This window comes from Pipistrellus hanaki, assembly GCF_964339955.1.
Source record: "Pipistrellus hanaki genome assembly, chromosome: 3".
NCBI lineage: Eukaryota > Metazoa > Chordata > Mammalia > Chiroptera > Vespertilionidae > Pipistrellus > Pipistrellus hanaki.
In genome coordinates this window covers 13,097,091-13,165,597 of record NC_140505.1, presented here as the reverse complement: position 1 = coordinate 13,165,597, position 68,507 = coordinate 13,097,091, and the positions used below count along the sequence as shown (strand labels likewise).

At 44.8% G+C, this 68,507-nt stretch overlaps 1 protein-coding gene across 2 annotated transcripts; it reads right to left on the bottom strand.

Annotated features, from left to right (window-relative positions):
* Nucleotides 1-12,125: 12,125 nt before the first annotated feature.
* On the bottom strand, nucleotides 12,126-44,713 carry LONRF1 (LON peptidase N-terminal domain and ring finger 1). Of its 2 annotated transcripts, XM_084877034.1 has the most exons (12): nucleotides 43,855-44,713; nucleotides 35,235-35,353; nucleotides 33,756-33,878; nucleotides 31,044-31,193; nucleotides 27,958-28,198; nucleotides 27,763-27,859; nucleotides 26,399-26,513; nucleotides 20,872-20,993; nucleotides 17,879-18,037; nucleotides 17,598-17,760; nucleotides 16,151-16,303; nucleotides 12,126-13,447 (listed from the first exon to the last, which is right to left on the bottom strand). In XM_084877034.1, exons 1-12 carry the CDS (start codon nucleotides 44,597-44,599, stop codon nucleotides 13,289-13,291), a joined length of 2,346 nt encoding a protein of 781 aa, XP_084733160.1. In that variant the 5' UTR covers nucleotides 44,600-44,713; the 3' UTR covers nucleotides 12,126-13,288. The 2 variants fall into 2 exon arrangements, with proteins under 2 accessions (XP_084733160.1, XP_084733161.1); XM_084877035.1 differs by lacking the exons at nucleotides 20,872-20,993; nucleotides 26,399-26,513.
* Nucleotides 44,714-68,507: the final 23,794 nt, after the last annotated feature.

Below are 68,507 nucleotides of genomic sequence, written 5' to 3'. Positions count from 1 at the left end.
TGAGCGCTCGTGTGTTCTGTGTGCTTTTGGTTCTGGGGTTTCTGAGATATTGGAGCTCTGTGTTTAAGTTTCTCCATCTTCCTTCCAGAATCGCCCTCTGAAGAGGAGGGCTATTTGGTGGTCATACTGATTTCCTTTACCATATTGCTTTTAGGGACCATGCTAAAACCATGTGTTTTGATGCATGGTTGTGACTACTTGAATCATTTGGGATCATTTTACCTCCCCAAATAGGTTTGTTTGTTTATTATTTCAGAGAGGAAAGGAGAAGGAGAGAGAGATGGAAACATCAATGATGAGCTCTAATCGGTTTGGCTCAGTGGATAGAGAGTCGGCCTGCGGACTGAAAGGCCCCAGGTTTGGTTCCTGTCAGGGGCATGTACCTTGGTTTCAGGCACATCCCCAGTGAGGGTGTGCAAGAGGCAGCTGATCGATGATTCTCTCTCATTGATGTTTCTAACTCTCTAACCCTCTCTCTTCCTCTTTGTAACAAAACAAAACAAAACAAAACAAAAACAAAACAAAAAAAAACAATAAAATATTTTTTTTTTTAAAAAGAACTCACACCCAGCTTTGCCCAGTCCAGTCTGCCCTATTTCCTCCCTATTTCTCTCCGCTGTCCTTCCACTGTCAGAGGTAGGGCTGGGGGAGATCCCAGCAAACACCCAGCCTGAGCCCCTCCCGCCATGGATGGGGAAGTGAGGCCCCCCAAAATGCCCGAGATCATGGAGAAGGGCCATCTTTCTCCATGAGCATCTGACATCCTTTGCCGCCCGCCAGCCACGGGGTCACAGGCTCTCCGGGCGGCATGGAGGAAGTGGTCAGCGCATGCCCAGCGTGAAAGGCAGGGCTTCTTTTTGGCAACGTGAGAATCTGAATGCCGTTGCTTTCCTGCAAGCCAACTATTGCGGAATCGCAGTAAAAGTTAAATAACATCCTCTCCACCAAGGCGCCACTGTCCTCGCCAGAGTGGAAGTCCCTCTCGCTCCCCCTCGGTTGGACTCTGGTTTCGGCTTCTGGTGTCTTCTCCCTTCCCCTGGGGAAGGGGAGCCCCTGGCAGCTGACCTGCCCCGTGATGGTTCTCTGTCCCGCGCTGCCATGACCGCGGCGTGTGGCCAGGACCCAGGAGGTCGGCTTTCCCTGGCGGCTCCTGGAAGCACAGAGGAGCGAGCATGAGTGGGACCCCGTTCCCTCCGGCAGCCCCGGGGGAGCGGAGTGTGCGGGGAGTGTCTCACGCCCCTCACAGCACGGCCCAGCAGGAGCCAGCTTGGCGCAAAGAACAGAGGCCAGCCCTCCCAGCCCGGCCTGAGTTATGGAAAATGCAGGGAGGAAGCCACTTGAAGACAGGACGTGTGTCTGTCCATCCCACGCCTGAAGGGGCGATTGCACAGCTCATCAGAATGGGACCAGTTTGCCCGGCTGGTGTGGCTCAGTGGCTGAGGGGACCAATAGGCCACCCATTTGGTTCTTGGTCAGGGCACATGCCCAGGTGGCAGGCCTGATCCCTGGTGGGGGGCATGCAGGAGGCAGCCAATCAATATTCTCTCTCATTATTGACGTTTCTATCTCTCCCTCTCCTTCCCTTCCTCTCTGAAATCAATAAAAATGTATTAAAACAAACAACAAACAAAAATAATGGGAAATTTCTACCCAGGGCTTCCTCTCCCATCACACCACACCGCTCTCCTCTCAACTCGGGGACCTGCATTTCCGAAAGGCTGCTCCTGGCTCTCCCACGGGACAGGTCTCTGCCACCTCAGAGCGCTCACACCTTCATCTGCTCCCCTGTAACTCTCTGTCCGTCCCTGGCTGCCTCTCGTGCTTCATCAAAAATGTTTTCCTCCAGCGCCATATCTAAAAGAGGCCACCTACGCCCTAACCGGTTTGGCTCAGTGGCTAGAGCCTTGGCCTGCAGACTGAAGGATCCCAGGTTCAATTCCGGTCAAGGGCATGTACCTTGGTTATGGCACATCCCCAGCGGGGGTTGTGCAGGAGGCAGCTGATCGATGTTTCTCTCTCATCGATGTTTCCAACTCTCTATCTCTCTCCTTTCCTCTCTGTAAAAAATCAATAAAATATATATTGTTTTTAAAAAGAGGCCACCTGGCCTGTTTCTTACAGCCATGTCCTGTTTGATTCTCTGCTGGCGCTGATCACACTTTCACACGACTTGTTTGCTGTTGCAGTAAATATCCTGTCCCTCCAGCTAGACTTTAAGACCCAGGAAACCCTGACCAGTTTGGCTCAGTGGATAGAGCGCTGGCCTGCGGACTCAAGGGTTCCAGGTTTGATTTTGGTCAAGGGCATGTACCTTGGTTGTGGGCACATCCCCAGTAGGGAGTGTGCAGGAGGCAGCTGATCGATGTTTCTCTCTCATCGATGTTTCCAGCTCTCTATCCTTCGCCCTTCCTCTCTGTAAAAACTCAATAAAATATATTTAATAATAATAATTTTTTAAAAAGACCCATGAATCTGGGCAGCGTTCAGCGCTCAGAGTCGGTGCCCGGGAGATGCTCAGGGTGCTGAGCACCCGTGCGGCCCCAACAGGCTCGGCCTGTCAGCAAGGGGCTAACCGAGGCCATGACTGAGGAGTTCAGCCGAAGTGGAAAGTTTAGGAGGGGAAAATGTAGCAAGGTGACATTAAGCTGAGACATTAAAATAGTGACTGAGGGTTTTAAACCAGAAAACTCATTTATGAACATGGGTGTAGTTCCAAGGTCAGAAGTAGCCTCTGACATAAAACGGGTTTCAATCTTCTCCAGTGCCGGGACAGCTCTGAATTGTTTAATTTGTGGGTGTCTGTCCTGCCTGGGCCCGCCCATCCTGTCCCCCAGTGGCAACCATCACTCAACACTTGCTCTCCCAAACAGGCCCATTACTTCTGTGGCGTTCAGCTCTCTCCCGCCGAGCTATGGCTTAGGGATTTTACCAGAAACTCTCAGCTACTTTTCAAGGTGTTTTTCGTAGGCAACAAATAGTTCCATCCCTACGAGATACTGTGGTGCTGAGAAAATAATGCATCGCTTCACTTCGCTGCATTCGTTAAGGTCCATTTGGTTCTGAGTACTAGACTCCAGGTGAAGCTAAGGGGCGCAGGTGAAGGGACTTAGCATAGGGGTGCTGTGGTTCCTAATGGAACTCGGGGAAGAACTGAATAATCGGGCCTTGGAGCAGCATCTCAGTGAAAGCACCCAGCCTCCGAGGATCCCCAACCATTTCCAGGGGAGGGCAACCTGTGATGTGACCCTCTGAGTGCATGTGATCGATCAGGGTCCCTCTCCTCAGAGTTTCTAAAGGTGGTTCGGATGGGTCATGGACTGGAGACACTTTGCACTATGCAGAGCACTTTCACATATAACCATTTTTCAATTGAAAGAGAATAAACCCACAGTCATTGTTTCCCTTAAACACACACGGACACACAGACACACACACACTCCTACTCCATTACCACTCAAGTCAGATGGGAGGGAGAAAGAAGTCATTGAAATTCATTTTAAAACTACTCCTGCCAGACCTAGCTCGGTGGATAGAGCATTGGCAGGCTGAAGGGTTCAGGGTTAGATTCTGGTCAAGGGCACGTATGGTGGCTGCAGGTTCTATCCCCAGCCCTTGTCGAAGTGCGTGTGGGAGGCAGCCAATCAATGTGTCTCTCTCACACTGATGTTCCTCTTTCTGTATTACTCCCCGTCCCTTCCACTCTCTCTAAAAATCAATGGGAAAATATCCTCAGGTGAGGGTTAACGAAAAATAAAAATAAAAACACAAACTACTCATACCAGAAATTATATTAACCTTTGACATATATATATAAAAGCCTATATATTCTAATGTCATTCTTAGTATTTTTGTGATCCATTATATATGCCTGTGAAGTATGAAATAAATATTTAACTTCTATAAAATATGAGATATAGTTTTTATTTTCATTATCTTATAGAGAACTGAGGCTCGGAAAAGTCAAATAGCTCATCTAATATTTCATATCTAGGAAATGTTAATAAAAATGTTCATTAATCTCTTAGTCTCTCTCAAGACTATGGTTTTAAAAGTGTTCCTCTTCTAATATGGAATGTTTTCCTAAAATATATTTTTTTAAAAAGTAGTTTAAAAAAACACTTTGGCCTTATCTAAGAGTATGTGTGTTGTGTTTTGTTTTTTGTCCAAATGAGAGAAAAGTTCTTAAGAACACAAATCCACCAAATTCCCTCTGAAGCTAACTGGCCCTGTTTTATCTTCAGGTGTGGCAGCACCATCTAGTGGTGAAAAAAGGCATAGCCCCATGGAGTGATTTTCTTCATTGGCCATCTAACCTCATTTTTAAGGGTGATAGATAATTTGGGGCTTCCAATTAAAAATAAAATGAGAAAATATGTTTATTTTCTTTACCTATAAAATTGAACTAAAACGGAGCCAATGAAAGGAAAAATTTTATTAATTCACAGAGGCAGAGAGTTGGAGACAAACCCATAGGGGACAAAAGACTCCTACAAATACTTAGAACACAGAAAGAGGATAGAAGGCGGTGCCTTAGAACACAGGAAGTTCATGGTTTTTGTTCTCATCAAATTTAACTCCTAACAAACAAACAAACAAAAAAATGAGCTCCTAACATTTCCTTTATCAGCAAGGTACATTTATCAGTAATATGTACCTCCCAACAGTTAAGTTTGAAGCAGACAGATTTACATATCTTTGTCATTATGAGATAAATCAAACATCGTGTGTTTAAAGATGCAGTGAACTTGATGAAATTTCACAGTATTTGAATAATTTCTTATCTAAGAGGTTGGCATCTGTTGGTGCCCAGATGGAATAAGCATACCTATTGTCTTCCTTAGTAGTTGCCGTAGTTTATGGAGAATTCTAGGCTTTCGTCCATGCTGTTCCCTCCATTGAGTTCATTTCCTCCCATGTCCACCTGATTGAACACGACTCATCATTAAGACAGCCTAGAGTCCCTCTCCAAGAGCCTAGCATAACACCCCATCGCCACCCCACCATCCTATAGGCTAAGAGACCCTCTTAGAGTTTGCATAACACCCAGGCGTATGCCAATCACTACTGCACATGGCCCTGGTCTTTATTACCTCTTTCTGCATTCATCTTCCCCGCTCTATTGAGGGTCCCTGAGGGCAGGAACTCGGTGTTACTTATTTCCATCGCCAAGCATCTGGTGTCATAGTAGATGCTTATTTCATGAAGGAACACAGAAACTTAATTGTGGCTTTGCAGCAGAACTAGAAAGTACATTTACAGATGCCCCAGTAGGGGGAGCTCCCCTGGCTCAGATCCCACTTTTCAGACTACGGGCCAAGGACTGGACTGAATTTAAGATGTAAGAGAGTTAGCCTGGCCAATGTGGCTCAGTGGTTGAGCATCGATTTATGAACCAGGAAGTCATGGTTCAATTCCTGATCAGGGCACATGCCCAGTATGAGACGTGCAGGAGGCAGCCAATCAGTGATTCTCTCTCATCATTGATGTTTCTACTTCTCTCCCTTCCTCTCTGAAATCAATAAAAATATATTATTTTTAAAAAGAACAGAATCAGCCGAGGCCGGTTTGGCTCAATGGATAGAGCGTCGGCTTGGGGACTGAAAGGTCCCAGGTTCGATTCGGTCAAGGGCATGTACCTTGGTTGCGGGCATATCCCCAGTAGGGGGTGTGCAAGAGGCAGCTGATCGATGATGACTCTCTCTCATGGATGTTTCTAACTCTCTATCCCTCTCCCTTCCTCTCTGTAAAAAATCAATAAAATATATTTAAAAAATAAATAAATAAAAAGAACAGAATCAGAGTGGAGCACAGGAATGTCAGTGACACACAATTAGTAGGAGAAAGAAAAAGAACATGGTGCTGGAATGCTGAGGGAGTATCCTCTGGTGATCTTCCTCAGCCAAAACCAGGATCTCCTCAGTGGTATCAATGTAGTAAAAGGAGAGACCTGTGTAGACCCACTTACAGAGGTGCATACGTGGTTAGGACCAGAGAAATGTTGAAAAGCTCTATGTGGAAATCAGCTCCTTCTGACTTTTCATACCTGAACGCCAGTTAACTTCTCTTCAGATGTGGCAGCACCATCTAGTGGCGAAATATTCAGACGCAGACCTATTGAGTGACTTTCTTCATTGGACAACTAACCCCATTTATAGGATGACATTAATTTGGGGCTTAGGAAGTCTCAACCAAATGAGGGGTAAACTTGTAAAACAGATGTAGTGAGGGTGAAAATGTGCTACCCATAGCCTTTACAGGGGACGGTTTCCATAGCATGAAGTTTGAAATGCGGTATTGATTGATATACTAGTGGCCCAGTTCACAAAATTTGTGCACATTAAAAGGGAATTAATTAGAGGAAATATTTTAATATTGCTATTTTCCCTTTATTATAGAAGTGCCAGAGAGAAAGAAAATTCATTAAAATGTATATGAAAATCTGCCGAAACCGGTCTGGCTCAGTGGTAGAGCGTTGGTCTGCGGACTGAAAGGTCCCAGGTTCGATTCCGGTCAAGGGCATGTACCTTGGTTGTGGGTGCATCCCCAGTGGGGGGTGTGCAGGAGGCAGCTGGTCAATGATGTTTCTCTTTCATAGAAATTTCTAGCTCTCTACCTCTCTCCCTTCCTCTCTGTAAAAAATCAATAAAATATATATTTTTTTAAAATATATATATATATATATGAAAATCTGCCACCTGTCAGAGTCTGGGGCACACCGTGGAACCCAGAGTCAAGTCCCCACCCACGTGAGAGATCCAGACCTGGCCAGCCCCACCCCCGTCAAGCCCCACAGGGAGCAGGAGGCGCAGCCTCAGGTCCCCCGGCCTGGCACGGGGGGGGGGGGGGGGGGGGGGGGGGGGGCACAGCCTCAGGTCCCCCAGTCCTGGTGCGAGGCTGTGACGACCATTTGCATATTAGTTCTTTATAGGACTGGAGGCCCGATGCACAAAATTTGTGCATTAGGGGGGGGGGGGGTCCCTCAGCCCAGCCTGCCCCCTCTCAAAGACTGGGAGCCCTCAGAGGATGTCCCACTGATGGCTTAGGCCACAGCCTGGCCTCCCTCTGTGTGAAGTGGGAAGTCACAAGCCCCATCACCCCGCTGCTGCTGCCACTGCCACAGCCACCACGATGCTTTCATCAACACGGACTCCAGTCCCTTCACCACGAAAATTTACAACTTTCTTTAGGCATTTTCAAGATGCATCTTTCATACGCTATGTAATGACTTTTTTTTTTTTTTTTATCCTCACCTGAGGATATTTTTCCATTCATTTTTAGAGAGCGTGGAAAAGAGAGGGAGAGACAGAGGAAAACATCAATGTGAAAGGGACACTTGGATTGGTTGCCTCCTGTGTGAGCCCTGACCTGGCCCCAGCCAGGGAGGAGCCTGCAACCTAGGTACAGACCCTACGGTCAGCAGGCCAAAGCTCTATCCACTGAGCCATACTGGCTAGGGCAGGATATGACATTTCTTAGCCCTCCAGCAGCGGACCTCCAGAATTGTGATGGAAAAACCCTACATTGCCTTTTTGGATTCTTTTTTTTTTTTAATGAGGCAATCACATTTTTAAAAAATATATTTTATTGATTTTTTTCAGAGAGGAAGGGAGAGGGATAGAGAGCTAGAAACATCCATATCCATGAGAGAGAAACATCGTACAGCTGCCTCCTGCACAGCCCCTGCTGGGGATGTGCCCGCAACCAATGTACATGCTCTTGATCAGAATCAAACCCGGGACCTTTCAGTCCGCAGGCCGACGCTCTATCCACTGAGCCAAACCGGTTTTGGCACCTTCTTGGATTCTTATTACCCAAGTTACCAAGAACACTGCGAGTGGTGGCGTACAGGGAGCGTAGCCAATGAGCGGTCAGAAAAGGTGCTTCTGCCGAGACCGGTTTGGCTCAGTGGATAGAGCGTCGGCCAGCGGACTGAAAAGTCCCAGGTTCGATTCCGGTCAAGGGCATGTACGTTGGTTGCGGGCACATAGCCGGTGGGGGGCGTGCAAGAGGCAGCTGATCGATGATTCTCTCTCATCGATGTTTCTAACTCTCTATCCCTCTCTCTTCCTCTCTGTGAAAAATCAATAAAATATATTAAAAAAAAAAAGAAGAAGAAGAAAAAAAAAGGTGTTTCCTCTGCAGCTCATGCACAGAGGACCCCGTGTGTTGTGTCCGCTGCTGGGCTGGGGTTGTGCCCCATCTGCCCAGCGGCTGCCGGGAGCACACCCCCAGCCCAGCAGCCCTCCCTTGTGTCCGCAGCCCTCCCGACCTCTGCGAACAGGGTGCAAGACACTGGCATCATCGCCAGGGCAACAATGCCAGCATCCCGCCCTGGCCACTATGGGTGCCACCATCTTTGGGTGGGAGTGACAGTTAATTTGCATATTACCCTTTAATTATTAGATTAGATGTCAGTTGTTACAAATTTTGGATCTGTGAAAGCACATGGGGGGGGGGGGATTTCTAGATGTATTGAGATTTCTACAACTTAGGAAATGTGGCAGATGGTGCTTCCTGCAGCATTGTTTTTTTGTTTTTTTTCCAGTTTCCTACTAATTTAGCATGAAGACACCTCCAACAAGCCTCTTCTAAAAACATGGCCACACTGTAAACGGAGCGTTTACGTGGCTGGGTAATTGGTGAGAAGTGGTGAGAAAATGTTGAACTTTGCTTTTTACATGTCCGCGTTATTTAATTTTATTTTAAAATGTGTAGTATTGTTGTAATTATATTAAAACAAGCCACCAAAACAATCATCTAAATCAGCATGTGGTGAGCAGTCAACCCAACCCTCCCTTTTCAGTGTCTGGCAGTGTTCTCCACTTCATCGCAAGTCCTTCTGGTGGCCAGTGGGAGGCAGGAGGAACTCTGAGCCTAGCTATTTACAAGCAAGCCCTATTTCCTTCATGTTTTCCCCTCCAGGATTGTGCAATAGGCTAGAATCAGACAGTTCTAAAAGCTGATATCTCAGCCTGCAGTTGATCTTACTGGCCACCAGGTGACGCCTGCGTGCACCTGCTGGGAAAGAGTTGAGTAACAATTTTTAGAAATTTTCTGAGAATTAAATGTGGTGCTTATCACATTTTGAAATTAAATCTATATTCTTTTCACTATCCTAAGTTGTGACAAAAAGCTTAAGGATACATTTAATGTTGGCGACCAACCAAAAACTATTTGGAGGCAGGTATGCAAGAGAGCTCATGTAACTGAACTGGGTCACACACGTATTCTCTATTTAAAAGCATATACAGGCAGTCCTCAGGTTATGTCGAACTCGACACACGTCATTTTGTGGTTATGTTGCCATTTCGCATTTATTTATAAAGTAAAAAAGTTCCATCATTTCGACATATGTACATATGTGTTCTATGTTTTCCGTAATTGTTTTTTTTTTTTTTTTTTTTTTTACTGTTTCACTTCATTATTGCTGTGTATGTGCTCCATGTGAGAGATGTAGGTGCTTATGTAGGTGGGTTCTTACCGCGCAGGAGAAACTGATCTCTGATGTAACCAGAGGACCTACTGCAGGTGTCATCCAAAGGTGTATACACACTTCAACAGTTGATAGCTCAAATTTGAAAATTAAGTGTATTTTAATCAACAGTCTTTATAATTATTTAACGTGTTGGGGTGATACCCTATGTATTAAACATTATTTAAATGTTGGCCTCTAAACATTGGCTTAGGAAAAAGAATCAGTGATCCAGCCAATAACCTCATTGCAGAGCAGTGCCAATCAACTGAGTTATTGCTGTTTGTCCTTGGTCCACCTGTGTAAGTTTGCTTTACTGTTCCCCTTTCAATAGATGAGGTTAGCCCCTAAGATTTAGTTCTTGAGCATTGTGAAAATTACTTGACTTTCTTTTCTTCCTTTTTCAAACTTCCATTACATGGACATTAAAACTTCCAGGTCTCAAATTTCCCCCCCTATTTTGACTGTATTGATTTCTGTACTGTGTTCAGGAAAGCATCCCACTTCACTCTCCACATCATTTATTCTTTAATTCACTCTGTAGCTCATCTACTTGCTTATTTTTTATGATTCCCTCATTGAATGCTTCGATGGTGTCAGGGACTCTTTGAAAAGTATTAAGTTCCCAGATCGTTTTTTTGGAAGTGCACCCTCTCAAACCTAAGGATATGGAGTTTGACATCTTGTTTAGTTTTATCTCAAATTTCTAGGATTTGATTATTTATCCACTTTGTCATTTGGGATCCCTATCCATTTGGGGTTGCTCATTCAGTCAACCCCGTGGACTATGGGGTCACACTGGAACACACCGCTGCGCGAGCAAGGTCAGTCAGTAGCTTACTGCCTGTGCACAAGGGCATTCGTCCCATGGAGATCTGTACTCGCTAAGGCTCCATAGATCTTCCTTGGCCCAATGCACACATTCAGGGCTTTAGCCTGAGAACTGCTACTGCCACCTGCTGCCCAACCCAAGAGGAGGAGGAGCCAATGGCCCAGTGTGTCAAGGAAGCCTCCCCACAGAATCTTCCAGAGCTTTCCAAGACACTCTCCAAGTCTGGGGCTTCCCTTCAGTCCTCCGTTTCTGTGAAGCCATCTTCTCCTTTGATCTGTAACAGCTTTGTTCCCCTATCTCAGAATGTCCTCCCCAGCACTGGTCAACTGACAGACTTTTGATTTCACAATGTCATTAGACTTCGTTTTTATTACTGTCCCCTTTTTCTATCTGGGGAGGAAAGGAAGGCAATGGTATCCATTACCTTCCCCAATTCCCTTCTTGAACGGGATTTATTTCAAGTCTGCTCAGTGGTCAGCACACGTCTTAGAGCTCAAATCTGTCTAAATGCTGGACACTGGCCCTAGCATTTGGGAGAGGATATTTTGTATTTAACTCAGTTATTGAGTGAGTGCTAGCAGAGGAAGAGGAAAATGCTATGGAGTTCAGAGTTCCAGCTGAGGGAAGGCCTCCAAGCTGGACCTTGGAGAGCAGGAAGAACCGGACATGTAGAGACAGGTGTGAAGGAGATAAGAGCAGCAACTAGCTACTTTGGCTTGAAATGTCAAAACTCATCATAGAACTTAGTCACTTAATGTGGTAAGCGGGGAGTGTCAGATTCCTTTGCTCTTTCTGTAAGGATACGTTTTAAAATATATTTTTATTGATTTCAGAGAGGAAGGGAGAGGGAGATAGAAACATCAATGATGAGAGATAATCATTGGTTGCCTGCCTCTTGCATGTCCCACGTTGGGGATCGAGCCAACAACCTGGACATATACCTAGATCGGAATCAAACTGTGACTTCCTGGTTCATTGGTAAACCACTGAGCCATGGCTGTAAGGATATTTTTTATATAAATCTAGAGACAGCAACTATCAGAAATCATGTCACAAAATGAAGGTGAGATGATAAATAAAACCCGTGGAATTCCTATTAGTACATGTGTATAGACCACTTAATGCTCATTTGTGTTGGTGTGTGCTCACACATGTGTGCACTTCAGGCACATGTTAAAGATGTAAATTCAAGATCATGTAACTCGTACTGCCACCTGATACATATCTGGAGAACTATACAGGTAAACTCTGCACTTCTACTACCCAGACACCATTTAATGGCACTTAATAGCTTATTACAAGAAAGTGTAACCTAACAATTCAGAAACTACTGAGAAGTTGCCTTTGGGAAATGGCCCATTCCTTTGGCAGTATTTTCTGCAGAACTAATGAACATTCTCAATCAGCATAACTGAGGGGCAACAGGTGGTCCTTGAGGCAGTCATTTCTTAGCATATTTTTTATATCGACATTCAATATTAAAAGACGGTTTGGAAAATCCTAGTTGAGAAAGTGGGGACCTAAATGGTCAAGTCCATTTAACCAAGTGGACTTGACCATTTAGGTCCCAAATGGGCAATACTATGTATTTAACCTCATTCTAAAGGGACGTGGATTTTTAAAAGTTTGAAAAATAGTGCTTTAAAAGATGGTTCTAGGGCCTTACACCTCCTTAAGTCACTGCATTTGACCAAGAAAAGTACTTTGAAAGCTCGTGTTAATGTCTCAATGCACAAACTAAGAAAAACCCAATGGTGCCTTCACTCTGCAGTTTTGATTTCCCCACTGACTGTTGTTACAATGACCTACAATTAAGAAAAATTTGTTATGAATTTAGCTTTTATTCAAAATTAAATAAGCAAAAGCAAGTTTTTCCGAAACTTTTACAAATTACTTACATAAAAGAAAGTTAATAGGGACAGTCCTAAGTTTGCAACAAATAATTACAAAATTGTCTAGGGCAGCATGAGTATAAACCACGTCACAGCATGGTGATCTAACTGTCATATGAGTAAGGCATAACTAACATTTGCACCGAGACCAGAATTAGAAAACAAAACAGACTGTAAAAGCTTAGTTCTACATTCAGCTTCTTCTCTTCCCTCAGGTCCTTTACGGGTTTGAACTATGTCGTTGTTTTAAACAAACACATCATGTCAAACTATAAATTACACAGATGGGCAGTTAATGGGAAAAGCCCCCTAAAAGGTACAAACTTAACTGGTACTGAATTGAGTTCTCCATTTGCCTTTATGTACAAGTAAATGTAAACCATATTTTCACAGTTTTGAGTGTTTTGTGAGTAGATGCACAGTACCATGTCAGGTTTGCAATTGTTCCTGAAAACTGGCTCTGGGTTCTGCACCCCTGTTGGCCGCGGGGGTACAGGTATTTACATAAATAGGAAAGTATCATAGTCAATGGTCAAGACAGTTCAGCAAGAGCAGGATTTCCAACAGAGTGATACACAATACCATAGTTCACATACCTGTGCAAATAGAAGCATTCGGACTGAGAAATCGGAGGCAAGTTCAATTCGCCAAAACTTGTATCGCTACTGTTGTAAACTTGGGCAGTAAATGACCCTCAGCAAGCTCTGCTCTCTATGGCTTTTTTTTTTCTTCTTTTAAAATCTTAAAGCCAGAGAAAATGCACACATACCACCCACACGCTCACGCGCACACACACTCCACACACACACAGTTCTCGTTTCATTTTAGAATACGGTACATAGTGCAACTTCATCACAATGTAGAGGTTTAACACATTTGTTGTGTTTTCCTGTGCAAGTTCTTAGTGGTCTAAATCCTAGTTGAGGGTATTCATTTGCAGAACCACATGATTCTGGAGGTTGAGGAAATAAAAAAAACACAAGAGTTTCCATACATTTTTCAAACCAGCACTGGATGTGCAAAGGCAGCGGACAACCTGGCCATCGACACAGCCAGGTTAGGGTAACTTTAGAGGAAGATCCAAGCAGTTAGTTACTTAGATTGGTCTCTAGAAAAATAGGTCAGGATATGCTGTATCTTTGTCAACCGTTCCTTCAAAGACTTCATTGACAAAACTGACAGCTGGTACCGGGGATCCACAGGGAGAACTGCAAGAAGCCACCAACACCAGGCAGGTCCGTTAGGAGTCGCCTGAAAACAACCGACATTTCATAGGATTAATAAAACAAGTATCCATGTGATAACAGCAGTAACCAGCCACCAACAAGCTGGTCTTGACTGAGCATTTTTCCCTATCAAGTCCTATCTCAAATTCTTTCAACAATCATGCAAGGAAGGCTTTTGCTATACCCATATAAAATGGGAAAACTGGAACTCAGCAGAAGTGCAATACAAATTGTCTGAGATCTCTCAGCTCATACGTGAGAGATCCAACATTCAAACCCAGAGCCAACATTCAAACCCAGACCTGATTCCACAGCCCACACTCTTTCCTCTGCAGGAACTGCTTAAAGCAGGGTTTCCTACAGCTCAGGTGCCTGGCATTTGGGGCCAGATGATCGACTGTTATGAGAACCGTCCTGGACATCACGGCCTGCTGAGCAGCACCCCTGCCCTCTATCAGCAGCACTCCCTGGTTATGATAGTTAAAGCTGTCTCCAATATTGCCCAATGTCCCACAGGGGCAAAATTGTCCCTATTTGAGAAATGCTTTCTTAACATGCATATTTAAAACTTCTTTTAAAATGTTTTTATTGATTTCAGAGAGGAAGGGAGAGATTGAAACATCAATAATAATAATTGATCAGCTACCTCTTGCATGGCCCCCTACTGGGGTTCGAGCCCGCAACTCAGGGCTCGAACCTCTGGCCCTTGACCAGAATCGAACTGGGGACCTTTCAGCCTGGAGGCCGATGCTCTATCCATTAAGCCAAACCAGTTAGGCCTAAAACACTTTTTTAAAAGTTAGTTGGTATTTTGAAATAGCTTCAAAGGATTGTGGACTCCTCAGGAAGCTAGAAGTCCCCCTGATGTTGTAAGGGCTGACTACTGGCTATTGAAAGAACAGGAGTTTATACAAAAGAATTGTTAAGCCATCTTTACCATAATTGAACTGCTTCTTATTGAACCTGAAAGTTCAGAATGACAAAAGGAGCTATATTGGTGTTGGTCTCAATGCACTTAGACTCAAACTAGATATCTATATTTACGTATGTCTGTGCTCTAGTCAGCACCACAACCACCTCCTTCTGCATATGAGACATCAGAAAACTACATTTCCCAGAACCCCCTTCCCCATATGGTCCCAGGTTAGACTGGCCAATGAGAGGCACTCCTGCGTGAGATGTGTTAAGTTGGAAAAGAGGAAGCCACTACTTTCTGGAGATTGTTGCCAAGTGTGGGCAGATGTGAGATTTATAGAAGCTTCCAGAGAACTCCTGAAAACCACCTGCTCTGCGGCTGCAGCTGAGACACGGGGCAACTCCGGGGCAGGCCCAGGTCTGTGGGTGGCAGATTCTCCGACCACTGACGGTGTCCCCGATCTTCCCCAAGCAGGGGCGCTAGGTCTATATCCTTCAAGAACCCTTCACTCCAGGAGCAGAGTGGGGGCCCTTCTTTCCCTCACTGAATCCTGCTTACAGACTAACAGATGGCAGCGGTGGAGGACAGGGGAATAAAAGGTGGGAGTGGTAAAGGCCATGGGAAAGCAATGCTGACTTTTTCTACAAGTTGATTTGTTAGCATTTAGTTTCTTTATTCAATTTTGTGTTTATCAAAAGCTTTTCTATTAAGGTGCTCAATTAGGAGATGGTCTAATGCTGAAATTTCAAGTTCAGGTGAAGGACTCAGCTGGGATTCAGACGGACGTGCACTGACCTTTGAGCGCTGAGCTGAGAGGCAGTCTGCACCACAGTGGGACCTGTTCTCTCTCCATCTTCCTATTTACTTATAGTCATTCCTTTATGAAATCTATTACCTTCTCTCTAATTCAAAATGCTTATGCCTAAAAGTTAGTGCTTTGATGCATCTAAGCTCAGATTTTCCAGGCTGGGGCCCCTTCTTTCTTGCCTCACAGTGCCTACTGCACAGCTCTCTTGCCCAGAGAATGCCTGACACACATTAATTAGATTAAGCTTAAAAGCAAACCCTAAGCACCTGAGCTAGACCATAAGGACAGCAGTTTCAGAGGAGTGCAGCGTCATAAACATGAAGGGACAAAAATGAATTTAATTGCCAGGCTGAGAGTTGGGAATAAAAGATGACATCTACATCTCTCAACTATCCCAGAACGACAGCTGGCTGGCTCAGAGATGCAGCTGTCTCACAGTCACAATTTACACGATGGTACCAAGTCCCTCCCTTCCCCCCCAACACACACCCCTTTTTCTTTTATATATATATATTTTATTGATTTTTTAGAGAGAGAAAGATAGAGAGGTAGAGAGCTAGAAACATCGATGAGAGAGAAGCATCGACCAGCCGCCTCCTGTACACCCCCCACCGGGGATGTGCCTGCAACCAATGCACATACCCTTGACCGGAATTGAACCCGGGACCCCTCAGTCCACAGACCGACGCTCTATCCACTGAGCCAAACCGGTTTCGGCCACGTGCCCTTTTTAATGCTTTATTTCTCCTTCGTGAAAATGGCCCCACAGTTAAGGGTTTGACCTTTCCTGGCCCTCACTCCTACGAGATTGCAGGTGACACCTGCTCACCCCCTCCCATATCAAACGCAGGGGTACCACTGAGCTAGAGAATACAGGCATGATTCCAAAGAAATGCTATGTAAAAAGGACAACAACAACAACAAAACCTTAAAAACCTACTCGCTTGGGTTTATTTAAAAAAAAAAAAAAAAAAAAAAAAGTGATACTTTTAGAAACATCTTACCTGAAGGTTTTCCTCCCTCCTGGGCATTGACCCAAAGTGCTGAAGAATTTGGCTTCGAAATCTGTCTCTTAAATTCTGAAACCAGCTGCAGGCTTGAGAGTAGACCAAATCGTGGAGCTGCCTGAGACTCTCCAGCTCACCTTCATTCTCCACCTAGGAACACAGCAGGAGGTCAGACTTGTGTCTGAGCTGCCTGGTCTAGTATCATCAACACCACCGACATCTGAAAACATCGAAAAATAGGGACTACCTATTTCCGTGCTGGCCGTAAGAGTATTATTCTTAAACATTACACACCACATATTCCTGCCTCACGTAATACAGTGCTGCCGGACCCTCCTAACAGCCCCCAATTAGGAGGAAGATAGGACTGTGAGGGAGTTCTTAGACCAAGGCCTGTCCAATTGAGAATGCCCTTTGTCTTTAAGGATCAGTGGCTTTTGAAAGCAGTGGAACAAAAAGAGCAGGAGTCCAGCTGCTACAGTAAAAGGAAAGATAGGGAAGGGGATTAAGGTGCAGATGACAGGGCAGAAAGGGAACAGGATTTTCCACACAAAATGGGGTCAAAATAAAAAAATGTTAGAATCACTTAGCATATAAAAAGGCAGAGAGTAATTTATGCAGCATGAAGGTCTGCTCAAAGGCCTGAGGCTGTGGCTACCTCCATCATTCCTCCCGACACCCTGCAGACTGCTGGATCGCGGCAGTCCCAATTAAATGCATCAGCCTTGCAGCCTGCGGTCCGGAGTGGTCTCACGAGTGCAGGTGGGAGATGGAGCATTAGCTCACCCACCTCATGCTGATTGCCTTAATGCACACTTCTCTCCCACTCACTGCCTGCCAGGGAGCGCTCCAGGCCATACACATGAACTCTTCTCAGCAAATACCAGGCTTGACTCAGCCTTTCACACTCAAGGATGACTCAAGAGGAAAACAACAAAAGAACTCTAAAAACATTCTGAGATATAAAGGGTGAGTCTACAGCACAAAAGAGACACAAAAAAACCATGCTTTTTATTTTTTAAAGATCCGAAATGAAACACAAAACAAGTTTAAAAGGCATCTATTTTTGCACAACAATGAGAATACATTTCATGCCACTGAACTGTACACTTATAAAAGGTCAAAATTCAACCACTGCACCTGTTAAGTGCCTGCCTTGCGAATACACACACACACACACACACACACACACACACACACACTCTGGGGGCTGTGCTGGCTGCTGAGCCTGGAGAACACAGAGTATGTAGGTCTGATCCCCCAGTTCCTCTGGGAACTCACAATGATTAAGAACAGGATAAGAAAAAAGGTAAGCTGAAACAAACTTGCATAAGCATGGACAAGGGTCTCTGAAAGGAAGAAGCGGTTTTATCTGCCCGGGTGCCTGGACAATGCCCAGGACAGAGGACATGTCAGTGTGCCAGAAAACAACACTGTGTGATACCTTAACATCTTCCAGATATTCGATGTCTGCAGTGCAATAGCCGTCTTTCATTCCTCTTTTTAAAACCTTAAACCGCTTTCCTCCAACCGTATCCACCACAGACCTTCCATCAGGTAAGAAATGCACATTTCTAATTTGTAACATACAACCATAATCTGCAAAGCTAAAAGAAAAATTCTAATTAATATCAAAGTTCAGGCAATAAGCACACGTGCTCTCAACAATATTCAAGGAAAGCTCCAGTGTAAATAAAAATATTTAAAAGTACACAAAAAGCATACCCATTCTGTGTGTCACTGACACACATCCCGAACTGTTTAGTTCCAGTTTGTATGCTTCTTCGAATCATCAATCTGTATCTTGGCTCAAATACATGAAGAGGGCAAGGCACAGTGGGGTAGGCTATAGTGCAAACAAATATTGGGACATTCTTGGTCAAGCTGAGGAAGAGAAAAGTATCATTATTATTTGTCAGAATTTATAACCAAAATGAGTGAAGCCTGCCACAATAATAAATTCATAGCAAACAATCAGTTTGTAGCTTTTATTCTTGGAAAGAAGACAGTCAGTCCACTCACGTGGACACAATGTTAGCACTAAAGCACTGTTTGTGATCCTCTTATGCACACAAGCCAGCAAGTCCGCCCGAACTCCAGCTGCCAGGCTATCATACAGAGCTCGGTATCTTCATGAATCCAAAAGTAACGGACTCGAATTCTATTCTATATTTAAAATCTCTCTAAAATATCTGTAACATGACTGAGTTAATATCTTTTATCCGTAAAACACTCTTAGTCATTCTTAGGTAACAGTAAGAAAAAAAGAATTCCCAGAAAATACAAAATGCAAATCATTAAAAATTCTTAGGCATTAAAAATATTTTCAAACTATCAAAATAGGTAATAACATTTTTCCAGGTAATTAAAATGATACATATTCCATTGCCAGATTTGCAGAAAATGAGAGGATGTAGGCGGTGCCCAGCTTTGCCAGGGGCTGGGACGCTGGCAGTGCAGGGGGCACACTGGCACAGTGAGTGCAGTCATGCTGAATCAGCATGTGACAATATTCATCAAAAATGTCTTTAAATGTTCACATCCTTTCAACCAACAGGCTCACTTTCCCCACCAGACTGTTTAATGTAGCACTGTGTACAGTAGCCAAAACTTAGAAGCAAAAAGAAGACTAATAAAATAAATCATGGCATAGCCATAACATGGTATACATTTAAATGTCTGTATTAATGGGAAAGAGGTTGTGGAATATGAATAAAATGATCACATCTATGTTGAAGATGTATTTATATATGTTAAAACGTAGGATATATGCCAAAATGCCAAAGGAAGCTCCCTTTGTTTGGATTACCCATTATGGCTTTTCCCCCCTGCTCACTTATATTTTCTAATTTTTCTTCAAAAAGACCATAAGTTACAAAAATTAATATTGAATAAAAACATGTTTAATGTAGTACAAGTGCTAGTTACTCTACTTTTAAAAATTGTATTTTACCATCACTGGACACTCTCCTTATGAACCTAAAAACTTGGGTGGGGGGGGGAAACCCCAAAAACCAATAGACCCATTAATTAGCAAAACTTGTAAGTTCAGAGGAGGACCCGCCTGGTCAGTGAGCAGCAAGGTGCCCTCAAGCTTCCCTCAGTCACCTCAGCTCCCCTCCCATTACTACCGGCTGTCATTCACCGACTGCACTGCTTTGTGAGGGTCTTGTGTGTCTCTACTTTAAAAATTTAAAGTATCTCTGCAGCTTTCGTATAGGCAGCTTTTTGCAGTGTTGATCAAAAAGCTTCAATATCTGCACTTCAGAATATTTTCTATCATAGAACCACACAAGAAAATATCAGTACCAGAAGACAAATCTTATCGATTTCCATAAAGAAAAGATCCAAAGTATTTTACTGACGGCCATGGCCCAATTTGGAGGGCACATACTAAAAGAGAAGAGTCTACACCCTGGCTGGTTTGGCTCAGTGAATACAGCGTCAGCCTGTAGACTGAAGGGTCCCAGGTTTGATTCCGGTCAAGGGCACATGTCTGGGTTGCAGGCTCGATCCCCAGTAGGGCATGTGTAGGAGGCAGCAGATCAATGATTCTCTCATCATTGATGTTTCTATCTTTCTCTCCTCCCTTCCTCTCTGAAATCAATAAAAATATTTTTTTAAAAAAAGAGTCTACAATCACAATTAATTTTTTTAGAAGTGAATATAAAATTTCTCAGTTTATAATTCGAAATAAAGGAACCCAAAAGTTGTACAGTAAAAACAGCATACAAAAATTGCAGTTTTGTTCTTTAGTGTCTAGTTAAAAGAAAATGAAAGGAGCCTGGCTGGGTGTGACTCAGTGCTGAGGGTTGACCTATGAACCAGGAAGTTATGGTCGATTCCTGGTCTGGTCAGGGCAAGTGCCTGGATTTCAGGCTTGACCTCCAGTAAGGAGCATGCAGGAGGCAGCCAATCAATGATTCTCATCACTGATGTTTCTCTCTCTCTTCCTCTCTGAAATATATATATTAAAGACAGAATTAAAGAAAATGAAAGGAAAAGACTATGAAAGAAGTTTAGAGACTCAAATGACTGGTCAAAGAGGGAAAGACATAGGTGAAGAAATTACAAGAAAGAAAGGTGTACAGAGCAAACAAAACTAGGACCAGCCTACCCAGCCCCAATCAGCCATGAAGTACTCTTAATAATAATGATCTGTTCCACTAAACCCCAAAGTTACCGCCAGGCTCTTCACTTTCCTGTGACTAACTAGACTCTGCAAGTCAATATTTTCATTAATTGAGAATGTGTCCCCTAAATTACCTTCCTACCCTTTTCCAATTTCAGGACACAACGCCCCATCTTCCAAACCTCTAATTGGCTAACCCCCCTGCCAATCCTGGCCATTTGTCTCCTGCCTTCCTCCTACACTGCCTGGATACCTGAGGGCTGCTGTTCCCAGCAACCACTGTTAGCAGCTCGGCCTCTCCATTCCAGATTCCGCTGCCTGATGTTACTGTAAGAAACCCCTCCCCCACTTAAATGCTGCTTAAGTGAGTCAATAATTCCCAGTAGAACATCTGGAAGTTACCCAATGAACTTTTAAAAAATTCTATTTAGGACAGAGGAAGCTGACCAGTATTTTTTGAAATATGCCTTTGGTTAATTATATGGGTTGAACTAAAGGAGGGATCCGGCTTGCCACGAGAAGGTTTCTCCTGTTTTCAGGGGTGGTGGTTTGTAATTTGATTGTGTTTTTATGAGAAGAAACTTACTGTGAGAGTTCAGCAGTTTCTTCATCATATATTTTTTTTCTCTCAGACAGCTCATCAGGCAGATACTTCACTATTAATTCTTCCAACAGCTGTGTGACACAGAACCTCCTATCTGCTAGATACTAAAAGACAATATTATTTTACATTTCTCTTTTCCTACAGTATAAAACAGGCAAAACAATTTAGCTGATACAGTCAAGCCTTTATTACATATTTATACAATCAACCCGAATTAACCGAATCAGAGAGGGGAACCTTACAATGGATGATGCTAAACAGGCCACTGTCTGAGGATTTGCTCACGAGCCTAACACTGCATGGTGGCAGCGTGAGCCACACCCTACGTAAGGCCCGTGTCTAGCTCTGATCACAAATCCTTTAGCAGTTGTCAGCCCTGCCCTGCAACTCCCACACAGAAGGCCAATCTGCATCTGGCAGCTCATGCATACCTGAAACTAGCATTTTCACTGAAAAAACAAGAATAAGGTAAGGAATTTAAAAAAGTGATGCATTTTATTTTTTTAAAAAGCAAAAACTACACATACACCCTTTTGTGTTCCCTATTTCAGTAGCAGAGTTTACAGCAATTTTTTTTTCCTTTCAGATTCTCCTTCCCCTGTCACCTTACTATACTCAGACCTCGTCAAGTGATTGCTTTTCCCAGATGAGCCCTGTATGTAGAAAGGGGACATTTTACACTCCTCACACCCTGAGCAACCGCCTCTCATGCATTTGGTGTCATTGTTCCAACTGCTAGAAGCAATCTCTTATACTCTTGCCTGTGAAAAGCCCATCGATCTTTTACGGTCTGGCTCTAATTTTACCCTTTTCATAAACTCTTAATTATTTTTCTGTCTCCCAAAAAACATATAAAAGGCAGTTAGCACACCCTGCACTGTACAACACAGACAGGAATACATCACATCTCAGTAACTAAACTAAACACTGCACAGGGGAAGGGACCAGGTCAGAGTGTACACACAGAACTTTGTGCAAAGCAAATGCCCAGTACAAATTTATTTAATAAAAATAGTGAGGAAAAACTCTTAGGAGACCACGAGAACATAAGATAAAGAGAGGTCATCCTTTAATCTGTAGACCCAGTAACAATAAAGGTTTTGTCATTATCCAATAAAAAAATAAGTGCCCAGCTGGCATGGCTCCATGCTTGAATGTCAACCTATGAAGCAGGAAGTCGCAGTTCGATTCCCGGTCAGGGCACACGCCGGGTTGTGGGCTCGATCCCTAGTGTGGGTTGCGCAAGAGGAAGCTGATCAATGATTCTCTCATCATTGATGTTTCTCTCCCTCTCCCTTCCTCTCTGAAATCATTAATATAAAAATATATATATATTTTATAAAAAAAGAAATATATATTTTTTTAATAGAGTGGGAAATATGAGAATTTAGGAGATGGATAGTAGTGGTTTTCAAATCTTAGCATGAATCAGGGCTTGTTAAAATGCAGACTGCTGTGTCCCACCCGAGTTTCTGATTTAGTGGCTCTCAAGTGCGGTCTAGGTAACAGGATGCTGCTGGTCAGGGAGCACACTTTGAGAACCACTAAAGAGTGGTACTCTTGAGCAGATAATGTAGATACAGATTAATCAAATTATAGACATTATAAAGGCAATGTTATTACAATTTTTCTATTAAACTAATAAAGATGTTATAAAATTTAATATGCAGGTATTAAATTTGGGAAGATATGGCCTCTCTTACATTCCTGATAGGAATCTAAATTTGTACAATACATTTCTAGGGACCTACGAAATTTGGCACTTGGTTTTAAGAGTCTTTTAAAAACAAGACATTTAAGCTAGTAATTTACCTAAGGAAAGAGTCAAAGACATACACATGGTATATAAAAAAAGAGAAAACAAAACAATTCACAAATCCAGCAATAGGGAAATATCAAGTCAATGTATTATTATACTGCTATAAAATATATTCAAATTAAAAAAACGAGCAAAATAAAATCACAAGTAGGAAAGACACATAACTGTAGAGCATATCAATTTAATTCTTTAAAATATATATTTAGCTTATGCAAATTACTTTATACAGGTATTTTCAAAGTCAGGACACAAGATAAAGTTATTTTTAAATAGTATGCTAATTATATTTTTAAAATGTGTATTTTCTTTCAAACACCAGTTTTTTAAGGTGAGGTATCTCTAAATTTAGAGCTGCATACCTAATTATTAATCTAAAATAAAGCTTAATAAATATATTAGAGCCCTGGCCAATGTGGCTCAATGGGTAGGAGCACTGTCCCATACACAGAGAGGTAGCAGGATCTATTCCCAGTCAAGTCATATACCCAGGTTGCAGGCTCAATCCCAGGTCAGGGCACATGAGGAGGCAACCAATTGATGTTTCTCTCTCTTCCTCTCTCTCCCTACCTCCCTCCTTTCCTTGCTCTAAAATCCGTAAAAATGTAAAATAAAATTATATTAGAGAGTACTAAAAACTCTGGGAACACAGGAAAGCATATTTAGAATACTTCACCTGAAAACAGTATTTATTAAACATGCAATTAACAAATTCTTTAGGAATACGTTTATATCTAGTTTCTTGACTTTGTGAATGTTCTGTACGTGGTTTTGTTTTTTACATATCAGCTTGCTCTAAAAGACACATGTCAAACATAATGCACATATATTATGGTACCTACACAGGGCTGTATTATGTATACAGGAAATAGCTATGTATGTTAGCAAAATGGTTTTATCAATTTCTTATTCATACCTGGAAGATACTTTTTCTTTAAACAACCTGTTGACTACCAGAGACAGGATTGCTCTCCCCTGATCAACCTACCAGCGCAGCCGGAGGCAGAATCCCAAGGACTGGCCTCACTCAGAGTCCCCAGCTGCCTTTCACAACTGACAGGGTGCTGTTCTTCCCCCTGGGATCTGCTGCTTTCCTCTCACAGGCACTGGCACTGACCCCGGACTCTACAGGAGCGCTGTGGACCCCGTGACCCCGGACTCTACAGGAGCGCTGTGGACGCCGTGACCCCGGACTCTACAGGAGCGCTGTGGACGCCGTGACCCCGGACTCTATAGGAGCGCTGTGGACGCTCTGACCCGGACTCTACAGGAGCGCTGTGGACGCCGTGACCCGGACTCTACAGGAGCGCTGTGGACGCCGTGACCCGGACTCTATAGGAGCGCTGTGGACGCTCTGACCCCGGACTCTATAGGAGCGCTGTGGACGCTCTGACCCCGGACTCTACAGGAGCGCTGTGGACGCTCTGACCCGGACTCTATAGGAGCGCTGTGGACGCTCTGACCCCGGACTCTATAGGAGCGCTGTGGACGCCGTGACCCCGGACTCTATAGGAGCGCTGTGGACGCCGTGACCCGGACTCTACAGGAGCGCTGTGGACGCCGTGACCCCGGACTCTACAGGAGCGCTGTGGACGCCGTGACCCGGACTCTATAGGAGCGCTGTGGACGCTCTGACCCCGGACTCTATAGGAGCGCTGTGGACGCTCTGACCCCGGACTCTATAGGAGCGCTGTGGACCCCGTGACCCGGACTCTATAGGAGCGCTGTGGACCCCGTGACCCGGACTCTATAGGAGCGCTGTGGACGCTCTGACCCCGGACTCTACAGGAGCGCTGTGGACGCCGTGACCCGGACTCTATAGGAGCGCTGTGGACGCCGTGACCCGGACTCTATAGGAGCGCTGTGGACGCCGTGACCCCGGACTCTACAGGAGCGCTGTGGACGCCGTGACCCGGACTCTACAGGAGCGCTGTGGACGCCGTGACCCGGACTCTACAGGAGCGCTGTGGACGCCGTGACCCGGACTCTATAGGAGCGCTGTGGACGCCGTGACCCCGGACTCTACAGGAGCGCTGTGGACGCCGTGACCCGGACTCTATAGGAGCGCTGTGGACGCCGTGACCCGGACTCTATAGGAGCGCTGTGGACGCCGTGACCCGGACTCTATAGGAGCGCTGTGGACGCCGTGACCCCGGACTCTATAGGAGCGCTGTGGACCCCGTGACCCCGGACTCTATAGGAGCGCTGTGGACCCCGTGACCCGGACTCTACAGGAGCGCTGTGGACGCCGTGACCCCGGACTCTATAGGAGCGCTGTGGACGCCGTGACCCGGACTCTACAGGAGCGCTGTGGACGCCGTGACCCCGGACTCTATAGGAGCGCTGTGGACGCCGTGACCCCGGACTCTATAGGAGCGCTGTGGACGCCGTGACCCGGACTCTATAGGAGCGCTGTGGACCCCGTGACCCGGACTCTATAGGAGCGCTGTGGACGCCGTGACCCCGGACTCTATAGGAGCGCTGTGGACGCCGTGACCCGGACTCTATAGGAGCGCTGTGGACGCCGTGACCCCGGACTCTATAGGAGCGCTGTGGACGCCGTGACCCCGGACTCTATAGGAGCGCTGTGGACGCCGTGACCCCGGACTCTATAGGAGCGCTGTGGACGCCGTGACCCCGGACTCTATAGGAGCGCTGTGGACGCCGTGACCCGGACTCTATAGGAGCGCTGTGGACGCCGTGACCCGGACTCTATAGGAGCGCTGTGGACGCCGTGACCCCGGACTCTATAGGAGCGCTGTGGACGCCGTGACCCCGGACTCTATAGGAGCGCTGTGGACGCCGTGACCCCGGACTCTATAGGAGCGCTGTGGACGCCGTGACCCGGACTCTATAGGAGCGCTGTGGACGCCGTGACCCCGGACTCTACAGGAGCGCTGTGGACGCTCTGACCCCGGACTCTATAGGAGCGCTGTGGACCCCGTGACCCCGGACTCTATAGGAGCGCTGTGGACGCCGTGACCCGGACTCTATAGGAGCGCTGTGGACGCTCTGACCCCGGACTCTATAGGAGCGCTGTGGACCCCGTGACCCGGACTCTATAGGAGCGCTGTGGACGCCGTGACCCCGGACTCTACAGGAGCGCTGTGGACGCTGTGCCTCCCCTCCTTCCCAGCCGACCGCTTTCTAGAGCTGTCCTGTCCAACATGGCAGCCGCCAGTCCATGTGCCTACTTACATGGCTTAAAAATACAATTCCTCAGGCACATTAACTACACTTCAGGTGCTTAATATTCACATGTGGCTAGTAGCAACATGTTGGATAGCACAGAAATAGAACATTTCCATCAGTGTACAAAGTCTAGTGAACAGAGCTGTTCCAGATGTTAATGGGACTGAAATAGGCCAGAAATCCAGCCTATTCTTAGGGGTTTCCCCAATATTGTCATCATTAATATTGAACCAATTCCTGACCTGGTATGTGGCCATATACTCGCTTTGCTAAAAACATTTCAGTACCAAAGGGTTGGTCTCCAGGTCCTCTCTGCTTTCCCTACCCTCTCTAACCTCACTTTCTCCAACACTCTCATGTGGTACGGAGGCATCATCCTTTGCAGTCACTCAGCATATATAATATAATTCATTCTGAACATCATAATCACTATTTCTCTGGCTGACCAGAAATAAAACCATGTTGCCAAACTTGAGACCAATAAACAGATAAAATGTTTACCTCTTTTAAGCTTTCTTTGCAAAGGGGACAATATGGTGTATGATCTAAACAACGCTCAAGACAATTCTTACAGAATGAGTGTCCACAAGGGGTTGTTACTGGCTCGAAAAACAACCTGAAATCAACCAAAATGCATGAAGTACATATTAGTTTTCACATTAAACTGTTTATTAGAAAAAAATGGACAAACTATTAATAGAACCATAACACTAATCCCTATTTAGAGAAGGAGGAAGGAGGGTCTGATGGGTAGAAGAGGAGGAAGGGGGCAGTGGTTAATGCAATTACACAAAATGCTCCTGGAGAATTTTTTCAAGTTCTCTATCAAAACCTGCCAACCTCCCAGAGCCGAACCAGCACTATAACAACCACTCGCCCCATGTGGTGCCGAGCACTTGAAATGTGGCCAGTCCAAACGAAGATGCATCATAAATGTAAAATACATACCAGATTTTCAAGACTTAATGTAAAATAGATAATTCATAACCACTAAATAGCCTTCGTATAGATTCTTATTTTCTTATCTCTTTGAAATTCATTTTCTTAATAAGCTTATAAAAGGCATACTCTGTAAAATTCATTAAAAGGAATAATCCAATAACTATTACAGTTAACTACTAAAGAAATATTGGGCTTAATACCAAAGGCAAGACTCAGATAACATGGGAAAACTAATTTTACTTACAGTATGATTTCCTGGAAGTATTATTAGATATGTAATAATTGTCTGGACTAATCCCCCACCTCAGAAAGGAAGAAGCCTAGGCTCCGATTAGAGACTTGCTTGGGAATACAGCCAGTTACACCAGCCTGTGGGGCCGATTCCAGGTCTCCTGACTCTGGGGGCCCTGTTCCTCTGACGCCACACAGCTCATGTAAGTGGAAAATGTTCTTTCCAAACCATCGGTCTTTTAGAATTCTAAGCACTCCACATAATGAAAATCCTTATCCAGTGTTCTTTAATGAGTCAGACTCACACAGTACAGAATTAGAATCCTTACCCAAATATAAAATCACGGGTATTTCTATGTTTTAACAGTAATATTTTATGTTTTTACAGTATTTCTATGTTTTAACGTACAACCTTTATAGAACTTCACAATTTTCCAGGAACTTTTTATGTTTAAGTCATTTGATTCTTATAACACTGTGAGAGAGGCTAGGCAAACACTTTCTAAATAAGGAAACCAGAGGTTCATATATTGAATTTATTTGTCCAAAGTATGAAAGGTCAAGCTCGGAGTGAAATTAGCACATTTAGTCCACTTACATTATCTATAATTACGGAGTAGGTTATCTTTATCTACTCTGTATTTTATTTACATTAATATAAAATATTCATCTTGTAAAAAAATTTTACATACCTCATGCAGAGAGAACACTCAAAATCTGAGACGTCTATTAATTCCTCTGGGATGTCGCCATAAGTTAATGAAAAGGTACAGACCTCATTGGGCGTTTCTATTTAAACAAAGAAAGGACAGGGTTGTTTTGGTGAGGAAGTTTAAAGGTTATTCTAAATAAACAAAAGTTTTATAGGAGTGCAGTGAAAGGTTTACCTCCTTGCTTTTTAAGCTTACTTCTTCCATCTTCATTAACAATCACGTCCTGTTCGGAGAGAGACAGCTTTCTTTTCAGGAGAGCACCTTTTTCTTGAACAGAGAGCAAAGGTTCTGAGGACACTCGTTTTAAGCAATCCTCTCGGGCTGGCATCTCTGTGGAATTTATAGCCTGTGCTGACCGAGCACGGTTTAAGCTTCCTTTGACAGGCTCTGCCAAGGCCTCAGATATTTCTTCATTCTGCAAAAATACAATAACAAGGCTATCTGTATTTCTTCACTATCCTTTACTGCTCTCACCAAGAATCAAACCAAAATGAAATTTCAGTAATTTATAATGTCCATTTTAACTGTTCATTTAACAGCACCAACTTTTTAAAATACTATATGTTTTTCTTTATTGATTTCAGAGAGGAAAGAAGAAGGAGAGAGAGAAGGAAACATCAATGATAAGAGAAAAATCATTGATCAGCTGCATACCCCCTTACTGGGAATCAAGCCCATGACCTGGGCATGTGCCCTGACTGGGAATCGAACCATGACTCCTGCCTGGTCGATGGGTCCATGTCCCACCACTGAGCCACACCCTGGCCAGTCCAACAGCACCAACTTTTAATTCTAAGACCCTGGCAAGTAAATTATTTTTGCCAGTACTTATATAGCCCTAGACATCCAGCTAACCTATATTATAATGAGGCTTAAGCAGTTATGCTAATATAATTGTTCCTACTCTGAGAAAACTAAAATAAATACAATATTCCCCATTTTCCAAGAGACTAAAATGTTTCTAACATAATAGAATCAACACCATTAAGATGTCCATACTACCCAAAGCAATCTACAGATTCAATGCAATCCCCATTAAAATACCAACAGCAAACTTCAAAGATCTAGAACAAACTCTACAAAAATTCATCCGAAACCGATTTGGCTCAGTGGATAGAGCGTCGACCTGCGGACTGAAAGGTCCCAGGTTCTATTCCAGTCAAGGGCATGTACCTGGGTTGCGGGCACATCCCCAGTAGGGGGAGTGCAGGAGGCAGCTGATCGATGACTCTCTCATTGAAGTTTCTAACTCTGTATCTCTCTCCCTTCCTCTCTGTAAAAAATCAATAAAATATATTTTTTTTAAAAATTCATCCAGAATAAAAAAGAAGAAAAAAAAAAGATGGGAATAGCCATAGCAATCCTGAAAAAGAAGAACAAAGTTGGAGGGATCACAATATCAGATATCAAGCTATATTACCAAGCCATGGTTCTCAAAACTGCCTGGTACTGGTACAAGAACAGACATATAGACCAATGGAACAGAACAGAGAACCCAGAAATGGACCCAAACCATTATGCTCAATTAATATTTGCAAAGGAGGCAAGACCATAAAATGGAGTCAAGACAATCTCTTCAATAAATGGTGTTGGGAAATTTGGTCAGATACATGAAAAAAAAATGAAACTAGACCACCAACTTACACCATACACTAGGGGTGTCAAACTCAATCAGAGAAGGGGCCAAAATATAAAATCCAGCCTAAATCGCGGGCCGAATGGTTTACTGAACAGTCATAAACTGACAATGTCATAAACTGACAGTGGAATGCAGTGATGACAGCGCAGTGCGGGCCACATTGCAAGGCCTGGCGGGCCTTGTGTTTGACACATGTGCCATACACAAAAACAAATTCAAAATGGCTTAAGGACTTAAATGTAAGATGGGAAACCATAAAAATCCTACAAGACTCCAAAATATCAGACATACACTGTAGCAATAACTTTACCAACACAGCTCCTAGGGCAATGGAGACTCAAGAGATAATAAGCAAATGGGACTACATCAAAATGAAAAGCTTCTACACAGCAAAAGAAACCATCAACAAAAGAACAAGAAAGCCCACTGCATGGGAGAACATATTTGCCAATGATATCACTGATAAGGGTTTAATCTCCGATATTTACAGGGAACTCATATAACTTAACAAAAGGAAGATAAACAACCCAACCAAAAAATGGGCAACAGACCTAAATAGATACTTTTCGAAAGAAGACAGAAGAAAGGCCAAGAGACATAAGAAAACATGTTCAAAGTCACTAATCATCCAAGAGATGCAAATCAAAACAACACCTCACACCTGTCAGAATGGCTATCGTCAACAAATCAACAAATGACAAGTACTGGCGAGGATGCGGAGAAAAAGGGACACTCCCTTGTTCACTGCTGGTGGGAATGCAGACTGGTGCAGCCACTGTGGAGAGCAGTATGGAGTTTCCTCAAAAGTTAAAAATGGAACATCCATTTGACCCAGTAATCCCACTTCTAGGAATATATCCCAAGAAACTAGAAACACCAATCAGAAAGGATATATGCACTCTTATGTTCATAGCAGCACAATCTACAATAGCTAAGATTTGGAAGCAATCTAAGTGCCCATCAGCAAATGAGTGGATTAAAAAACTGTGGTACATCTACACAATAGAATAGAATACTACACCACTCTAAAAAAGAAGGAACTTTTACCATTTGCAACAGCATGGATGGAACTAGAGAGCATTATGCTAAGTGAAATAAGCCAGTTGGAGAAAAATAAATATCACATGATCTCATTCATATGTGGGACATAATGATTAACATAATTTGATGAACAAGAATAGATCCAGAGACAAATGGCAGGGGAGGGTGGGTGGGTTAGAGAGCAACCAAAGGACTTGTCTGCATGCATATTAGCATAACCAATGGACACAGACACTGGGGCGGTGGGGGCTTGCCCAGGGTGGGAATAGCTAGGGGAGAGGAGGTCAAGCAGGTCAAGCGGGGAGGAAAGGGACATATGTAAAACTTTAGACAATAAATAAATAAATAATTTAAAAATTTTCTAACATTCAGGTGACCTAAAATTGTGACTAATGAACAAGTCTTTTCACATAAAAGTTTTTAGTGTGAAATAAATTTTTATAGACAAAAATCCTACCAAGACAACATTAAATAGCTTAAAAGTACCTAAACAGATTCTAGTATTGAAAGGAGGGAAGTGCAGATCTTAAACTGTAAAGAGGCAGATACACTAAACCCATGTGATCTTTTCTCACTCTACCTGCACGGGGCTAAGCTCACTGGCAGAGTGAAACTCTTCCATTACTGACGGAAAACCAAAAGGTTTGTTCTTAGTACATGGCAATGAACTCCAGGAAGAATCCTTCAGGCCTTCTTTTAAGTTTTCAGGTGATAATAAATCAAATAAAATCTGTAAGAGAAATATTAAAAAAGTAATAAAAATAGAAAATATTCAGATAGGATAATTTAATACAAAGTTATCCAATATTTAAGAATTTTGAGAAAATTTGTAGCAGACATTTTTTAATGAGCAGGAAAAGAACAGATTAAGTAATAAGCAAAAATAACAAATATTTTTAAAAGTCTTACAAATCCAAAGTGTGCCTCAATGGGGAAAGAATCATCTCAAAGAAATGGCTCAAAAGGAAGACATGGGTGTGGTTCACCTGGACACCTGAGGAGGGACTCAAGGTGAAGGCTGACTTTTTAGTGTAAGAACTGAAAAAAGAGGAGCTCTTACGTAGGAAATATTTACCTCTGGAGATCAGCAAAGATCAAAAAGCTCACAGTTTACCCCTGATGTATATTTTAAGGCTGGGCTTGAAGTGTTTATGTTAACTAAAGAACTTAGACCTGTAACTACAGAACTCTTAAAACTTCATGTACTTACACTGAATTTTGCTTCTTGCTGAACAACTAACCCGCTTGGACAGTCACCATGCCAGCTTTCGGTTGGAAGCACTAAACAGCAGCTGCCCCATAACAGCTGGGAGTCACAGCTGCAGTGTCAAAATATCTGGGCACTTCTATCAGGAGTAGATGCAAAACTCTCAAAGAAACAGGGTAGGTCAAGACAGGAGAAGAACCAGGTTCAAGGAAATGAGAGGGATTCAAATTTTTTTGTTTGTCAAATAAGCTCTATTTATGTGTTCAGTAGAGCATTTCCTAAAGTCTAAATTTAAAGGTTTGGGTTTTTGTTTTTTGGGGTTTTTTTAGCTGTGTTAGCTCTCAAATACACAAAAATCAGAATTTTTCATGATCATTACAATGTAAATAAGAGGAAATATATACAATGTAAATATAAGTGTGTATATCTGGTAGGTGCTCAAGCAATACCCCATTTAATAAACATTTAAAAATCTGTACATTTCACATTTCCTTTGATTTAAAAACATGTAGTGAAAACACAACTACCCTAGAACCAGCCACTCCACTCCTATTTGGTTACCAACGAAATGTAAAATTTATGTCCACAAAATGACTGGAACAAGAATGTTCATGGCAGCAACTGGAAATAATCTAAATGAAAATCACTATTCACTGTGAACACCATTCCATTGTTCATACAATGGAATACCTTGTGAACAATAAAAACTCTTAAATTACCGGATGTATTTCAAAAATACTATGTTGGGAGGCGGGGGAAAAAGTCAGACATAAAAGAGTTCTCTATGATTCTGTGTATATGAAGTTCTAGAACAGGCAAAACTACTCTCATGGTGATAGAAATCTGAACAGTAGTTGCCTCTGGGAATCTACTGGAAAGGAGACAAGGCAATTTTCTAGGGTGAAGAAGGTATCTATATTGTGAATGGGGTGCTGTTACATGAGTTTATAATTTCTCAAAACTCATGGATGTAATTTATACCACAATTTTACAAGCTTATTGGGGAAAAACAAATATTTCAAAGCATCTGTTATTTTGCATTCACTTGACCTTATTAACCAACAAAGAAATATTTACAGATATATAAGGATATCTGACAGCATGGAAAATACAAATTATAAGCCCTTACAGCAATCTCACCAGGAAGAAAGGCTAACAAATAGAGATTTGTCGTAAAATACACAACAGTAAACACAAGACTCTGCCAGGGTGCTTCTTAAACTATGTCCCAGTTCAGAGATTCTAACTCCAAAGGTCTGTGTAGGGCCCAGGAATCTTTATGTTTACTATGCACCCAAGATTCCGACAAAAAAAAAACCATTCTCTAAGAAACACAGCAAAGTAATTAAATAACGTAGCATGTTTTTAGGATATTAAGGAAAGAATCATGACTGGGCATTGAAATTGTATTAGAGTTGATTTCCCCAAAAAATGTTCAATGACTTGTCTTTCCAAATGCTCTGTGGATAACTCTGACAACAGATGAATGCCACTGTCATGCTAGTATTGCGAAACCCCTGCGTTTTGAAGAAACCTCTTTAACTTGGTTTAACCCAATGTTTCCTAAAATCATTTGATCAGAGAACCCCCTTCCCTTTTTCTTTTAATTAACACCTACTACAATAATACAGCACAGAACAAACTTTCAAAGTGGAAGATGGACTGCTCAGAAAAATCAGGAAACAATTTGACTAGAGCAATACCATTGGCACCCGTGGAGAGTAAGCGAAGTTTAGACCTGAAATGAAAGGCAAAAGGCAGGCCAATAAAAATTCCTGAGCAGAAACATCACGACAACAATGTTTAATTAAGGATAACTCGTCTGGCTCGGATTAAAAAGACTATTAAGGAACATCTAAATTTAACTAAGTAAAAATAATGCATTTAAATATCTCTGAATGAAATACTCTTATTTCAGTAAGAATCTAATTCACTACGTATATGAACCTGAAAAACCACCTATCCAATTGCTACTAAATTTGACTTACAGATTCCTTATGTTCTTCTACCAGTTTTCTAATTAGGGTTTTTAAAAGAACGATGTCTTAGCCCTGCCTTCAACTATAAAGTTGGGGAACCGATTACCTTTTTCACTTCCAGCTTGGCGGGCGCGAAGTCTTCCTCGAGGGCCAAGCACTGCAGGAACAGCTGTAAGGCGTCGCCTAGAAAGCCAGCATCCTGGAGCACTTTTCCTTTCCTGAAGTAGACCTTCAATAGAGCACAGAGGCAGTACTTTTATTTGTAGAATTGTGTTGTTTTTAAAAAATCAATATCAAGTAAAGGTGTGCTCAGAAATGCTCATTTTGAACTCTGAGTGAGTCTGAGTCACAGTGCCCCAGAGAGGCACTTAGAGAGGAACTGAGGCCAAGAAAATGACTTCAAATCACCTTTCTAATTGTATCACTCCAGTTTTAAGTCCAAGGGTTCTTTCTTTTTTTAAAGTTGTCCATACAGATCATTTTCCCTCTTATTCTTAATATATACGTGCCTTGTTCTAACCCAGTGGTCGGCAAACTCATTAGTCAACAGAGCCAAATATCAACAGTACAACGACTGAAATTTCTTTTGAGAGCAAAGTTTTTTAAACTTAAACTTCTTCTAACACCACTTCTTCAAAATAGACTTGCCCAGGCCAAGGTATTTTGTGGAAGAGCTGCATGTGGCTTGTGAGCCGCAGTTTGCCAACCATGGTACTAACCCATCATGCCAGCATGGAATTCTGCTTAATTTTTGTTTTTAATTTATAATTTTTGGAGCATCCTTACTATCCTGTCTTCTAAGGCACAGTTTTGAATGGAGGAAAAAGTCACAAGAGTAACTTCTAGCTTAAAAAACACATATTAGAGCCCTAACTGGTTTGGCTCAGTGAATAGATTGAAAGGTCCCAGGTTCAATTCCGGTCAAAGGCATGTACCTTGTTGCGGGCACATCCCCAGTAGGAGGTGTGCAAGAGGCAGCTGATCAATGTTTCTCTCTCATCGATGTTTCTAACTCTCTTTCCCTCTCCCCTTTTCTCTGTAAAAAATCAATAAAATATATTTTTTAAAAAAGAAAGAACACATATGGGAGATGGACTGATGTGCCTTGGCAACTTGATAAAAAGGACAAATGGTAAACTGATAGTATACGTGCTGCCAAGTCTTTTTAAACCATGGAAAGGCCAGCTCCTTGGCCCCCTAACCATCTGGTTTCCATCATCAGGCCCCAATCAATTCTCCAGCCTCAAGGGCCTCTTCTCTTTCCATTAACAAACCCCATGCACCAATGGCCGGTTTGTATCCATCTTCACAACATGGCCAATAGTAACTGAGGAAATTCTGTATACTAGAGTCTCTTTTTCCCTGTGTCTTGAATTCAGTTGTTCTTTAGCTAGGAAACGGATCTCTTACAAGTTACAAATCTATCAGATGATTGTTATCCAAAGTACTGACCTTAGATTTTGAGAACTTTCTATATTTAAGATTCAACCACACCATCCTGCTAAAACATATAACCATAACTGAATGCATGTTCCTTACAGTTGAGATTTTAAAATGTATGCAAAATGTAAAACAGTCATTTTACCTCGGGCCAATTTGGCAGCTGAAAGAGCACTGCATTCAGATCCTCTATGGCTGCTTTGAACTCTCCGAGACCAGCATAGGACTCAGCGCGGTAAATTTTTAAAATCAAGTTGCTGGGCTCTGAAATAAATATGTTATAAAAGTTGATTGCTTTTAAAAGATTATTGTACAATCCACAAAAATACATCATACTAGATTTAATAACCGCTCTCGTGGTTCCAGTCGATAACCACCAAACCAAAGGTTGTGAACCCAGCACACTACAGGTGCAACCTACTTACATGCTAAATTTTATCTAGAAGTCCTATGAAATCACTATGTAGGCTATTTTAGTGGAGGAAATTACGGTTCTTAAAAACACTGGAAATGTTTTTAGAATATGAATAATCAACTCTAAGAAAAGAAATGTGTGTTTTTTAAATAGGGCATGCTATATAGATTTAAAAGACATCTTGGATATTTAGAAGATTTGCCTTTTTATGGTAAATTGTAATTATTTTACACCCTAGTTTCTGAATCCTTATTTACAAACAACTGTATGTGTCACTACTGCACAGAGAATTTCCACAATAACAAAGAGTGACCAAAGCTCTATCTCATGAGGTCTATAACAGTCCCGATTTGGGAGAAAATGGGTGATGATTAAGAGATCAAAATTTTAATCCCTGCCATTAGCAAGAATGGTATTGAGCCATCCCCAAATAGATTTAATTTCAAATATTCCTGAGGGGAAAAACTTTGTTGCTTTTTTTTTACTTCACTGTTCTTTATGTCTCTATAGGAGAAACCAAATTAGTATCTAATGGCAATCGGAATTTCAGACACTTGGCTGGTTCACCCAATACAATACTCAGTGACTACAGGTATATAGATGATGACAGAAGTCTAGCCCAGCCAGTGTGGCTCAGTGGTTGAGTGTCATCCTATGAGCCAGGAAGGGGTTCAATCCTGGTCAGGGCACATGCCAGGGTTGTGGGCTCGATCCCCAGTGGGGGACATGCAGGAAGGGGCTGATCAATGATTCTCTCATCATTGAAGTTTCTCTCTCACTCTCCCTTCCTCTCTAAAGTCAATAAAAACATTTTTTAAAATATATTTTTATTGACTTAAGGGAGAGGGAGAGAGAGAAACATCAATGATGAGAATCACTGAATACTGCCTCCTACATTCCCCTTATTGGGGATGGAGCCTGAAACCCAGGCATGTGTCCTTGACCAGAATCGAACCCAGGACCCTTTAGTCTGCAGGCCAATGCTCTATTCACTGAGCCAAATCAGCTAGGGCAAAACATATTTTTTAAATAAACTATCAGAAAACTAATAGCTCCATGTTTACTCATTTATTACAGATAACTCTCGACTGAACAATTAGGCCTTTTCAATGGCTGGTGATGGAGAAGTGGAATGACACTGTTCCCTCAAATATATGCCAATGAGAAACCTTAAAGAACACAACTTATATTTCATGAAAATATTTCTTACTTCCTCAATAAAAGACACCTAGGGCATCTTGTCTTTTGTTTCTTACAGCAATGCAAATGGAAATCACTCTGAACAAAAGCACAAAGAATGATAGCTCCCTGTGATTAACCAATCAAGAATGAAAAGTTCTAGCACAAAGCTAGCCCCAGGAAGTGTTCAAAAGATTGTACTTTAGCCCTGTCTTTTGAGGAGCTTATTATCAAATTAGAAAAAACTGACTTTGTTGTGAAACAGCGTCATGTAATCCTGATTTGACAAGCACAGCTGGAGCTCAGAACGTGGAGAGCAGCTGGCGCCAACACAGTGCAAGAGTGAGTAGTAAATACATCAGACCAGAGCTGGAGAGAGGCCAGGCCAGGCCAGGACGTGCAATCCTCCGCCCACAGCCCACCGCGAGGTGCTTCCAGCGCATCCTGGGCCCGCCTCCGCTCCGCACCAGAGGGACTTCACTGTGGCAACAAGAAGAGCCCGTTCCGCTCCTGGATCCCTTACTGGGATTTTTTAAAATGTCCCAGTTTTTTCTCTTCTACAGCGAGTCCCCATCGCCTCATACTTAATGCATATTCAGAATGGTGATTATCACACCCTTTCGTCAATGCCTTCACTGCTCTGCTGTCACCAGTACGGCACTGGAGGAAGTGCCTGAGAAGACTGTCTTTGAGAAAACCCTGTCAACCTATCAAATTGTCCACTCTGACCAAAGCAAAAGCAAGCCTGTCCCCTCTTCCCTCAGCACAAAACACTCAGACTGTGAAACTAAGAAAGGACAAGAGGGCCGGATATTAAAGCTCCTGCTTCCCAACTCTTCATAGGTAATGTCTGTATTGGGAACTTTAAGTATTGGTAGATGGTTATATTGGGTGAATCTATTAGGGGGAAAATATCAGCTGAGTTCAAATTCAATACTTTTTGAGATCAGGACCACCTCTTCTTAATTCTAAAAGAAAGAGCCAAATGCACTTGAGGCCCTTGACCAGCCAAAGCATATAATACATACTAAATACTTAGACCAGGGCACACTATAGCACCAGGCAAGTGTCCTATTATTTTTAAAATATATTTTGATTTTTTTACAGAGAGGAAGAGAGAGGGATAAAGAGCTAGAAACATCGATGAGAGAAAAAAAATCGACCAGCTGCCTCCTGCACACCCACTACTGGAGATGTGCCAGCAACCAAGGTACATGCCCTTGACGGGAATTGAACCCGGGACCTTTCAATCCACAGGCCGACACTCTATCCACTGAGCCAAACAGGTTTCAGCACAGCACAAGTGTCCTATTATGATTGTATTCCTTCACTGTATGTGCGTAGCATTAGTTTTAAAATCTATTTTTGTGCTTTCTCCATCATTTCCTGACTTTATATCGTCAAGTTCTGGCTTTCCTAAAATATTTACAAAAATAGAAGTTCATTAAAATGGGCCCACAATTCATGCTCTCATTTTCTCTTGTCCTAGACCCAGTAATATTGAAGTCATAGGGCAAATAATAAAAAAAAAAAAGCTGAAATGAAATTCTGCTATATACCTGTTCCTGGGCTGAGGACAGAGGTCTCCTGTCATGATTCCCTATCTTTTTCCAATCGTAGGATTATATGTGATTACGAATATGTCGTTTCCTTGGCTCATTTTCAAAAAACAAACTTTTTCCCGAATTATGTTACTGTTTATTTATAAAATTTGAAAAATATAAAAATTAAGAATTAAAAATATTTTTCCCACCACAAAGAAATAACCAGTATTGGCACAGAACCTGTACTTTTTCTGTGTGTGTGTGGATTACATTTTTATGTAGTTTTACAAAATATACCACATATACTGTTTAAAGCCTGCTTTTTTGTCAATGTAATTAAGTCAACATAATTTATAATGGTTGCAAAGTAGTCTACTATATACATAATCTAGAAAATTCCCTGCTCTTCAATTTTTTACTTCCAATTTTTGCTAATATAAAAGTAGTAGCATAAACATCTATCTACATGACTTTTTATATACCCACTTATTCCCTTAGTTACTTTTATAAAGCTGGATGACTGTAGAAAGTTACGTAGATATACAGAATTTCCAATATATCTTAACCCTCCTTTTATAGTTTAAAAAGGTTACTTAGGTTACACTTCCACAAACTGTTTTTGGTTCCTAGAAAAATACAAATTAAAAACAGCATTATTTTAACATGCATTTCTTCAGTGAGTTTGACCTTTAAAACAACATATTTATTGGCTATTTAGACTGCATGTGTAAGTGTAAAAATTCCGTTCATATTCTTTTTCTTATTCTTCCGAGTGTCTTTTATTTCTCTGACTTATATATTGAGCTATTTCACAAAGTTTAATGGCAAACCAAAATAAACATTTCTTTTACTTTATCAAGTTCAATATGGAGTACTTGGTTATCACAGTTAAACTAAAAGACATCAATTGACAACTTATTAGTGAATGATTAATAAAGTCCAAGAATAGCAGTTTGGCATATTAAGATTATAACCACTGGACTCAGAAGATCTGTGTTCTGATCCATTCTGGAAGCTTGTAGGATCCCTTCTAGAAGTTTACCTCACTCCCGGAACCTCAGTCTCCTCACCTATAGATTGCTGGTGATACCTCCAACTTAAGACTGGTATGAGGACTAAACAAGAGAATAGAGTGTTCGGACCAAAGAGTCCTGGGTTCAATCCCAGTCAAGGGCACATACCTCGGTTGCAGGCTCCTGCAGGAGGCAACCAATCAATGTGTTTCTCTCACATCAATATTTCTGTTTTTCTCTATTCCACTGTCTCTAAAAATCAATGGAAAAATAGCCTCATATGAGGATTAAAAAACAACAGTTAAGACACTGTCCAGCACACAAGTGCTCAATAAATAGTGGTTGTTAGTATTACAAAATATTTAAAAAGTTGATAGAAAAATGAGATTAGCTCTTGATACAATGTTTCAAGCCTTTTGTAAAGTTGTAACATGCATAAATTTATTAATTAAATTCAAATCTTGCACTGGCCCGTGTTCTCAGTGGTTAGGCATCGGCCCAACCACTGAAGGGTCTCAGGTTTGATTCCCGGTCAAGGGCACGTGCCTGGGTGCAGGTTCAATCTCAGGGCCAGGCCAGTGCTGATGTACTCTCACACATTAAGGCTTCTCTCTCTTCCCCTTCCCCCAGCCTTTCTCCTCCCTTCCACTCACTCAGAAAAGCACTGGAGAAAGAAAAAACACCCTTGGGTGAGGATTAACAAAACACACAAAAGAACAAAAACTCAAATATCTTCACATTACCCTCCTTGATTAAGATATTAAAACCCTTTACATTTTCTTTAAATGCATTCAGATAATTTGTCTCATCTCCGTTACCTAAAGCCTTTCAATATATTTTATTGATGTAGGCTAAAATATTACCACTAATTAATCTAATCAGGTTTTAACCCTCTCTCAGGTAATCTATCAATGTGGTAGAGAAAAGAACAAGACCTGACATCACAAGATTTAGATTTCAGTTTAAGTTAAATCATCTTATAGCTGTAGCACAACTTTTACATTTGTAAAAATACTGTATTTTAATTGTTTTCTGGGCATTTACTCTGTCAAGCATCATTCAAAGTGCTTTTGTTTTGTCTCAATTCTCACAACAGACCTAGGAGGGTGTAGGAGTCTATCAATGAGGTAGATACTATCCTCACTTTTCAGATAAGGGAATCAAAACAGGGTGGTGAGACCACAGGCCCAAGGTCAGAGGTAAGTGAATTCACAGCTAGACAGTCAGCTCCCAGCATCCACAGCTTTAACCACCAGCCCACATGGTACCATAATTGAGGTACCATAATTTCCTTCTGAGGACAACAGTACTCTACAAGATTCTTTGTGAAGATCAGATACTGTAAAGAATCTAAAAATACTTTAGTAGTCAAGGACTATATAAACAGAAACTATATTAAAAGACAAAAACTTCTTTCTCCAAGTATTTTAAAATAAAGTGTTCTGCCCTTTACTATTATTATTTAAACAATTCAAACTGTAAATTGTACTGTTCTGTTCCCTTCTTTAGAGGGGAGAGGGACATAAGCAGGGAGGAGGCAAATCTGTAAAAATTCATTAAAATTAAAAGGAAGACAAACAGCAAAATGTCATCATTTCAATAGATTCAAGTGTAAAGATTCAATGCAGACAAGACTTTTTATATAATATAATAGTCTTGAATACTGAGAAGACAGACATTATGAAACATCTGAGAGTTAATATCAAAAGATCAATGGATTAAGTGTTATCTAAATATATTTCAATTCAACAGAAACTTGTGTAATCTCAATGGGAAACTTCTGATTTTGGCAAAGGTTTTCAAGCTTTCCTTTCTTGTTGATAGATAAATTTCAATGTGTGGGCTAACTGTAGACTAGATTATTTTTATTCTATTTACTTCATTATAAGAAGTACATTAAGAAATTATAGTGGTTCTTTTTCATTATGACTGTATCTTTAGTACAGTACAATTATATAAATACAATCCAAATGCATATCTAGCTAACTAGCCAACTCAGAAAAATTAAAGCCTAACTATACAAATAGATTTATAACTCTAAATATTTTCATTTGTGCGCATAAACTGTTAAACACATATTTTTATCACTAAAAATTCAAAGGATAAAAAAAGGTTATTCTCCTTAGTTTCATTCAGACATATTTTCAATTGATGATTTTTGAAAGACCTAAAAATGAGGGGAAAATAGGCTAATAAAGTGAAAGTCGGGAAACTTGGATTCTAGTCACAAAAAAGTATTGATAGGATTAAATAGTTGAATAGGCAAAATTTCCATGTGCAATCTATGTAAATTGGAAAAAAAGAGCAGATCTTTCAGAGTCTATTTCAGTTAAAGAAAAAATTACCTTAGGCCATAGCTGGGTAGCTTAATTAGAGCATACACCAAGTTGCAATATAGTATACACCAAGTTGCAAGTTCAAATCTCCAGTCAACATAGAAGAATCAGCCAATCAATGCATAAATAAGCGGAACAAAGCAATGTTTCCCTCTACCTTTCTCTTTCTCTAAAATCAATAAACTTCTTAAAATGCCCTCAGTTCAAGGTTAATTAAAAGATTACTGCCCTTAATTAAAAGATTACTGGTCACAGTACATTAAGCTAGACCTTAATTAGTAAAGGTCTCCGAGTTCTTCCATGGATTAGGGCCTAAATTCTTATGAAACACCTCATATAAGAGGTCAAATCACAAGACCATAATAGTGAATAGAATGACAATAAGTTTCATCCATTATTTTATGCTAGTGACAAAAACTCCTTAGAAATGTATATTAAACATTTTCATTAGATGAGCTATAATCTAAGATGAGTCCTGGCCCCACATTTAGAACTGGAGGACAGTGTTGTTGCCTCTACAACCAGTTAGCTGCTGTTTGTGGGTTGTGGACAAGTCATTTCACTGCCCTAGCTTCTGCTTGTTTTAAAAATCAGGACGGCGGCCTAGACCGTCTGAATTTTCCCCCTCTTACTTTAATCATCCAGAGAGGTCGAGTTGTCTGCATCAGAATTTTGAATACCAAACAGTTCTCTTGCTTTGGGTCTGCCATTCTGTTCTATTTATAACTGCTTACTCCCCATAAAAAATAAAAAAAAGTGGAAGTTTATGAAAATGTACCAGGTTTGTGCTTTGAACTCCAAATGTACGAAATAACTTTATATAGTGTTACTAGTTCAAAAGGACAAAGCACTTGGGACAAAGCACTTGAACTAGTGTTACTAGTTCAAAAGGACAAAGCACTTGGGTAATACCAAAATACTCTCAATGGCAGTTCATAAATTTACCTATTACCTAACATCAGCTTCTATTTTAGACGTCTATTTTCTTGGGGATTATCTCCCCCCCCCCCCCAACCCTACATCCCACGTATTATTTCACGCAAATACACACGCTAAGCTTGAAATAGGCTTATTTAATACAAGGTTTAACAATGACACGCTTGGCATTTGGGGCCTGATTGTGTGGGCGGCTGTCCTGTGCACTGCGGGGTGTTTAGCAGCATCCCTAGCTAGATGCATCAACACTGATCCCCTAAGGGGCGGCAACTAAAAATGTCTCCGGATAAGGTCGGGGGGAGGAGAGAGGGGAACCCGTGTAAACTCTCCCCGGTGGAGAACCACCGATTCACCGGAACCCCTCTACACTGCCCACGGGTAAGTCAGGCAGTGTCCCCGTCCACAGCCTAAAACCACCTTAAGAAACATGCTGACCTGGGTGGGGAGGCGGAGGAGAAACAGACAAAAGCCCCAGAGGCCATTCCCCGCAGCCGATCGGGAGCCGGGAAGCCGGCGGGAGCCTCCTGACAAAGAACTCCAGGAAACCAGCGCTCCGTCTGGGCCCTCAACTAGGTGCGCCCCGGAGCGTTTGAGAAACAAGTACGATCTGAAACCGGGCGGGTGGACACCACCAACGGCAACCAGTCCCGCGGGCGTGCTCGGGTCCCCCGGTCCCAACCCGACACCCCGGGGCGGCGGGACCCCCGCGCGGACCCGCGGACCCCGGGCCGGTGCGGGCGCCCGGCCCCGCCACGCCCACCGGACGTCACCCGTTACACAACGCCTCCCCGGCTTATGCAATCCCGCCTCCCGCGGCTCCCCATCGCCCCGCTGACTTTTGGGGGAGCCCGAGGGAAACCCTGCCCGGCCGGCCTCCGCTTCGGGGGGGAGATAACCTCCCCGCTCCGGCCGCCGTCTCCCCGCGCCGGGTCCCGCGGGGCCGGGCGGCCGGTTCCCGGAAAGAGCGCGGCGGCAGGAAGAGAAAGGGCCGCCCCCGCGCCCCGGCCGCCGGGCCCCGGCCCCGGCCCCGGCCCCCGCCCCGGCCCCGCTCCTCCCGGGGCGCCCCAACGCCGGGCCGCGGCCAAGGGAACCCCGCGCCCGCGCGCCCCTCCCCGCGCCGCGTCACAGGCGGCGGCGAGGGCGATCCCCATTGTGACCGAAGCACCGCCGGGCGCCGCCCCCTCCCGCACCGCGGGGACCCCGCCACCCGCCACCGGGGGAGTCGGGCGGCCTCGCGGGGGGCGCGGACGAGCTCCCGGGAGCCCGCCCGTTGGGGAGGGGGGCGGGGAGGAGGCAGGAGGGTGCGGTCCGCCGGGCCCGGCATCCCCGCGCGCTCACCTACCTGCTCGCAGCGCCTCGCCGGCGGCGGCCAGGGCCTCGCGGTGGCGCCCCTGGTGCAGCAGCTCCGCGAGCCGGCCGGCCGCCCGCGCCCGCGCCTGCAGGCTCGGGAACCACTTCTCCGCCAGGTGGCTGAGGACCACGCTGGTCCTGAAGCCCGCGGCGGCGATGGCGGCGGCCGGCGGCGGCGGGCGCGGCGGGGAGGCGCCCTCAGCATCCGCGGCGGCGGCGGGCGGCAGGCTGGCCCGGCACAGGCGGCAGCGCGCGCGCAGCCCCCTCCGCAGGCAGCGGCGGCAGTAGCTGTGGCCGCAGGGCACCGTCACCGGCTCGCTCAGAAAGCCCCGGCAGCCCGGGCAGCTCAGCAGCCCGCCCGCGTCCGCGCCCGCGCCCGCGCCCGCCGCCCGCGCCGCGCCGCCCCAGCCCAGCCCGCGGCGGAGCCGGTACTTGAGCGCCAGGCAGTCCACCAGCATGCCCAGCAGCTCGGGCCGCACCGGGGCCCCGCGCCGCAGCGCCGCCGCGTACGCCTCCAGCGCTCCCTGCAGGTGGCCGCCCAGCGCCAGCAGCTCGCCGCGGCGCAGCAGCAGCTCCCAGCGCTCCGACTCGGCGGCGGCCGCGCGCTCCAGCCGGTCCCCGCCGTCGTCGCCGCCGCCGCCGCCGCCCACTTCCCAGAAGCGGCCCCGGCTCCGCGGCCGGGGCGCCGGCTCCCGGCTGCCTCTCGAGGAGCTCGTCGCCACGGCCGGGAAAGACATGGCCCGCCGCCGCCGCCGCTGCTGCCGCCGCCAACTGCCGCCACCGTCCCGGAGCCTGCGGGGCGCGCGGCTCCGCACGCGGCCGGCGAGCAGGGGGGCGTGGCGCGCGGACTCGGCGGGCGGCGCGCGCCCGGGAAGCCCCAGGGGCGGGGCCTGCGGGCGGGGCGGGGCCTGTGGAGGGAGGGGAGGGGCCTGCGGGCGGGGAGGGGCGGGGCCGGCGCTGACAGCGCGCCCGGGACTCCCCCTCACCTCCCCGGGCCGGGTCCCCGGGGGCCGGCCGGCTGGCCCCGCCCCTCCCGCAGCCCCTCCTGGCGGAGCGGGCGAGGTCAGATGATGGCCCAGCCCGGATCTCATTGGCTTCTCCCGACAGCGGGGCCTGGCTTGTAACTGAACAAAGCTCCGCGGAGCCCCGCTCTCCATCCCCTCCCCTCTCCGCCCCGTCGTGCGCATCCACACCCGCCCGCCCAGGCCGGTCGCCTCGTTCCTGCTTCGGCTTCCCTGGCGCTCGTCTGCCCGGGGGTCGGCCTTGTGGGAGGGACTGCGCTCCCAATCGCCGTCCCGCCCACCCGAGTGGGGACCTGTTCCCTCTCTGGCCTGTGGGGCCTCCCGGTGTAGTGTCCCTGTGGCCGGGCGCCAGGATGCATTGTCCCTAGTTTGTGCCCAAGTTACAGATGGACAGGTAGAGGCAGAGAGCCTAGGAGTGCACAAGGCAGTCTGATGACTTTGTGACTCCTCCCGAAGTCCAGAGTCGACCTTGGAAATAAGGCAGCCCAGCCATGCTCCTGGGGTGACCTCTTTCCAGAGGCCAAAGCAGTCTTCCCTGGTGCCAGTGATGGCTGCCTTTCCCATTTAAAATGAACCCCCACTGCCGCGGAGGAAGCCCACAGATTCCCGCGGTATGGGCTGTACTGCCCGCTTCTCATTAACTGCCCTGAGCTGGCTAAAGGCTATATTTGGGGTTTTTTAAGAGAGAGGATGATCAATGAAAAGGATCGATGCTTTTCACACGGCTTTCACCATATCATTACAACCCAAGCAGGGTCTGCAGTTTTGCTGATAGATAAAATAGATATGAATAAATATTAATATATATTTATGCGCAATAGGTTACTTTTCTCAACTTGCTGGCAGCGAGTTTAAAGCTCTAGGTTGACGCGACTGCTGTTTAAATTCAGAGGAGAAATATTTATAGACTTAATTACAGGGTACTGGGTTGTTCATGCTGCAAGTGACTTAGAACTTTTCTTTTTTTCAAGTGCTTAGACATAATGGCCCAGAGAGGAAAAGTCATTTGCTTAAAAGCACACAGCTAATGTTATGCGGAAGAGTTTAAGATCACACCTAACTCTGATTTCATTATTAGATCTTAGAAATATTTGACAGGAGAGTTTCAAAATAAGCTACTCAGATGGCATGTGAACCTGAGCATGTTATGTCTGAAACTGGCTGACGCTTACCATCCCTCTTTTTTGTGGAAAAAACTGCTCTGAGTTTTATGTGTTTACTTCCGAGGAGATTTAGCTGTCTTTCCCCAAAAGGAGCCGGGGAAAGCTAACTGAGAAACAGCGGAGGCTCTGGTTTCCAACAGGTTGCAGAGGCAAACAAGTTTGTCATTCATGTCAAACGAAGCAAATTACAGCTAAGACACAGGAGCAACTAACTCCTCATTTCAGGTGGGGAACAGGGGGTTAAGTCATGAGCATGAGCTTGAATCTAATTCTAACCCCCTACATGACCACCTTCCTTCAAGAAGTGGAAGACTTTTTTTTTTTTAAGTATATTTTATTGGTTTTTTTTTAAAATATATATTTTATTGATTTTGTACAGATAGGAAGGGAGAGAGATAGAGAGATAGAAACATCGATGAGAGAGAGAGTCATCGATCAGCTGCCTCTTGCACACCCCCTACTGGGGATATGCCCGCAACCAAGGTACATGCCCTTGACCGGAATCGAACCTGGGACCTTTCAGTCCACAGGCCGACGCTCTATCCACTGAGCCAAATGTTAATCCAACGCCCACATACTCATTGGAGACTTGAACTCATAACTGGTACAACAAGTCTCCATGGGCACAAAAACATTGACTTTTGTGATGCATCACTGTCCTTACCAGCAACTTGCCCAATGTGCAAGAGTCCATACCCAGGGTGTGCATGGCCATTACACTGGAAGTATAAACTGGTGAACATGCAGAGCTTTCTTATCAAATACAGTTTACATCAGGTTTTATTGTGGAATGTCCCAGTGTGGGGTTAAAAAAAAAAAAAATGTATCCTTTGGAGTTTCTTTCCCTAATAAATGTGACAACCACATCTGATTCTGGTGTGAAGTAAGAGTGTATCAAATACAAATGTCGGTCACGGGAGGGCTGGGGAGGGGTGGGGGGAGATGGGACGAGAGGAGGCATCCTGCAGGGCTGTCCTTGGTGCTCATGAATGGTTATCATTCATGTTTGCTGGTTTATACATTTACATAACTGGTTCTCATTTATGTAACTTATTTATGTAAGAGGCTGTGCTGCCTCCGTGGCCTTTGTGTGCTGCACCGTTTCCCTCTGAATCCGGAAGTCTGGGGCAAAACAACAATCCCTGGTTCGATGGCAGTTCCCTCTCCCGTCATCCTGCGCCCCCGACGACGGGGACAGGCGCTGCGACGCGGCCGCCGTCTACATTCAGAGGAGAGGGAAATGAGGGAAATGAGGATCTCTGGGTTCCCCGTCTAACACTCGGACTTTGGTCTCTGAGTCACCCAGCAGGCTGCCCTGGGGAAGGGAGCGAAGCCCTGAGGCAGCCCCCAGGGCAGGAGGGAAGCCGTGGGGGGAGGGGCTCTTTCTCCCCCGTTTCCCTCGGGAGCATGACTGGCTTGTTCCTTTTCTCACGAAGTAGTAAAATCATGAGGTTTGTATTCCGTTTCAGCTTTAATTTTAGCGTTGTCTTCTAAAATAGATCAGTTATGTAAGAGAGTAAGAAGAAAAGCATATCTGTTTCCTAATTTGGAAAATGCTTATCACCATCACAGCCTGCAGAGCCCTGCCCTCGCCCCCCCCCCCCCCCCACCGCCACGCCAGGAGGAGACTTTTCCTGAGTTAAACTCCTACGAGAGACGCACGTAGCACAGTGCTTCCCTTGCGCACCGACTAGCTGGAGACGTGTATTTAAAGGCTGGATGTAAGCTTTAAAGAGCCAAGCACAATGAATGTCCTCTTCCTGACTCACTCTGGTAAAATTGTAGTCTGCATAGAAAACAGGAAGATCTCAAGTGTAATGTCATCAGTCCCCTATCCGGTAGCATATCTATCTATACATCCTGCACGGATGGAAGGGGCTTGAGAGACCACCTCTCTCACCCCTCGTGTGTACACCTGAGAACACCAAGACCAGGGAGGCTGGTTTGTGTGAACACAATGGGAGGAGGCAGAGAGTCTAGCAACATGATACCTGATGAGACTGTAATCGAAGAAGGTGAAGGCTGGGAAGAGAAGAGGAGGGGATCAGGAAGCACGCTGTGTTGGTGCACACCCAGCCCTGTCCAGAGGAGGGGGCCCCGGATCGCTCAGACGTGAACGTTTTCAGCTACTGGACAGGGATCCTCCAACACACACACACACACACACACACACACACACACACACACCTCCTTACCCCTACTGTAAATCTGTGAGAAGCTGGAGGAAAGCCTAGGGGGGGGGGGGGGGGGGTTGTTATATAACTTGGGCATTTGTGGGGAAGTTTATATAAGATGCTAAAAATACAGTATATGATTGCTATAATGGTGTTCTAAGTTAAAAGCCCTAATGAGGACAACCTGAGTAGGTTAAACAGAGGTGGTGCTGATACCTATCTAAACCCAAAGGCTTGCAATAGCTACTGTGTATGGCACCAAGTCCAGTTTCCTACTCACTCTTACAGCATTCTCTGTTATTCCTGCGGGGAACACCGTCAGAATGCTCAAGGGCACGACCATGCTTAACTCTTCGAATACTCGGAAGAATCCAGAAGCACTAAGTATGTAACCCATATTGTATTTTCTTGGTAGGCAAATTGATAAAATGAGTGCATTTCTCGGTATCAGATACTGATAAATCTCGGTATCATTTATTCCTACATAGGAATAAACCCCACAGAATAAAGGATTTTGAGAATTGACTACATATGCATTCCCCTGGCTTCTCTACCCTCCTCCCTGTGCTCTGACCCTTAGCACTTATTGTCACCTGACATGTGTGTGTGTGTGTGTGTGTGTGTGTGTGTTTTCTGTCCTGTAGAACGCAAGTTCTTAGAGAGCTGGGGTTTCTGCCCATCTTATTCCCTGATCTGTCTCTAGCACGTAGGGACACTAGATAATCATTGTTGAATGAGTCACACACACATTAATGGTATCACTTGATATTCTTCATTCTTGTGACAAAAATATATTACCATTAACACACTAGGACAGTTTATCTTCACCTCTCCCCTCTTTCTCTCACACTGCCCATCGGGTCAACTAGAAAATCCTTCAGGTTCTGCCTTCGGAATATATCTAGAATCTGAACTCTTATCATTGTTTTCTCCACACCCGATCACCCTGGCCCAAGCCACCAGCGTCTCTCCTCAAAAAATAATACAACCGGTTTTGACATTCTTTAGGTAAGAGAAGTAATTTTGCAATTGGCAATAGATAAATAAAGTTATATTCAGCAAAATATACGTGTATGTACACCTGTATATATAAACTAAGAAAAAAGAAATATAACAGCTTAACATAGCAAATAAAGTTTTCATATTTTGAAAATTATAAAGCAGCCCTAGCCAGTTTTCTCAGTGGTTAGAGCTTCGGACTTTGGACTGAAGTGTTTTGGGTTCAGTTCTGGTCAAGGGCATGTACCTTGGTTCCAGAATTGATCCCCAGCCCGGTAGGGGTGTGTGCAGGAGGCAAGCAGTGTGTGTCTCTCACATTGATGTTTCTCTCTGTCTCTGCCTCTCCCTTCCACTCTCTCTAAAAATCAATGGAGGAAAACATAAAAATTAGGAAAACCAATGGAAAAAGTATCCTAGGGAAAGGATATTTAAAAAAGAAAATTATAAAGCAATAACTGGATAGAATCTACATTGTGATTACTATTGTCATATAGAAATGCTTGCTAGACTCCTGAGAATATCAGAAAGTCTTTGAAGATTTGAGAAGAGTTGGTAGGATGCCTATATGAGCCAAAAAATCTTCGAGTCCTCCTCAACTCTGCTCTTCCTTTCACATGTCACATATGCAAGACCAGAAAATGTTTTTTGTTCTACCTCAGACTATATCCAGAATCTCACCCCATCTCACTTCTCCCCTGCACTCCCTTGGTCCAAGCCACTAGTAACATTTTCAGCTGGATTACCACAATAGCCTTCTAACGGGCCTCTGTCTTTATCATTACATCTGCAGAGCAGCCAGGTTAAAGTACCCTAAAAAGACCATTTTACATCTCATCTCAAGCAGACCCTTTTTACAACAAAAGGTGTAGGGAAAGGGCTTGGGATTGAGAAAAAAGTAGGTAAGGGGTCTGACATTCAGGGGGAAAGGTTAATCAGACAAAAGCTGCAGTATGGGGATTTTCTGAGCATTCCCTCCTCTGCTAACCCACAAGTCTTCATCTGCTTCCTGGGCCTCGGTCCTCCTCTCCCTGGAGCACAATGGCTCAGATGCTGTCTTGGCCACTTGCAGTGCATCTTGGTCCCTTGCAGCCCTCCTGGGGCACAAAGGTGGAATTGCTCGTGGATCTCCTGAAGTCAGGGCAAGTCCACGGGTACACCCAGACCCTGGAACAATAGCTTCCTACATGCATTAATTACCAAGCCTATTAACTATATGCCTAAAGTTGTTTTTTTGTTTTGTTTTTGGGTGTATTTTGTTGTTGATGTTAGTTTGTCTGTTAATCCTCACCCGAGGATATTTTCCCATTGATTTTCAGATAATGGAAGGGAGGAGGAGAGACACTGAGAGAAACATCCATGTGAGAGATACATCAATTGGTTGCCTCCTGCACCAGGGCTGGGGATTAAGCCTGCAACTGAGGTACGTGCCTTGGACCAGAATCAAACCTGGGGCCCTTACATCCGAGGGCCGACACTCTACCCCCTGAACCAAACCAGCCAGGAATACAATTGTTAACTTTTTGAGTTTCCCATCATTTTAAGCAAGTGTAAAAATGGTGGACACTAAAATACTACTAAGGAAAGTCAAACCCTATTAAACTTAGTCAAGAAAAACAATGAGCCGAGACCGGTTTGGCTCAATGGATAGAGCGTCGGCTTGGGGACTGAAGGGTCCCGAGTTCGATTCCGGTCAAGGGCATGTACCTTGGTTGCGGGCATATCCCCAGTAGGGGGTGTGCAAGAGGCAGCTGATCGATGACTCTCTCTCATCGATGTTTCTAACTCTCTATCTCTCTCCCTTCCTCTCTGTACAAAATCAATAAAATATATTTTAAAAAAAAAAAAGAAAAACAATGATGCTCTCCCATGACCCAGCCTTTGATATTTCTGTCAATAAGAGAACATGAGGTTCGATGGCCCAGAAGTCTAACCCAGTAAGGTAGTTCCCATATTCTTATGTCTCTACTTAATTAATGCCATCAGCTTCTTATAGCATAGTAAGGGGCTCGGGAAATTCCAAGGCAAACGGAATAGGGAAACTAAGACTAGAGATAGTTAAAACAGCAGCTTGCAGCCACCTAGTAAATCCTAGCTTCCCTAAACCAAGGACACTTATGAGAAAATGGTTTGCACTTCTCTTCCCCATCCAAAGGGAAAATAGCTTAAATCACCCTACTCAGGAAGACAGATAACAGAAATCCAGTGAGTGCCATTTGCCAACCACACCACCCGAGGACAGACACATCCTATATAATAAAAGCCTAACATGCTAAATGTCTGATCGTCCCTTCAACCAATCAAAGCAAAATATGCTAAAGTTGCTCAACCACTCACTATGATGTGCACTGACCACTAGGGGACAGACATTCTGACAAGTAGGTTAGCTTGCTACTGGGGTCCGGCTAATCGGGACTGAGCAAGACGGGCTAGACATGCCCTGGAGCTCTCCTTCGGTCCCTCTCTGCCTGGCCAACCTCCCACATCCCTCTCTGGTCCTGATCATGTACTGGTGGGGTCCTTTGGCCTGGCCTGTGCCCCTTTCTTGCAATCCAGGATCCCCCAGGGGATGTCAGAGAGCCAGTTTCAGCCGATCCCACGGGCATAAAAGATTAATATGCAAATCGACTGAATGGCAGAGGGACGGGTGGCTATGACATGCACTGACCACCAGGGGACAGACGCTCAACTCGGGAGCTGCCCCCTGGTGGTCACTGCACTCCCAGAGGGGGAGCGCCTCTAAGCCAGAAGCTGGGCTCATGGTTGGCGAGCGCAGCCTCAGTGGTGGGAGCCTCTCCCGCCTCCGTGGCAGCACTGAGGATGTCTGACTGCCAGACGGTGAAGGGGTGCAGGCTGGGCTGAGGGTTCCACACCCCCAGCACCGGGTCTCTAGTTAAGAGAATAAATCTCACTCTGGCACATCAGCATAAAGCTGATGAATAGTCTATTAATCTGTCCCTACTTAGGGGAGCTAAGTTCCCAGCCCCCAAACCCCTGGAAATGAAGGTCCCAGGGAACACGACATGGTGCTGTTCCCTCCCCCCTCTCCTTCCCACACAGGCACCTACCTTCTCCCTTTTAGGGACCCCCTGAGTCTTGCAACCAAGGGAGAAAGCACTTTCTATGGGACGGGAGTCATTTGACCTTGCTTCACTGAACTAAGTTTTTGCTGCAGTCAATAAATTCTTGCTTGCTTTTTTATACTTTGTCTCTTGATTGAAATCTTTTCCTCAAGAAGACAAGAACAGCCCCAGCCGGTTTCACACAGTGGAAAGAGCGTTGGCCTGCGGACTGTAGGGTCCTAGGCTCGATTCCGGTAAAGGGCACATGCCTGAGTTTTGGGCTCATTCCCCAGTAAGGGATTTGCAGGAGACAGCTGATCAATGATTCTCATCATTGATGTTTCTATCTCTCCCTCTCCCTTCCTCTGAAATTAATAAAAATATACTTTTTTTTTTTTTTTTTTTTTTTTTTTTTTTTAAAGAAGTCAAGATCCGAGGTCTCTTCATCTCACTGGTAACAAGCTTCCTGTGAAACCGAATTGCAAACACATAAATGAACACACTGAATGAAATGCCTTAGAATCAGAGATGAGGACTAGAGCTCTCAGTCAATGTGAGGCCTGGGAGTACATTGGAGTGCATGTGTGTCAGTTCACGGCGACCCTCCTCACTTCTAGCTGACTCTCCGGAATTCTGAAAACTCACTTAATCTGGTTCCTACCTCGGTCTTCGTGAAAACTCAGGACCCGAGACACTGACTCCTTTCTTAGGTGACAATACTAAGATGAAAATTCTGGCTCCTTTCTTAGGTGACCATATGCATATGCGGTGTGGAGGGAGCTGAAGCTTCCCCCACGTCCATTTATTTCACGGTAACTTTGGCCAGGGCGGGGGTTTGTTGATTCAGGTACCACAATCTCATTTCCCTCAATTACATCCACTTGGGCCTGAAGAAATGAGGTCCTGACCCATAAGAAAGTGCTTCTCCAGATTCAGATCAAACCTTTCAGAGGAGGAGAGGCATTTTAAGTAACTGAACAGCTCCATTTTTTTGTTTCCCCTGAACTGGCTGCATGCAGCCAACTTATCTGGCTCTAAACAAAACCAGATAGCTCCGATGGAGCCAGCAATAGCTGAGTTTACTAAGCTCTTATCTCTATCCGTTTACATAAACAACTTGCTTCAAAGAATGTTTTGGAGTTGTTCGCAGGATAAATCAGACTTGCTTTGTGTCTATCTGAAACTTGCTTTGTGTCTATCTGAAAAAGCAGAGCCACTTACATGCATGAGGAAAGGTTGCCACAGCCCCGAGGGTGCTTACAAGGAGGCCCCCAAACTGCCTTTCCCAGAGGGAGCCCCTGGATTCTCTGTCCTCCGGGCCAAGGATCTCCAGCTCTGTATGATGAAGGGGTTGTGATATGTGATTTCTACAGTCCCTTCCGGTTCACAGAGGCTGTCATTTCTGAACAAACACATCCCTGCCTTTTGATAACTTTGTATTGGAAAGTCAAGCAGTTAGGGTCCCTAGTGAAATCTTTAATTTTGTAATTAACCCCCAACCCCTAGGTGGGCCATTCCCCGTGGTTTCAGTATCTAGGCATCACCTGCCCCCACTCCTACATCCCCCTCCTCTGGGCGGGGTCGCCGTGTTGCCAGGAGCTGGGTTGAATGGTGTCCTTACCCTGAGTGGGTGGCTCTCAGTGACAGGACAAAGGGCAGAGTGATGCGCTAGGACTAGGTCACAATGGGTGGTAAAAGGGGCTTAGGTGAAGGCTCGGGGAACAGCAGGCTCAGAGGATCTCAGCCAGGTGGAGGGCAGGGGCGCCATGGACCATCCCCCTCCTCTGGTGTAGTGGGCCCAATCAGGATCTCCAGGGCTGAGTGGTGGGTAATCGTGCCGGATCCCTTTTTAACAGTCCCTGCCCCAGTACTTTAGAGCAAAGGGGGAGAGAAGGGAAGGGGGGAACGGGCTGCGAAGATCGAAGCTCAGCCACCTGCCAGCCAGGCCTGGGGAGGCAGGCAGGGGAGCGAGATGTGGAGGAGCCTCCCAGAGCTGTCATAAAAGGCAGCCATGAGCAGCGAATCTGATACCTTATTCCCAGCAGAAAGCGAGGTGAGGTGAGCACATTCACCTCCACGGGGAAATGCAGCCAGAGCTGTCCAGGTGCGGTAGGCAGAGCCAGGACAGGTGCCAGGTACAGAAGGTCACCAGGGGGGAAAGCCCCAGGTACCCAGCAACAAACAATTACAGAATGGGACCTGGCCCCTGGGGCTACCTTTCCTCCCCCAGCCTATTGCTGGTCATGCCGGTTGGACCCCCTGACCTTTTCGTTCCTAGAGGTAACATCTGGGCTTCTGTGGTATTTCAGTCTCAGGCCCAGGAAAGCAGCAAAACCAGGTAAGCGACACCAAGGCTGACCTCAGGACCAATTGCATTGAATAATACCCTCTGCCCTGGCTCCTACCCATTAAACAGTGGAGACCACCATCCTGAAAGGACACATGTGGAAAACTGATGAGTATTTCATTGAGATCTTTCCCTGGGACCTCCCCGAAAATCTCCACCCTTACAACCCTTAGGAGGAAGGCCGATCATTCTGCTTTCCTTCCCTAAGCATGCCCCCTCCCCTCCCCTTTTCCCTTCCCCCTCCCTCTCCCTATCCCCTCAGTGGCATCATGTAGAAAGCCACCTGAGAAGGCACATGGACATTCTTTTAATTCTTATCAGCTGAGCCCGAGGGCACTGGCAGAATCCTGTTATCAGTACTGATTTCTTAATCCCTGTGCTTGGAATGAGGAACAAATAGGACCTTGACTCACCCAGGTCTTGATATGCTAAATCTTGTACCAAAAAATGAAGAGCTTACCCAGATTTTGATGTATAGGATCTGGGCACACCCTAAACTCCTTTTGACCTTAAACTCCCCTTTGGCAGCCAATATGCTGTGTTGTCTGTGGTGAGTGTGACTATCTCTCCATCAGAGAGATGGCACCCACCTAGCTCCCAGCTTTATGAATCTATTTCTGTCTCTTGTCTCTTTCTTTCTCTAATTTCTTTTTTTTTTATTTTACTTTATTTTTATTTATTTATTTATTTATTTATTTATTTATTTATTTATTTATTTTTAAATCAATCTTTATTGTTCATATTATTACAAAAGTTCCTCATTTGCCCCCACACACACCAGGTTCCCACCCCCATTGTCCTCATCCATAGGTGCAGTTTATGTTCAGTCTCTCCCGCATCCACCACTCCCCTATTCCCCGAGAATTGTCAGTCCACTCCCCTCCCGTATCTCTGATTCTATTATAATCAACAGTTAATATTGTTCATCAGGTTTTTTAATTTTCTTTTTTTAAATTAATAAACTTTTATGTTTTAAGAATAAATTTTAAAATCTAATAATTTTTTTTAAATAAGTTTTTATTTATCATATTACAAATGTTCCTTTTTTCCCCCCCACCATTGCTCTCCTCCACCAGGTTCCCACCCCACCCTCTGCCCTTTCCCCTCTCCCCATTGTCCTCATCCATAGGTGCACAGTTTATGTTCAGTCTCTTCCCACGCCCCCCTCTCCCCTTTTCCCCAAGAATCGTCAGTTCACTCCCCTTCCATACCTCTGATTCTATTATATTCAACAGTTAATATTGTTCATCAGATTTTTTTAATTTCCTTGGTTTTTAGATTCACTTGTTGATAATTACGTATTTGTTGTTCATAATTTTTATCTTTGTTTACTTTCTCTTCTGAAAGAACCCCCTTCAGCAATTCATATAATTCTGGTTTGGTGGTGATGAACTCCTTTAGCTTTTTTTTATTAGTGAAGCTCTTTATCTGGCCTTCGATTCTGAGTGATAGCTTTGCTGGGTAGCTTATTTTTGGCTGTAGGTTCTTGCTATTCATCACCTTGAATATTTCTTGCCATTCCCTTCTGGCCTGCATGGTTTCTGTTGAGAAATCAGCTGACAATCGTATAGGTGCTCCTTTATAAGTTACTACCTTCTTTGCTCTTGCTTCTTTTAATATTCTCTCTTTGTCTTTTGCTCTTGGAATTTTAATAATGATGTGTCTCGGTGTGGTCCTCTTTGGATTCCTTTTGTTTGGAGTTCTGTGCGCTTCCTGCACTTGTAAGTCTAATTCTTTCACCAGGTGGGGGAAGTTTTCTGTCACTATTTCTTTCATTATGTTTTTGATATCTTGCTCTCTCTCATCTTCTGGGACCCCCATAATTCTGATGTTGGTTCGCTTGAAGTTGTCCCAGAGGTTTCTTACATTATCTTCAATTTTCTGGATTCTCTTGCCTTCTAGCTTCTGTGGAGGAGTGTCTTCTGGCTCTTTATGTTCCAAATCTTTGACTTGATTCTTGCGATCTTCCCTTCTGTTTTTAGGACTCTGTAAAATATTTTTTATTTCAGACAATGTATTATTTATTTCTTGTTGATCCCTTATCATTTCTTGTTGACTCCTTATTAATTCTGGTTGATCTCTTTTCATATCCTCATAGGCCTTATCCATCTTTTCTAGGAAATTCTTGGAAAAACCTTATAAGCGTATATTTGAACTCTATATCCAGATGCTTTTTGTCCTCCATTTCTTTTGTTTGTGATTTATTTTGTTGTCGCATTTCGCAGTTACAGACGGGACGGGGTTTCAGGGTGGAGCCTGCAGCTTTGGCTTCCGTCAGCCCCGCCCTATGCGGGTCCTTCAGTGCTCGCTGCCGGCGCCTCTGAGAGAAAGGTGCCCTCGATTTTCGCCTGCTGCCAAACAGTCTATGCTCTCCCCCAATGAGCCCGGTATTGGGGTTCAGTTCAGTTGGAAGTGGAGTTGGAGGTGGCGTTCACAGCAGTCTGGAGCCCCAGTCTCCTTCCCGTCAGGGCAATCCCGAGGCACAGCCGGCCGTCCCTTCTCTGGGGGCAGTGTGCGCGCCTCCGGGACCTCCTTTCTCCGCTACCCCGGGGTTCCGCTTTACAGCCCGGCTCCCTATGGCTGATCCTGAGTCCCCGGGGTCTGGGCTAGAACTGGGGTTCAGAGCAGTCAGGGGCCCAGCACAGTCGGAGTTTTATCTCCTTTCCACTAGGGAACGCCCGCCAGGCACTCGGCCTCCCTCCTCTCCGGCTCCGTCCTCTCCGCGCGCACCGCGTCTCCGTACCTTGGGCTTTTCCAGCTCCTCCGCGCCTCCTTCTGGTTTTCTCCTTGCTTCTTGTTGTAGGATTTCCAGTCAGTCAACCTTCCTGTAGTTCTGGGCAATGTCCGTTTTATATTTTAGTTGTATTTTATTGAAATTGTTGTGTGCTGCTGCGGCTAGGTGTTCACCTGGGAGCAGCCATCTTGTCGGCCTCTCTTTCTCTAATTTCTTAACTCCCAGCTCCTCCCCTCAGGAACCTGTCATTTTTCCGTGCAGGACCCGGAAAAAGGAGAAACACCACAGCATCACCTTTACCTTCTCCACTTCTAAGCTACAAAGTGCCTTCCTTTACCTCTATAAATTGTTTCCTAAGCCCACTTCTTCTACAAATTACTTAGTTTACCTTTGTGATTTTCCAAATAAATGTTCTCTTATGGTTTGAGTCTTGATTCTGAATTCTTTCCTAGCCAGAACTCAAGCATGAAGGTTAGTGAACCCAGGTCCCATCTGACTCCACTGGTCTAATACCTGGTGCCATTCTTGCCGCTGCTAACACAGGAAAGTGTGCTATATCTAAGAGTGCACTGAGAATGACTTTACCTAGATCAGCAAAAGCGAGGTGACCTTGAGCCTCGTGTCCACCAGCTCCTGCCTCTCAATACCTGCTTCTGTGCTCCTGGCCCAAACAGCTGCATACTGTGAAATACGCCAGATGTGGCCGAGACACCCAGGAAGGGGCCACAGGGCGACAGAGACCTTGGAGCTAACCAGGCAGCTTCTCTTGGTTTGTGAAGATAGCCATCCACACAGTCATGGGAAACTAGAGTCCCACCTAAAACCTGCCGCTGGAGAAGCATTTACCTTCAGCTGTGTCCCCTTCAGATGGAAGAGATAATTTTGCTCATGAAAAACCTTGTATACACCTCTTCTCTCCTCCCCTCCCCGCCCCCAGACCACTGGTGGAAGCTTACAGCGGTACCAGGCCATCCCAGGTGAGCACACAAAAGACATTCCGTGTGTGAGGCCTAGCCCAGTCGCCATGGAGCTCCAAAAGGAAGGGGATCACCATCAAGTCAGCATCAAGAGCCTCCTCATGACCCAGCTGGCGTGGCTCAGAGATTAAGTGTCAACCTATGAACCAGGAGGTCAGAGTTTGATTCCCGGTCAGGGCACATGCCCCAGTTTTGGGATCAATCCCTAATAGGGTGTGTGCAGAAGGCAGCCAATCAATGATTCTCTCTCATCATTGATGTTTCTCTCTCCCTCTATGAAATCTATATATATTAATTTTTTTAAAAAAATATATTTTATTGATTTTTTTACAGAGAGGAAGAGAGAGGGATAGAGAGATAGAAACATTGATGAGAGAGAATCATCGATCAGTTGACTCTTGCACACCCCCTACTGGGGATGTGCCCGCAACCAAGGTACATGCCCTTGACCAGAATCGAACCTGGGACCAATATATTAATTTTTTTAAAGAGCCTCCTCGTGGTCCTTGAGGTGTTGAGGTGTTTGGGGCACCTCTTCCCATTATGCTGAGGGGGAGGCCATGCAGGGCCACACGGGAACAGAGTGAGCAAACAGGCTGTGGGAGGCAGGCTTTGTCCCATCAGGGGAGAGAAGTGACATCCCCGGAGGATGTGATCATGCCTCCTGCACGCACTGTGTTCATGGAAACACTCCCCAACACACCTGCAGTGCCTGGTGAGGGGCAGCAGTGGCAGTAACCAGCACAACAGCAGGTGCTGTGGACGCGGAGGCGACCGAATCTACAGACTTGGCAATAAACAGCACCATGGCCCTCAGGGGCCAGCAGGAACGGAGCCAGCACGTCCATGGCAGGTTGTTCCCTGGCGTCCTCAGAGGTGTTCGCACAGGTGGAGCCAGTGCTGGCCTCCGGCGCATACTCCCAGCTGGAGCTGCTGTGCCTCCCCAGAGGGCAGCACGTGTGTAGTGACAGAGAGAGCAGAGCCAACCAGGCTGTGGTGAAACAGGTACAGGGACCATAGCAGGACTTCTCACTCAGCCTGGCAGAGTGAAGGCTACACAGTGAATGTGACAAGAAGCTACTGCGTGTCCCAACCCAAGGCTGAAGTCCAGGAGAGATGGGAAAAAACAGAATTCCCTCCAGAAATCATACCCAATATCCTAAGGCTGGGGAGGACAAGGCAACCCTAAGATCATCATCCTTCTCCTTTGCCTGCAGCACTAGGGGAGAAGAAAAGGAGTCAGGCCGAAACCGGTTTGGCTTAGTGGATAGAGCATCTGCCTGCTGACTGAAAGGTCCCAGGTTCAATTCCGGTCAAGGGCATGTACCTTGGCTGCGGGCACATCCCCAGTGGGGGGTGTACAAGAGACAGCTGATCGATGATTCTCTCTCATCGATGTTTCTATCTCTCTATCCCTCTCTCTTCCTCTCTGTAAAAAAAAATCAATAAAATATATTAAAAAAAAAAAAAAAGAAAGAAAGAAAAAGAATAAGTTCCAGGGGACCAGGGGTCTAGGACACAACTCCTCCCCTACAGAAACTCCAGCCTCAGCCCCACCACAAAGGGGTCTATTTTTTTTTTTTTAATTGAAGGCCCAATATTATTTGTTGCCTTGACAAGTGGAGGGCCCTGCATGTCCTCAGGGCATTGCCCCTCTCGACCCTGCACCTATGGATAAGGTCCACAGCCAAATAATCCTCCTTATCAAGGAGACCACAGGCAGTTCCTGCTTATCCTGCAGGAGGGAGTTTCAGTTCCCTGCCAGCCATGGAATTCCTCCAAGAAGCCAATCACATCCTCCAGGGAAACTGCAGGTCCCTTCACTCTCTGACACTTCACTCTCTGAGACTGCCTCCCACAGCCTATGTCTGTGCACTCTGTTCCTCTATGGCCATGCATGGAGGGGCCCTGTCCTCCCCTGGGTTGTGAGTGCATGTGACAAACTGCTGGGAGTCTCATCTGTCACAGGTGCCATCCCCATAACTTTAGGGCAGGAATCCTTCCCTGGTCAATGGGATGCACAGGAGGTGGTTAAAACATGTTTTATCCACTGAAATAGAATAGTTGTTAAAATAAATTTCTAGGTGATTGGATAAAATAAGCTTGTGTGGTTTGTAGAACATGTTAGAAATTAGGTGGTTCTTCACCAGTACCAAGACTGTCAGAAAATACTATCTACTTGTATATTTTCTTTTTATGATAACCTCTCCTTGTGTGAGGGGCAAAAATAGAATATTGGGGACTATTTTTTATTGATTTTTTTACAGAGAGGAAGGGAGAGGGATAGAAAGTTAGAAACATCGATGAGAGAGAAACATTGATCAGTCGCCTCTTGCACATCCCCTATTGGGGATGTGCCCGCAACCAAGGTACATGCCCTTGAGCAGAATCAAACCCAGGACCCTTGAGTCCGCAGGCCAATGCTCTCTATCCACTGAGCCAAACCAGTTTTAGCGGTTATGGGAAATATTAATCCTGCTCTGTTAACCATGACTATCTTGTGTGGTTCAAGAAAGGACATTCTGACCTGGCTTGGAGTTGTACATCCCCAGACCCTGGGAGCCAACCTTGAACCTGGGAATCCACCTCGGAACCATTCCATTCAAGAACTGCCTTTCATCATGGAAAGAGTAACAACCTTGTTGCCCAAACAATGGAGTCCCACCCCAACCTCCTACTTCCCCAGGCCTGTGATCCCTATTTCCCCATGCAATCTTTGTCCTACCCTCTATAAGCAGCTGGCTTATGGGGGCTGCAGAGTAGATTTTTGTGGATGTCCTGCCACTCTCCCATACTGCCAGAAGTATTGTAATAAAAGCTCATATATGATTCAACCCTGTCTCTGATTAATTGGCTCAAGTAGTGACAGACAGCACGGACCCATTGATTGCCCAGTTACACTTGTGATAGACTGGCCATAAAAACACAAGTAGTTGGCCAGTTGCATAGTATCTGAGATGGCCACCGCTGATCATGGCCACAGCAAGCCCAGGAATTAGTCAATGTTGGGAGAAGGAGGAAGTCATCATTTCTCAGGAAGCAAACCAGGTAAATACAAGAAACAAGGCCTTCCACAAATGTATGTACCGTATGTGCGGGTTAGGAGCATGACCAACTGTAGAGGGCCCCTTGGGAAAGCACATGGATGACCTTTAATTATCATCAGCTGAACTCAAGGCATAGGCAGAGCCACGCCCTGGGAACACGTTTTCCCCAAAATGTGGGAGACTGTTATCAGTACTGATTTCTTATCTTTATCCATGTGCTGGGAATGAGGAACGAATAGGACCTTGACTTACCCAGGTCATGATATGCTAAATTCCAGGAATGAGGGAATGAATAGGACTTGGGCACACCCAAAACTTCTTTGACCTTAAACCCCCCTTTGGAAATAAATAAATGCTCTGTGTTGTCTGTGGGGGGTGTTGACTGTCCCTCCATCAGAGTGACAGCCTCCCACCTGGGTCCCAGCTTGAATCTATTTCTGTGTCTTGGTCTTTTTTCTTTAATTTCTTTCTTTTTTTTTTTTTTTAAATATATTTTATTGATTTTGTACAGAGAGGAAGGGAGAGAGATAGAGAGTTAGAAACATCGATGAGAGAGAGTCATTGATCAGCTGCCTCTTGCACACCCCCTACTGGGGATATGCCCGCAACCAAGGTACATGCCCTTGACCGGATTCGAACCCGGGACCCTTCAGTCCCCAAGCCGACGCTCTATCCATTGAGCCAAACTGGTTTAGGTCTTTCTTTAATTTCTTAATCCCCAGCTCCTCCACTCAGGAACCTGTCATTTTACATGCGGGTCACAAAAAAACAGAGAAACAGCCCCCCACAACCAGACTCTTCGTTTCCTGAACCAAAGATAAGAGCTAAAATCCTAAGGTTCATGCAGAACATCAGCCATTATGGCTCCGGAAGAAAGATGGGAGTGGGAAAGCAGGGAAGAGAAGGGAGATATCATCAAGTCACTGTTCTCACCCAATTGCATATGGCAAACAGGGACACAGGGACCCTACACAGAGTCTCCCCAGGAATGATTTCCTCCTCCCAGCACCAGGAGGCAGACTGTGTAAAATCATGTTTTGTAAAGGAAGACCTGGAAAATGAGGCCAGCAAGTCACGGGAACAGGCCTTTGACCCACTGAAGGCGACCCTGTGATTGTGTGACTGCCTCTGGTGATGGGGGGTGACAGTACCTACAGAGAGCTGCCCTGAAGGCCATAAATCCTTGTTTGCATATCATCAAGTGCAACTAGGTGTTCCATTATCAAACCAGCTGCCATTTATTAGCTTGATTATCAAACTAGCTGCCAATTATTAGCTACTACGTGCCATACCCAAGTACATTATCTCCTTTAATTCACTTAATAACTTTTTGAGATAGGTACTACATTTTACTAATGAGGAAATACACTAACTTATTCAAAGTTGTGCAGCTAATAAGAGGTGGAGCCTAAATTCAAACCAAGAGTCAAGGTTCTTAACAGCCAGTATGAGCAGCAGCTGCCTGGCCCAATCACCCCTGAGGGCTTCTCCCCCTCCCCCTGCTCCTGAGGGGCAATCAGGGCAGCACCCACTGATGGAGCTGGCCCTGCTCACACCCTCTGCTAGCACCGGCCCCAGTCACTTTCCACTGTCAGTTCATTGGTAGATGGGCAAGAGGTGGGGTCGGGGGGAGGGAGAAGCAGGCTATGGTGGGAGGGGCCTGGCAGGGGTGTGGAGGATGGGTGGAGACCCGCCCCAGTGCCCACCACAGCCTTATGGCCCACAGTTCTTTTCAAGGTGCACAAATTTGTGCACTGGGCCCCTAGTCTAACATAAATATCTCCTCCCAGATACAAGTCATTTCTTGGGTAGTTTCTTGTCTTAGAGTAAAGCACTTCCAGCTACTTGTAATCAAATGGTCACACATTCCTCTGAGAGTCCACATCAGAAGGAAATTCAACATCTAAAAGAGCATTCATTCATAAAAGATCTTACTGTATCTTAGAGGCTAAAGATAGTTTAAATTGACAACCTAAAAATAAAAAGCCAAAGTGCAAGGCAACAAGCACTTATTTGAGCTAAAAAGGAATTGCCATTTGGAAAGTGCTGATTCGGGCAGAAACCCAGTGTTCTGATTAGGAGACAAGGGCAAGAAGTATTTCTGAGGAAGGGAAAAGGAGCAATTACATCAATAGAAGGAAGGCATTTTTATTGCTTCAGATAAGTTAACATAGTGTTGCTAATTCTAAACTATGCTTTTCATTTTTGTAATATATACTTTGTGCTTTTTCCTTAGAAACAGTTCTTTGGGGCTTGATGTTGCTTTAGGCTAGGGGTGTCGAACTCAATCAGAGAAGGGGCCAAAATCTAAAATCCAGCCTAAATCGCGGGCCGAATGGTTTACTGAACAGTCATAAACTGACAATGTCATAAACTGACAGCGGAGTGCAGTGATGACAGCGCGGTGGGGGCCACATTGCAAGGCCTGGAGGGCTGGATTTGGCCCGCGAGCCTTGTGTTTGACACATGTGCTTTAGGCCCAGTCCACAGGTTGCTTTGTTTTAAAATTCCAAAGATTTGAGGCATAAGATGTGCCAGGCAGTCCCTCTGGGATGGAAACTCAGACTTTAATAAACATATATATATATAAACATATTTTAACATTTCCCTCTTTGATTGTGATATTTTGTTGAAAACACCACTGGATCAAGTATTAGAATGTAGCACTGATCAGTTATTAAAAGCATAGCAGGTCCTTCTAGCCAGGAAGGCTCATTCTGATGTGTCATGTCCCAGGTTGGAAGGAAAGTCATTTTCATTTTTTCTAGAAGCCTTAGACCATATTTGAGCAGTACAGGGAAGGCTTGCTTCACCATTAGGTGTCTTTAAGGGCAAAAAGTTATAGTTTCTTGAGATTTCTCATGTGAAGTCTCACAGATCTTGTTAGGGTTTTGGCTGGTGACTCAGGCAGTGAAAGAATTCACAACTAAAAGAAAAGACAGAGGAAGTTTATTTTACTTCCCTGATGGGAAAGGTCCAGTGCATTGCTAATCAATAGAGTCAAGAAACAAAAAGCGGCTCCCCCTTTTAAAGCCTTGGCAGCTATTACTAGGTGACAAGGAAGAGAGGATTTGGGGGTAGAAATTGAGCAGACATCAGGGGTGATGTCTTTGAAAAGTTTGTTTGCTGTTAGGAGACAGTCCAGGCAGATGTCCTAGGGAGGTGTCTTTATCAGCAACTTCAAAAGCCTGTGAAACATTCTTAGAGAGAAAGTCTCAAAGAGTTTGAAGGGCTGGAGCAGCTTGGGTATGGAAGGGAGGGAATAGAGCACTTCTAACAACTATAAATTCTCTGGCCCTGATTTCCCCAGAGTAATTAAAACCTCAGGGAGGCCCACGCCTTATCTGCTCTGTGGGTACAGTGTTGGCCTGCAGACTGAAGAGTCCCAGGTTTGATTACGGTCAAGGGCACAGACCTTGTACCTCAACTGCAGACTTGATCCCTGGCCCTGGTAGGGGCATGTGCCGGTTGATGTGTTCATTGTTTCTCTCTCTGTCTCCCCCTCCCTTCTACTGTCACACACACAAAAAAATCAATGGAAAAATGCCCTCCAGTGAGGATTAACAAAAATGAGGGCTTCAGCCGAAACCGGTTTGGCTCAATGGATAGAGCATCAGCTTGGGGACTGAAAGGTCTCGGGTTCAATTCCGGTCAAGGGCATGTACCTTGGTTGCGGGCATATCCCCAGTAGGGGGTGTGCAAGAGGCAGCTGATCGATGACTCTCTCTTATCGATGTTTCTAACTCTATCTCTCTCCCTTCCTCTCTGTAAAAAATCAATAAAATATATTTAAAAAAAAAAAAAAAAAGAGGGCTTCAGCGTGGTTAAAAGAATGGCTAGTAGTTTTGGGGAGAAGCTCAGGCAAAAGCCAGACACCAGGGGATGCAGAGGGCCCCTCAAAGGAGAGACTTAGATTCCACTCCAAGGCCTCTGGCTCCAAAGGCTCTAGTCGTGCTTGAGGTGAGCCTTTTTTTATTTATTTTTATTTTTTATTAAATTATTATCTGTGTACATATCTTACCATTGCCCCTCCTCCCATACATACCCTCCCTCCCCAGAGTTTTGTGTCCATTGGTTGTACATTTCTTTTTTTTAAAATATACTTTTTATTGACTTCAGAGATGGAGAGAGAGAGAGAGAGAGAGAGAGAGAGAGAGAGAGAGAGACAGAGAGACAGAGAGAGAGAGATATCAATGATGAGAGAGAATCATTGATTGGCTACCTCTTCCATACTGGGGATCGAGCCCACAACCCAAGCATGTGTCCTGATGAGGAATCAAACCATCACTTCCCGATTCATAAGTGGAAGCTCATCCACTGAGCCATGCCAGCTGGGCTGAGGTGAGCCTTTCTAATAGACTAGAGGCCCAGTGTATGAAAATTCATGCACTGGAGTGGGGGAGTCCCTCAGCCCGGCCTTCCCCATCACAGTCCGGGAGCCCTCAGGGGCAGGAGGCGACCTGATGATCAGGGGAAGGCAATGCCCCCATCACACCTCTGCTGCTGCCACTTCCAGCAGCGTAAGCATCAGCTGGCTCTGGTTACCTGAGCCTCGGATGCCCTGGGCAGCTGGGTAGCACCATCCGAGGCTTGCCTGTGCCTCGGGCTGGCCCTAGGTGGCTGAGGGTGCTGAGTGGACTGGGGAACTCTGGAAGCAGGCACACGGCACGGCCGGACCCATCTGCTGACATGTAGGGTTGAGGGGACTGGGCTCTGCCATCTGATAGCTGTGGGTGCAGCCCGTTTTTAAGGGTGTGGCAGTCAATTAGCATATTTCCCTCCTTATTGGCTGTGGGTGTCACCATCTTTGTGAGGGCAAGATGATCAATTAGCATATTTCCTCTTTATTACATAGGATACTTACCCAGCCCAGCCTGGGCTGGCAGCCTGCCAAGGTGAGTCAGCTGTCACCCATTTTTTTTATGAGTTTCACCTTCTCACCTGGAAGTGGTTCTACAGGAAGTCACTGAGACGAGAGTCTGTGGATAGAACCAGGGCCTGCGGCTCCCAAAGGGCCTGGGTCAGGCCCCTCTCCAAGGCCAGGGCAGCCCCCATGGCTCCTGAGATTTGCCCGCTCACCTTGGGGAGGCTTCAGCACGTCCTGGAAGGGAATGCATTTTGGCCACCGAGCTGGTTTTGCATCTTAAGAGAAGCTCAGAGCCCCTGAGCTTTTCTGACAACTGGAGGAAGAAGTACCACATTCTCACAGGCCAATTCATCGGGTAGAAATAGAAGCCCAGAGAGAGGTGGGTGTGGAGGCTGCAGAGGCAGGTTGGCCAGGAGGGCGACTGCAGCCTCCACTTTGATGGAATAATTCTGACGAATTTGGGAGCTCATGGCTGTTCAGCAGCAAGAAGTCAAGGTAAAAAACATACAAAACGGTGTTGGCTGGTCTCAGAGGCTGAGGGTGGCTCAGGTGGTTCTGAAGGCGGTGACTGGGTAAGACCTGGAGTGAGGGAGACCTGAAGGGGCCTGGGTCTGTTCCATCTAAACACGGTGGAAGCAAGAGACAGATCCCGGATGCTGAGGGCACTGTGCTGAGAGTAGCTTACCTTGTCTTACAGTTTGAAGTGTTAAAGTAAAGGCAGTCAAACCTGTAAAGAATTTTTGTGAGTTTATTTGAGACAAACTATCAATTGCCGGGAAGCTGCATCTCAACAGATTGGGATAATGCTCCAGAGAATGGTGGTTTTTCACCTTATTTTATACCTTACATCAAAGGAGGAGATGTAGGTGGGTTACATGAAATCCATTGGTGATAGATTAGGGAGGTGGGAAAAAGCAAAGGGAGAACCTCTGGGATTGGATAAAAAGTAAAATGATAGATGCATTATTGGGCACAGGATAGTTAACAATCTACAATTAACATGGTAACAATAGCAATGAAGGAAGGAATTTGTGGTCTCTGTCCTGCCAGCCCAGGTGCATTTGGTTGAGCCCCAGGTGTCGGGAGAGGGTGGGGGAAGGGAAGTTACAAATTACTCTGACATTTCATAGGTATGTTCTCTTAGATGCAAGAGGACAATAGAATAGGCTCAGTTGAAGTAAAAATTGACCTTGTCAAGGAAAATACCGGCCTAGGAGGTGACTACCCACCATAACTGCTTTTAGTTCAAGTTTGTGGTTACTTTCGGTCTTTCAGTTTGTATGACTGCCATGCAGGGCTTCCCTGAGCTTGTCAGACTAGCGTGTGGCTTCCCCTCTAACACCCCCCCCCCCTCCCTAAGGAACAGAGGGGCTGTTTGAATCAGAGGAGCTAACAATCTTGGGGGTTAATTACCAAGTACTTTTCATAAATTGTGGAAGGCCATAGCAAAGAAAAAGAAAGGCCTTTCTATCTTAATATCAATAGATTGTAGTGATCATCTCAAAAACATTGAGCAACCATGATCAGAGTGGTGTTTTCATAATAAGCTATGCAAAATAAACAAGAAAGAGATAGATGGAGGGAGAGAAATCCTGGAAACAGTAGCAGAAAATGTGTAGTAGGGTTATTTGTGATCTTGCCTATTCTTCATGCTAACTAGAACACCAGCTGGACATTCTACAATTCACTTCTGACACTAAATACTCAGAAATAGTGTTAGACTCCACAGGTTAAGGGCTTAGTCACCTGAACTTTTGACCAGCTGGCTATAAAGCATAAGTGTGTGTGTGCACACAGATGTATACAGTATATAAATACAAACAATATATCTATAGTATTAAATTTCATGGTGGGTGCCGAAACCGGTTTGGCTCAGTGGATAGAGCATTGGCCTGTGGACTGAAAGGTCCCAGGTTTGATTCCGGTCAAGGGCATGTACCTTGGTTGCGGGCATATCCTCAGTGGGGAGTGTGCAGGAGGCAGCTGGTCGATGATTCTCTCTCATCGATGTTTCTAGCTCTCTATTCCTCTTTCTTCATCTCTGTAAAAAAAAAAAATCAATAAAATATATTTAAAATATATAAATAAATTTCATGGTGGGTATGATTAGGGAAAATATGTCTATAAAAACTTGGGGGGTGATGATGGGGAAAAAAAGGTAATGATGTACTCATAAATGACTTCCAACCAGAACTTTTGATCTGTGTAATCTTATCAGTTTTACTGCACTTAGTTGTAATTTTAGTCTAAAGCAAA

Coding starts and splice junctions, on each gene's coding strand:
- LONRF1 (XM_084877034.1), bottom strand. CDS start 44,599: ATGTCTTTCCCGGCCGTGGCGACGAGCTCCTCGAGAGGCAGCCGGGAG. Junction 33,879..35,234: donor AGCTGCCAAATTGGCCCGAG/GTAAAATGACTG, acceptor GCTCTATTGAAG/GTCTACTTCAGGAAAGGAAA. Junction 13,448..16,150: donor GGAGGGAGGAAAACCTTCAG/GTAAGATGTTTC, acceptor GGTTGTTTTCAG/GCGACTCCTAACGGACCTGC.